At 52.0% G+C, this 69144-nt stretch overlaps 3 protein-coding genes across 5 annotated transcripts; all 3 read left to right on the top strand.

Annotated features, from left to right (window-relative positions):
• Positions 1–25488: 25488 nt before the first annotated feature.
• Positions 25489–34144, top strand: KRT78 (keratin 78). 3 transcript variants are annotated; one of them, XM_084955798.1, is made up of 10 exons: positions 25489–25854; positions 26196–26410; positions 27659–27719; positions 28189–28284; positions 29116–29280; positions 29659–29784; positions 32736–32956; positions 33236–33270; positions 33352–33479; positions 33534–34144. In XM_084955798.1, exons 1-10 carry the CDS (start codon positions 25489–25491, stop codon positions 33690–33692), a joined length of 1572 nt encoding a protein of 523 aa, XP_084811924.1. In that variant the 3' UTR covers positions 33693–34144. The 3 variants fall into 3 exon arrangements, with proteins under 3 accessions (XP_084811924.1, XP_020947353.2, XP_084811923.1); XM_021091694.2 differs by having other exon boundaries at positions 33352–34144; XM_084955797.1 differs by having other exon boundaries at positions 28189–28299; positions 33352–34144.
• A 4428-nt stretch (positions 34145–38572) lies between these two features.
• KRT79 (keratin 79) lies at positions 38573–49667 on the top strand. Its single transcript, XM_001927205.4, has 9 exons — positions 38573–39100; positions 40958–41178; positions 42917–42977; positions 43104–43199; positions 46086–46250; positions 46467–46592; positions 47748–47968; positions 48689–48723; positions 48971–49667. The coding sequence occupies exons 1-9, from the start codon at positions 38624–38626 to the stop codon at positions 49174–49176; spliced, it is 1608 nt and encodes a 535-aa protein (XP_001927240.2). The 5' UTR covers positions 38573–38623; the 3' UTR covers positions 49177–49667.
• Positions 49668–59299: 9632 nt separating this feature from the next.
• Positions 59300–66600, top strand: KRT4 (keratin 4). Its single transcript, XM_001927218.6, has 9 exons — positions 59300–59853; positions 61795–62009; positions 63173–63233; positions 63564–63659; positions 64214–64378; positions 64776–64901; positions 65315–65535; positions 65790–65824; positions 65921–66600. The coding sequence occupies exons 1-9, from the start codon at positions 59365–59367 to the stop codon at positions 66118–66120; spliced, it is 1608 nt and encodes a 535-aa protein (XP_001927253.3). The 5' UTR covers positions 59300–59364; the 3' UTR covers positions 66121–66600.
• Positions 66601–69144: the final 2544 nt, after the last annotated feature.

Genomic DNA, 69144 nt, shown 5'->3' with positions numbered 1-69144 from the left:
GTGTGTGTGTGTAAAATGACCCACAAACCATTGCTTCTCTTTGGGTAACCATTCCTCTGTTCCCTTACAATGTGTTTGTATTTGTAGTCAATCCTAAAGACCATATGTACAGCCTGTGAAACCTGCACCTGTAAGTGTGACACACTCCTGTGTGTGTGTCTATATATCCATGTGTGATGACCCCACAAACCACCAGGTATGTGCTCTCCTGTGATCACCGTGAGTGTACGTGGGTCGAGTTGAGGTGGTCCTTGCTCTGCCCACGTTGCTGGGGACCCGGCACATACATCCCATTGCCTCCTCCAAAGCTCATGTGTGCCAACACTCAGCTTCTTTCTGCTCCCGCCCCGCTTCTTCTCACAGCCCTCAGGGACCCTCCCTGGGGATGAGAAACCCTGGATGGTGACCTTGAGAACCAGGCCTTCTATGGAGGTGGGGTTTCTCCCCAAGTGTGCTTTAGTATAATGGGGAGGCCGCCCCAGCTAGGGGCTCAGGGGGCAGCCACAATCAGTGGAAAGAGGACATGCAGAGCCAGGCAGAACTGGGTTCAGGTTCAGACTCTCACATGCTGCACCTGTATGAGCCTGGACAAGTCACTCTCCATGCTCAGCTCCTCCTGTTTATGTTTGGCGTTGCTATGGGAAATAATGGGTGAACACAACACTCCTGGCAGCAGGTGAACAGATGCAGACGTTGCTAGACAAGTGTGGGTCCTTTTCTGGCTACAGTATCACTTTGAGGACACTTGAAGCTCACTGTGAGATCTTGCAGGAAAGAGCCACAGGAGTTGGAGGGGGGCGCCTGGAGCCTGATCTCCAGGTAGAGTCTGGTCTGGACTTCACAGGCCCTGCAGTATGGATGTGGGCGAAGCCAGAGCTGGAGAACTGTCCCAGTGTAGCTGCTGACAGGCCTGCTCTGGTCTTGCACTGTCCAGAGAGGTTCAGGCCTTCCACCCATCTCAGAGAGAGGCACAGAGGGGGCGTCCAGGGTGTGTGTGGAGGGGGTGGGGGCTACAGAGATGATTTTTATTTTTTTGCTTTTTTTGGGGCAGGGGTCTAATCAAAGCTACAGCTGCCAGTCTACACCAGAGCCACAGCAATGCCAGATCTGGGCTGCATCTGAGCCACATCTGTGACCTACCCCACAGCTCGCAATGTGGGATCCTTAACTCACTGAGCGAGGGCAGGGATCAAACCTGCAACCTCATGGTTCCTAGTTGGATTCGTTTCCGCTGCGCCATGACAGGAACTTCCCAGAGATGATCTTGAAATGGTGCTCATGGACATGTCACCCCCCCCCCCCCCAGAAGTCAATGTGCAGACTCCAAAAGACCAGAGTGCATCAGCCGAACCCACAAAAAATCCAGGAGAGTGAGACAAGGAAAGCCTCAAAAAGGCACGCAGCCTCCCATTTCAGAGGGTGAGAAGTCCCCACTACTCCAAGGATGCCCCCAGAAGAAGAGACACCTGATTCCCTTCCCCTCCAGAAGGCCCGATTCTCCCAGAGGAATGGACAGGCGTTCCCCACCCGCTCGCCCCTGGGGAGGACGCTCAGAGGGCGGCAGGCAGGCCCGGCTCCCCCTGCTGAGTCAGCCTGTCCCGGCTTAGCCAGCGGGTGTTGGGTGGAAGTGGCTGGGCCCCCGTCCAGCTCCAGGGGTGGGGCGGAGGGTGAGTCACCTTGCGGCCCAGCCAGAGCCACCCTGGGCCCCCGCGGCCGTGGGAGCGCGAGGGCCCAGCCAATCGGAGGCCGCCAGCCGGCCTCGCGCTCTGGCCCCGCCCCCGCCCCCGCCTCGGGCCGCGGGCCACCGGGTTCCCAGGGCCATCTCGCAAGGAGCCCTCGCGACCCCTGATCTGGCACCCGGCCGGATGGAGCCCTGCTCGCTGCTGCTGGGAGGGTGCAGGGAGCACCTGGCTCCCAGTCAGGGAGTCTCAGCTTGTCTCCGAGGGTCTCCCTCTCCTGTCACTCCCACCTGCTGGTTACAGGAAGGAGGGGCCGGAGATGGGGCGGGGGATTGCCTCCCTTTTGCTGCCCTTTGTTCTCTTCCCGGATTGTCCCCTCCTCCAAAGGGACAGACCGCCATGCTTCTCAGGTTCAGCCAGTGGCTTCACAATGGCATTTATTTCCTGCACAGTCTCGATGGCAGAAGTTCTCCGGCCAAAATCAGCCACGCTGAGCTCTGTTTTCTGCTTCAGAAAATACAGTCACTGTTCTCAGGAAGGTCATTGTTCCTAAGACTCTGGTCACCCCAGCGGCTGAGTGCGGCCTGGCCAGGGCCTGGGCCTTGATACAGACATATAGGTGAATACACACAGGCTCACCTGCGCAGGTAGAGGCTGTCCAGACACAAAGACACAGACCTGCAGATGCTGTGTCCAGATTCTCACATATATGGAACACACGATTTTCAGCAGGAGAGGCAAGCATCCCAGCTCTGGCCCTGATCACGTTTCTGACTTTTTGAGTCTATCATCAATCCTCTCTAACTGTTTATCTGTAACATGGAGAGAAGTTTAGAATCCCTTCCTTACAGGGCTGTTGTGAAGCTGAAAGGAAAACACCTGGAGAGTGCCTGGTACATTGTAAGAACTCAATACACTGTAGCTACAGGGATCTCCCAGACCCCCCAAAATGTACCCACACACACACACACTCACAGACAGACACCAATACCCATGTTCACCCCCCCCCCCCCCAAACCTCAGACATCAATACCTAGGCAAGGACCTGGTGTGTTTGCACATAGAAACACAGACACACACAGCACCCCTTTCCCCCCACGAAAAACAGCAACCCCCGCAACAACAACCGTAAAAGCAAGTTTTACTGCCCAGGGTGTGATGGGAACAGCCAGCCCCGCTGGGTGGTGGGGGCGAGGCCTCGGCGTCGGGCGGTGTCTGCTCTGCTCAGGCTCCCACTCAGCCCCAGGGAGAGAACGCGTTCATTCTCCCAACACGCCCCTCTCTGTCCCCTGAGAGCAGTCACCCCATCCTTTCTCCACTGTCACCTGAGATCAGGCCACGCCTTCTCCAAACCGCCGGAGTCCCAGGGTGGGGCCCCCCAGGGATTTGTGGTCGGTGGGGGAGGGGCACGATGGTCTGGCTTTCTAGAGAGGGTTTGCAGGTCCGCAGGGCAGCCCTGTCCCCGCACCACCCCCCTCAGTTCTGGATTCTGGAGAGTTGTGGTTGTGAGGATTTGGCTGTTGAGCCCTGGAAGCAGCCAGAAGGGGACCACCTGGAGCTGGGGAAACGCTTCTGGGTTCAGAACCTGGGTGCTAGGCAGCTGTCAGGCAGCTTCTCTCTACTTATTATTTTACATTCATTGTAGAAAGAATGCTTAATGGACTTGGAGAAGAGACTTGTGGCTGCCTGATGGGAGCGGGAGGGAGTGGGAGGGATCGGGAGCTTGGGCTTATCAGACACAACTTAGAAGAGATTTACAAGGAGATCCTGCTGAATAGCATTGAGAACTTTGTTTAGATACTCATATTGCAACAGAAGAAAGGGTGGGGGAAAAATGTAATTGTAATGTATACATGTAAGGATAACCTGACCCCCTTGCTGTACAGTGGGAAAATAAAAAAAAAAAAAAAAAAGAAAGAATGCTTAATAGGAGATCTGCCCTCTTAACTTTTCCATGTATGGTATAGTTTTGTTAAAGACCTGCAGGCACCATGTTAGCTGCAGCTCTCTAGAACCTTCTTTCTCACCTAGCACAACTGCTGCTCTCTACTTTGTCTTGTGCTCCCCATTCTCAACTCTTGCCAGAACCTCAGCCCTCCCTAGAGCTGCAGACATTGTTTTCTGTCTTTTTAGGGCCACACCCACAGCATATGGAGGTTCCCAGGCTAGGGGTTGAACTGGAGCTGTAGCCGCCAGCCTACTCCACAGCCACAGCAATGCCAGATCTGAGCTGCATCTGCGACCTATACCACAGCTCATGGCAACACCGGATCCTTAACCCATGGAGCGAGGCCAAGGATCAAACCTGCATCCTCATGGATGCTAGTCAGATTTGTTTCTGCTGAGCCACGACGGTAACACCAAGCTGGGGACATTTGAAAGTGGTTCTCTAGTCTCAGGAACGCTGTCCCCAGCTCTGAGAGGAAGAATCCTTTTCTTTTACCAGAACCTGGGGCATGCAAAAGTTCCTGGGTCAGGTATCGAACCCACACCACAGCTGTGACGCGAGCCACAGCAGTCACAATGCCGGATCCTTAACCTGCTCCACCACCAGGGAAGTCTAAGCATCCTTTCCTGAGATGCCATGGCAAGCGGCAAGCTGGTCTCCTTAAGGGGGTTCTAATTACCCTGGGGTCCCCTCCCTCCGCTAACACACAAGGATACTGGATACTCCTAGTAGCCTAGGATGCCGGAGCTGGAGGGGACCTCCCCACACGGTCACTGAATCAAGAGCTGAGATGAGGGCCCCATGTCAGGTCACACAGTGAGTCTGTAGAGGCGGCGGTGGGACCGAACCTGGCGCTCCTGCTTCCTCATACAGACAAGCCTAAGCCTCAGTGCCCCCCCCCCCCCATTTCCCATATCCATTTCCATTTCACAGGTCTCTGCCCCTTCTGTGTGCTGTCTGATCCTAGGAGCTGAGGTTGGAGCAAGGAGGGGACTCAGGGAGGAGGGCGTCAGATCCAGGGAACAGGGAGGCACATGCCATACACGGAACCTCAACGGACCAGACCAGAAGGTCTTAAGACTCCCGGAGGTTATCGGGCAGTTGCCTGGAGGAGGGTTTTGATGGAGAAGAGGAACATGAGTGTGTCCAGGGGATGGCCTCTGAACCATGGGACTGTTTCTTTTTCTTTCTTTTTTTTTTTGTCTTTTTGCCTTTTCTAGGGCCACTCCTGTGGCATATGGAGGTTCCCAGGCTAGGGGTCGAATTGGAGCTGTAGCCACCAGCCTATGCCACAGCCATAGCAACGTGGGATCTGAGCCGCATCTGCAACCTACACCACAGCTCACAGCAACGCTGGATCCTTAACCCACTGAGCAAGGCCAGGGATCGAACCTGCAACCTCATGGTTCCTAGTCGGATTCGTTAACCACTGCGCCACGACGGGAACTCCCTTTTATTTTTTCAATTTTTAGGGCTGAACCCATGGCATATGGAAATTCCCAGTCTAGGGGTTGAATTGGAACTGCAGCTATACCACAGCCACAGCAACGTCGGATCTGAGCCTCGCCTGAGACCTACACCACAGCTCGTAGCAAGGCCAGATCCTTAACTCACTGAGCGAGGCCAGGGATTGAACCTGCATCCTCATGGATACTAGTCAGATTTGTTTCTGCTGAGCCACAATGGGAACTCCGGGGCTGGGGTTTTGAGGGAACTTGGATGAGGCTGGCCCTGTCCCCTACGTGGAATAATCTTTTGCTTCCCACCATGGCGACTGGCCTCTGGGGGGTGGTCATGAGACGCCAGGTGACTCTGCTTTAAATGTTGCACATGGCCAGAGGAAGGCCAGAATATCTCGCCGGGACTGGACCTGGATATAGTGGCTTCTAATGTGACCTCCAGGGCAGGAACACTGGTCACCTGCCGAGGCTGGTCTCCCTGGAGGGAGCTGGGGGGTGATTTCACTGATTCCTTACTGTCCACTTGCCTCTTTCTAAACAACCCAGTCCAAGCTTCCTGGAGAGCAGCCGGTCCTTGTGTCCTGCCAGCGGGTCCTCAGAGGACTGGGAAGGCTTCTCAAACATTGCAGCCTTCCCGAGACCCCCTTCTGTTCCTGCTTTCAGATTTCCTGCCCCCTTTGGCCCGCAGGGCTTGGATGAGCCAGAAGGGTGGGGCTCCCACTTGGCAAGACCCAATTTTGCTGGCTGGGAGTTTTTCAGGTGCTAATTAAAAGGAGCCACCCAGAGAGAATGACTTCACTGGTTCACATCCACACCCTTTTGCCCTGCCCTCTCTTCTGCCCCCATTCACACGCCCAGCCCAGCCGAGGCAGGGGCGGTGGGCTGAGGGAGCCCCGTGGGGAAAGCAGGGCTGTGAGCCTCTGCGGCTGTCAACACGCAAACTGCAGGCTCAGAGCATTTTTGTCATTTCTTCCCTCTCGTCAGATGTTGCAGTCGCTGCATTTCCTCCGTTCCCCTCCCTGCTGAACTGGCTGGGCGGAACTGATCTGGATGGGAAGGGACTGAGGTGTCTCCCTGGGGCCCCCAAAGAGCCCCACTGTGGGGAAATCCTCCCCTAGCCTGGCTTCAGTCTAGCTGGCTGCAGCCCTGTGGGGTGAGGTGCCAGGGGTGGGTCCACGCTCATTATCGGCTGTGTGAGTTTCTCCTCACTTCTCCACAGTTCTCTCTGTTCCCTAAATTCTTCCAAAAGTAAAACCATGGTCCCTTCCATCCTGGGCTTCAGGAGGGTGCAAATCCAGTGGTATCTGGAGTGCTGTTGACCGACCAGAGCTCCCCGACTGCTGCTGTTGACCCTTGGGTCTTGGCCAGTTGGAGGGAGGGACGTGAGTTGCTGGATGCAGTCCAGGTGGGGACTTGGTGGCGGGGGGGGGTCTGCCCGCAGATCCCACGGTGCCCAGGAGCACCATCGCGCTCGCAGAAAGGGCTGGATCGCGGCGCCTCACGTGGAGCGGGGAGGAGCCCGCGCTGTTATGGGAACGCCCTGCAGGGGGCGCCCTAAGCCAGGCTCCCGGCCGCCGCCGGCGGTACAGGCCTTCTCTGGAAGCCGGGTCCCATTTCACACCCCAAGCCCGCGACTTGGGCTCTCGTCCTCGGCCGGAGTCCTCCAGCCCTCAGGAGTCTGGGAAAGGCCACGAGGAGGGGACAGAGACAGCGTGGGGCCCAGTGGCTCTGAAGCCACAGGAGTGGCAAGTGTCAGTGGCCAGACAGAGCACATGCCAATGCCATGCAAATGACCCATGCTGGCCCACCCTGGTCCCAGCCCAGGGTGTTTTGGCTGGGTCCCTCTTTGGTAGCCCTGGGACACCGGAGAGACCTTGTCGTCTGTGGGGTCTGTGGGCGTTAGGATCCCATCTTTGCTGCTCCCTCCCTCCAAGTGACTGTGCCAGGTTTCCGGGTAAATGCTTTGGAGGCCACACTGAGCTATCACTAGGAGCCACTGGCAAAGACCATTATCCTCATTTACATATGGCTCCCATGGGGTTGGATTAGTACTTCCCAGTCTCTTTTTCCCTCACAAATGACCAGGGATCAAACAAGCTTGAACAGAAAGTAACAAGACCCCCCCCCCCAGCCTTAAGCCTCTGGAAAGCTGGGGCCTGAGAGTAGGGCTTCTGGCCAAGTGGTTTGGCATCAAAGGACTCCTAGGGGTCAGGTGTAGGGGGGGGTCTCTAAAGAAGTCATCTGGAGCATTCCTCTGCCTCTGTGGGGCAGCCTCACCTGGCTGAACCTGGGTGTCCTTGACCCAGGCCCGCAGCTCATGTGTGTACGTTGTCCTTTCCTCAGTGGTGTCAGGGGTCTGACTGCAATGCCCCTTGCTGCAGGACTCACCCGTTCCCCTGGTGGTGGGCCATGCTTTCCAAGGAACTTTTCTTTCTTTCTTTCTTTTTTCCTGTTAGGGCTGCTCCTGCTGCATAAGGAAGTTCCCAGGCTAGGGGTCTAATCAGAGCTTCAGCTGCCGGCCTGCGCCACAGCCACAGTGACGTGGGATCTGAGCCTTGTCTGTGACCTGTGCCACAGCTCAACGACAACCCACTGGGTGAGGATGTGGATTGAACCTGTATCCTCATGGATACTAGTTGGGTTCTTAACCTGCTGAACCACAATGGGAACTCCTCCAAGGAATTTTAAAGGGGATTTCGATGCAGTTTCTGCAACCCCTCTTGCAAAAGGCCTGCATGAAGTCCGGGGGGCTGTGGAGGACAGTGGTCACTTTCCTGGAGTAGAATCCCAGATGGAGGGAGAGGGCCTGTGGAACCGAAGCCCTGCTTCCCCAGGGGGTTGACATAAGTTTTCCTTGGCACTTCTCTGGGCCTGGGAAGCTGGGAGGGCCCTGGGGCTGGGCTGAGGGTCGGGGGTGGGGATGGAGGGTGGGGGGAGGTTGGCCTTCTCTCCTGGATCTTCTCCTGGGGCGCCTTGGCTGTGGTTTTTCTTCCCCACAGGCCTGGGGCCTTGAGTGTTCCTTCCTGTTACTGGGGATGAGGTGGCTTAAGGAATGAAGTTCTGGCACATTCCAGAGTTTGGAGGTGCTCAGATGCCCAGCACCCGCGCTCCTTGGGGTCTGAGACCCCTGGCCCTGTAGGAACCATGAGGCAGATGGCCCAGGCCTCCTTGGGGGTGATGATGGCAGAGGGAGACAGGTACTTTGGGGGCTTAGCCATCAGACCTCAATTTCTACCATCTCCACTCCCCACTCTGCCACACTGCATGTAGCCATCCATGTGCCATGCTCCCCTGCCGGCTGTCGCAGAGGCCAGGGACCACTCCTTATCCTGTGCACTCAACAACCTCTCCCTCTTGCTTCCTGAGGCCCCTCCACGCCTCCCTCACCTCCCTCCACGGCATATGGAGGTTCCCAGGTTAGGGGTTGAATCGTAGCAGTAGCCACCAGCCTACACCACAGCCACAGCAACACCAGATCCAAGCCGGGTCTGCAATCTACACCACAGCTCTTGGCAACGCTGGATCCTTAACCCACTGAGCCAGGCCAGGGATCAAACCTGCATCCTCATGGATCCTAGTTGGGTTTGTTAACCACTGAGCCATGAAGGGAACTCCGTGATAATTACCCTTGATATATAAAATAGTATGAACAATTAAGACAACTTCCTGAAAGAGAGGTCTTGTCTGGAACCCCTAAATATAAGGACCCCCCTTTTTTTTGTCACCCCATGGCATATGGAGTTCCCCAGCCAGGAGTCAGATCTGAGACGCAGTTGTGACCTATGCTGCAACACTGGATAAGGAAGGACTCTTCCAGATGTCCAACCCCTGCCACTAAGTGGCCCTTCTCTCTGAGACACCTTCCTCACCCAGGCCTCTATGGGGATTTTGCCTTCTTAGGAGACGCAGGTGGCGTGGAGTGCCAGCCTCCTGGGAGGGGAGTGGGCTGTGGGCTCTGAAGCTAGTTCTCCCCCTTCCCCAGCCCCAGGTCCCCTCTGCACGGAGTTGCCAGCTGCTCCTGTGGCCTGCCTGGGCAGGCAGGCAGAGTGCTCGCAAAGCCAGAAGGAGGGTTTACGCGTTCTCTTCTTGGCATGGCTGGGAGCTGCCCCGGGCGCCCTCTGAGGGGCTGGGAGAGCTGGGAGAGGGTGTGGAGCAGAGCAGCCAGTAGGAGGTGGGGGGCGAGGTGTGGGTCCCGCTGGAGCATTCCCAGGCAGGCAGGGGTGGGGGTGCAGGGTGGGGACGGCTGGTGCTGGTTTCCTTTCTGAGTGAGTTTCGATCAGTGGGGCGGGTTTAAGGCTGGGCTCTGTCGAGCCAGCAGCTTTTCTCTAGGAAACCGGAGAGCTTCAAAGAGAGAACAACAAGCCTGTTCCCCAACAAGTCAGGGGCCCTGTCCCCTCAATGCAGGGGATTTTTGTCTCTGATGAAGCATCCTCTCCAAGAGATGTGCCCCTGGGGATTGTAGACATTCAAACATATCTCATACACACACATATCGTAACATACAACCTCACCACACATTTACACCCCCCTACCTGCTCCCTCTCACACACACCCTCCCCTTACGTGCTGATGTCTACAAATGTCTTTTAAGATGCATATTCACAGAAGCTCTGTAATCATACTCTTAGATACAGTCAGCAGTGTACACAGTCACCCCACCTCTCCTTTCGCAGCCCCTGCACTTTGACTTGTATGCACTTATATGTTATCCTGCATGACCACAGCCAAGTTCTTGCTCTCTTTTTAAAAAATTTTTATTTTCGGAGTTCCCGTCATGGTGCAGCGGAAACAAATCTGACTAGGAACTGCGAGGTTGCAGGTTCGATCCCTGGCCTCACTCAGTGGGTTAAGGATCTGGCGTTGCCTTGAGCTGTGGTGTAGCTCACAGACATGGCTCAGATCCCATGTTGCTGTGGCTCTGGTGTAGGCCGGCAGCAACAGCTCTGATTAGACCCCTAGCCTGGAAACCTCTATATACCGTGGGTGTGGCCCTAAAAAAGACAATAAATAAATAAATAAAATAAAAGTTTTCTTTTCTTTCTTTTTATGGCCACACCTATGGCATATGGAAGTTCTCAGGCTAGGGGTCCAATTGGAGCTGCAGCTGCTGGCCTACACCATAGCCACGGCCACACCGGATCCAAGCCACATCTGCAGACTACACCATGGCTTGTGGCAATGCTGGATCCTCAACCCACTGAGTGAGGCCAGGGATCGAACCTGCATCCTCACACTGATAGCGCTGGGTTCTGCTGAGCCACGGTGGGAATGCCACGTCTGATCTTTTTTCACGTTTGTGCTCACTCCCTCACATTTGTTACAAGCTCCTTGCCACACACTCCCCGTGTGTATTCACAAGCATATTCACACGCATGTCCCTACCCTCTCTCTTTTGGCCCAGGAGGTCAGAAGGGCAGTTGTCCTCAGATGACAGTGAGAGCAGGGGTTGTCCCAGGAAAGTCAGCCTTTGGTAGGCCCAGTATGGTTGGTGAGTGGGGGCTCAGAAGATGCTGATTAGTAATAATAATAATAGTAATTGTAATAATAATAATAATCTAATAGTTGGAGGTACCGCCCTGCTAAGCGCTGTTCTGAACATTCTACATGTAGCATCTGGTTTGCCATCCACAGCAACCCTATGAAATAGGAATGATTATCCTCTTACAGTCAGGAATGCAGAAACACAGAGAAGTTAAGTCACTCTCCTGAGGTCACACAGCTAGTCACTAGTGGAACCAGCATCTGAACCCCGGCAGTCTGGGCCAACCCAGTCCAGAAAAATGCACAGAGATCACCAGGGCTTTAGATCCCCATTTAGGGGCTTGTCTGAGGTCCCTGGCCTTACACCCCCATCAGGCACCAGCGAGGCGGTGGCAGAGAAGGGAGATGGAGATCAGCCCCTGCTTCTGTAGGTGGTATTGCTGCTCCGCGTGGCTCCTGCCTGGCTCCCAGGCCCCGCGTTCCAGTTGCAAGAGCCTGGGCCGCCTGCAGGGGGAGCCAAGAGTGGGAGAAGCCAGGCTCCTGCTCCTACCTAGACGGGAATACCAGGAATGGGCCTGCGCTCTGGAAAATCCTGGAAATACGTCTGGGACCAGGGCTGGCTTAAACTGCGCGGTCCAGCGAGCCGCCGCTGGCTCCCGCGTCTGCAGTGCGCGTGCGCAGGAGCAGATACTTGTACGTGTGCGCGCACGTGCGTGTGCACATCTGATTTCCAGAGCAAGGGGCAGGTCTTCTCTGGGACGGAAATCAGGCAGTGGGGTTGGTGAAAAGCCCCGAGAATCACATGCAAGGGAATAGTCTGAGCCATTCACGATAACCTAAGGGTATATTTCTTGACACACACGGGAAAAACTGGCTAGAAATCTGTGAATGTAATATGATCCCACTTCTGAGAAGTAGATATTTACATGAATAAAATGGTGCTTACACTACAGCAGAATATAACGCTATGCTAGACATATGAATATACATTTATAGGCACACCCATATACGTAATCATGAGGGGCAGACTCCATAAAGGCATGGGTTTTTCTCTGTTTGCTTTACTGCTTTACCCCTGGTGCTGGAACATAGAAAGTGCCCAATAAATATGGGTTGAATGAAAAATGGGAGATTTTGTTTTCCTTTTTTGACCACACCCATGGCGTGTGGAAGTTCCCGGGCCAGGGATCAAATCCGAATCTGAGCCGCAACTGTGACCTACAACACAGCTCCAGCAACGCTGGATCCTTAACCCCCTATGCTGGGCTGAGGATCGAACTGGGAATGCCATAAGAGACAAGCCGGGTCATTAACCCACTGTGCCACAGCGAGAACTCCATAATGAGGGATACTTATGTCTGGAAAAGTCTGGAAAATTATAGACTAAAATATTAGTGGTGGAGTTCTGGTCATGGTGCAGTGGTAATGAAACCAACTAGTATCCATGAGGAGGGGGGTTTGATCCCTGGCCTCACTCAGTGGGTTGAGGATCTGGCATTGCAGTGAGCTGTGGTGTAGGTCATAGGTGCAGCTCAGATCTGGTGTTGCTATGGCTGTGGCATAGGCCAGCAGCTGTAGCTCTGATTTGACCCCTAGCCTGGGAACTTCCATATGCCATGAGTGTGGCCCTAAAAAGAAAAAAAAAAAAAAAAAAAAAAAAAAAAAAAATATATATATATATATATATATATAAATGGTGACAAGGTGGAAGTATTTTGGAAGAGTTTTATTTTTTTTCTAACTTTATTTTATTTTCTAATTCTGTTTTCAAACTTTCAACAATGAATTTGCATTTTTTTTGGTATAAATTAAATAAAGTGCCACCAGCATTGGGTTCTTCTTCCTTCACATCTTTAAAAACAGGAGCCTAGACATTAAGAAGCCAGGCAGTAGGAGGGATCTGCTTTTTCTTCCCCCCTCTGCTGGCCCATCCGACCTCTTCCTGCCCGTCCTCTCTGCGTGTGCTCTCTCTCTCTGCCCCTCCCCTGCCGACAAGCTTCTGCTGGCACCGCTCCCCCGGCTTTTTTGCGCCACCCTAGCACAAAAAGGTTTAGGTGAAGTCCCCAGAAAAGAGACGGGCTGACTCAGGAGCCAGGAGTTTCTGGATATCACCGGCATCATTTTCACCTGCCAGGCCAGGCTAGCAAGCAGGCACCTCTGGGGCCCAGAGGAACTGGGCGGACGTTGCAGCAGGAAGCGGTGGGGTTAGACCTGAGAACTTCCTGACAGTAGTAAGTGTCTGGAACAGGTCGTGGAGGTCATAGAGCCAGTCTCCTTCCCGGAGGGGATTATTCATTGTATCTCCGCATACCAAGCATAGTGCTTGGTCTGAGAAGTGCCCAGGAAATGTTATGGGTGGATGAGAGTGTCCGTGAACTTACTGGGATAGTGGGGGGGTGTGTGGGTGGGGTTTGGGGTCCTCTTCTATGGGTCTCTGTGCTAGTCTCATGGCTCTCTGTAGTGCAGGATGAAATGAGTCCTGGCTTGGTGGGTTCTAGTCCTACCCTTGCTGTGTGCCCTGGGCAGGTTGCTTGCACTCTCTGGGCCTCAGTTTCTTGTGCTACGAAACAAGGGTGTTGGGCAAGGGTGTTCTCTCTGCTCTGACCTCCTGCAACAACTGGCAGGGATTAGGCACATATAAGGTGTTTTTGCTGTCGGGTTGCTCTCCAGTTGTGCCACACTGTGATCTTTTTTTTTTTTTTTTTTTTTTTTTTTTGTCTTTTTGCCATTTCTTGGGCCGCTCCCGCAGCATATGGAGGTTCCCAGGCTAGGGGTCGAATCAGAGCTGTAGCCACTAGCCTACGCCAGATCCACAGCAACGCAGGATCCGAGCCGCGTCTGCAACCTACACCACAGCTCACGGCAACGCCAGATCGTTAACCCACTGAGCAAGGGCAGGGACCGAACCCGAAACCTCATGGTTCCTAGTCGGATTCGTTAACCACTGCGCCATGATGGGAACTCCGTGATCTTTTTTTGTCGTTGTTGTTTATAGTATTCCTTTATTATCCTTTTCCCAATACAATTTTTTTCCTACTGCACAGCATGGTGACCCAGTTACACATACACTTACACATTCCATTTTTGCACATTATCATGCTCCATCATAAGTGACTAGACATAGTTCCCAGGGCTACACAGCAGGGTCTCATTGCTTATCCCTTCCAAAAGCAATAGTTTGTATCTATGAACCCCAAGCTCCCCAACTACCCCACTCCCTCCCTCTCTTCCTTGGTGACGACAAGTCTATTCTCCAAGTCCATGATTTTCTTTTCTGTGGAAATGTTCATTTGTGGTGTATATTAGATTCCAGATATAAGTGATATCATATGGTATTTGTTTTTCTCTTTCTGACTTACTTCACTCAGTATGAGAGTCTCTAGTTCCATCGATGTTGCTGCAAATGGCATTATTTTGTTCTTTTTTATGGCTGAGTAGTATTCCATTGTGTATATACCACATCTCCCTAATCCAATCATCTGCCAATGGACATTTGGGTTGTTTCCATGTCTTGGCTATTGTGAATAGAGCTGAAATGAACATGTGAGTGCATGTATATTTTTTAAGGGAGGTTTTGTCTGGATATATACCCAAGAGTGGGATTGCCGGGTCATAGGGTAGTTCTATGTATAGGTTTCTGAGGTATCTCCATACTGTTCTCCATAGTGGCTGTACCAGTTTACATTCCCACCAACAGTACAGAAGGGTTCCTTTTTTCTACACTGCCTCCAGCATTTGTTTTTTGTGGACTTATTCATGATGGCCATTCTGACTGGTGTGAGGTGGTATCTTGTGGTAGTTTTGATTTTCATTTCTCTAATAATCAGTGATGTTGAGCATTTTTTTCATGTGCTTGCCGGCCATCTGTATATCTTGTCTATATATCTTGTGTATATCTTGTTGGCCATCTGTATATCTATGTCTATTCAGGTCTCTTGCCCATTTTTCCATTGGGTTGTTGGCTTTTTTGCTGTTGAGTTGTATAAATTACTTGTATATTCTAGAGATTAAGCCCTTGTCAGTGCATCCTTTGAAACTATTTTCTCCCATTCTGTAAGTTGTCTTTTTGTTTTCTTTTTGGTTTCCTTTGCTGTGCAAAAGCACATTGTGATCTTAAATAGAGTCTACTTTCCCCAAGACCTGGTCTGTGTTGCCATAGCACACATCTTCCGGCCCGCCTTACCTTGCTGGCCTTCAGCGCCCTGCCGCTGTCCATGCTCCCTGGCTTGGCTGACCTTCCCTCCCCTGTGCCCAACCAGTGGTTCCAGTCCTTGTCACTGTTGTGACTTAGTGGTTGCATGGATGAGGGGGCCATGATTCTTCCTTTTTGGGGGGGAGTGGGCGGGCTGCTGGGCAAGAGCTGGCATCAGTGGGCTTAAAGATTAGATTTGATGGAATATCCTAACTCTCAGGATAGATTGAGATGGGTCCTCACTTTCTGTGTTCCCCCTCCCAAGCTTGCTTTCATTACTTCTCTCTTCTGGAAAAGCTTCCCAGGCTAAACTCTATTTTTCCCATCTCCCAGTCCTGACTGCTAATGCTGCTACTGGTGCTGATCTTCTTCCTCCCTCCCTCCCTTCCTTTCTTGCCTCCCCTCCCTCCCTCTCGCCCTCCCTTTCTTTCTTTCTTCCTCTTTTTCATTTTTGGCTGCCCCGAGGCATATGGTGTTCCTGGGCCAGGGATCAGATCCGAGCCGCAGTCTCGACCTATGCTGCAGCTGCGGCAATGCCAGAGCTGGATCCTTAACCCACGGTGCAGGGCCCGGGCTCGAACCTGTGTCCCAGCGCTCCCAAGATGCCACCGATCCGGTTGCGCCACAGCAGAACCCCTCTGGCTTTATTTCTTAGGTTTGTGTGTGTTGCAGAGTGGGGCCACCTCTACTATCAGAAGATTTCTCAGCCTTTTTTGGACAATGATCCCTAGTAAGAAATGCGGTAGAGTAGAACAAAAAATTGTCCTGGGGAAATAACACTTAAAAAAAAATCTAAAAAAGTAAAAAAATAAAAAAAATAAATAAAAGAAATGCCTTTCTTATCACAGTTTTGTACACACGTACACAGGCACACACAGCCATGGAACACAGTTTCATGGTGTAGTATTACCCTTACGCTTGATATGCTGTGCTGGTGGGGACCCATACATTGATTTCACAACCTACTACTGAGGTGTAACTTGCAGTTTTTTTTTTTTTTTTTCCTTTTCTAGGGCCACTGCCATGGCATATGGAGGTTCCCAGGCTAGGGGTCCAATCGAAGCTGCAGCCGCTGGCCTACGCCAGAGCCACAGCAACACGGGATCCAAGCCGCGTCTGCGACCTACACCACAGCTCAGGGCAACGCTGGATCCTTAACCCACTGAGCAAGGCCAGGGATCGAACCCGAAACCTCATGGTTCCTAATCAGATTCATTAACCACTGTGCCACGCCGGGAACTCCTAACTTGCGGTTTTGAAAACACTGTTCTTTTAGGCTGAAGTTCCTTGGGGATGGGGGCAGAAGGTTCAAACTCTCCCCATGCCCTATGCCCAGGGCTTAGCCCTTCAGATGGTCACGGGAGGGATGCTGGTGAGAAGGCCTGAGGAGGGGCAGGGAGCTGCTCCAGGTAATCCCCCTGCTCCATCTCCCAGTCCAGGAGGGAGTTCCTGAGGGGCCCTGACCTTCTTTTTTCAGGATTGTAGGAATCCTGGCAACTTCCCTCTAGAAGTTGGACCTTTCATCCTCTGGGGAGTTGGGAGGCTGTCCTTAGTAACACATCTTATAAATATTTGCCAAATCAGGAGCGGTTGCTAGCAGCAGGGCACCCAACTGGCTCAACCTGATTGGGTCTGATTGGGTCAGGGTGGCCGTGGCTCTATGCTGGGCCTGGATGGACAAGTCTGCACTCTCAACTCAGGTTTTCTGTTCTGAACACTGCCTCTTCTCTCTCAGCCCAGCCCTCTTCCATCTCCCAGACACCATCAGTTTGCTCCTAGAAGTGTGTTCCCAGCTCCCACGGTCTGGGACAGTCCCCTTCCTGGCCCTCGGTGGCCAGTGGTGTGTGGGAGGCAACTCGTGAAAACTCTTGAGAGCCAAGTGTGTTCACCTTTTCCCACCTCCGCAGTCGGTGACATCATGCCAGTATCTTGAAATCGGCCATGGCAGGAGTATTTATAACCTAGAAAATGGCAAAGGCTATAAAACAGGGATGTGTTCTCCCAGCCCTGCTGACAGCCAGCTGTTACATAGCAACACCTGCTGCCCAGCCCTGGGGCCCAGCATGTGCCCTCCCCCCTGCACTCAGCACCCCGCTGAGGGAAAGCTCCTGGTTCTCTGTTGACCAGAGAAACGCCTACATAGGCCTGTTGCAGGAAGGCGCTCGGAGGAGGCTGTCACTTTCCCAAGAAGCCCACAGGAGGCTTGGAAGATCTGAGTTCTCGTCCTGGCTGGGCCTCTTCCCGCCTTTATCTTTTTCTTTTTTCTTTTTTGGCTGCCCCATGGCTTATGGAGTGCCCCAGGTCAGGGACCAGATCTTAGCTGCAGTTGCAACCTAAGTGGCAGCTGCAGCTGCGACCTAAGTGGCAGCTGCAGCAATGCTGGATCATTTAACCCACTGTCTGAGGCCCGGGGTGGAACCTGCATCCTGGAGCTGCAGAAATAGCCCTGATCCTGTTTTGCCACAGCAGGAACTCCCCCCCCCCCCTTTTTTAACCCCATCTTTGAAATTGTTTTTTTTTTTGATCTTTTTGCCATTTCCTGGGCAGCTTCCGCGGCATATGGAGGTTCCCAGGCTAGGGGTCGAATCAGAGCTGTAGCCACCGGCCTACGCCAGAGCCACAGCAATGCGGGATCCGAGCCGCGTCTGCAACCTACACCGCAGGTCACAGCAATGCCAGATCGTTAACCCACTGAGCAAGGGCAGGGACCGAACCCGCAACCTCATGGTTCCTAGTCGGATTCGTTAACCACTGCGCCACGACGGGAACTCCCCATCTTTGAAATCTTGAACAGTTGCTTTTGCTTCTGTGTCTGTAATGTGAACGAGAATAATGCCCATTTCTCAGATTGTGGTGAAGATTAAAGAAGGTGAAGGATCTACAGGGCCCAGCACAGTGACTGGCACTCAGAGGGTCCTCAATAGAACTTGAAAAAATTGAACTATAGTTGATTTGGAATGTTGTGTTAATTTCAGGTGTATAGCAAAGCGATTCCGTATGAATATCTATATATATGTACATATATATCTATTCTTTTTCAGATGGTTTTCTCTTATAGGTTATTACAAAATACTGAGTATAATTCCCTGTGTCATATAGTAGGTCCTTGTTAGTTATCTATTTTAGATACAGTAGTGTGTATATGTTAAGCTCAAATCCTAATTTATCCTTCCCTTTACCCCCCCTTTTTGTCTTTTTGCCTTTTCTAGGGCTGCTCCCTCAGCATATGGAGGTTCCCAGGCTAGGGGTCTAATCGGAGCTGTAGCCGCCAGCCTACACCACAGCCCACAGCAACTCAGGATCCGAGCAGCGTCTGCGACCTGCACCACAGCTCACGGCAATGCCGGATTCTTAACCCACTGAGCAAGGGCAGGGATCGAACCCGCAACCTCATGGTTCCTAGTCGGATTCGTTAACCACTGCACCACGATGGGAACTCCCCTCTTTCCCCTTTTTCAATCATAAATTTGTTTTCTATGTCTATGAATCTGTCTCTGCGTTGTACATAGATTCGTTTGTATGATTTTTGAGATTCCACATATAAGTGATATCCTATGACATTTGTCTTTCTCTGTCTGACTTACATCACTTAGTACAATCATCTATATTTCCGTCTATGTTGCTGCACATGGCATGATTTCATTCTTTTTTTTTTTTTTTTTATGGTTGAGTCATATTCCATTGTGTATATGCACCATGCCGTCTTTATCCATTCATCTGTCGAAGGACTTTGAGGTTGCGTCCACGGCTTGGCTGTTGTAAATAATGCTGCTATGAGCGTTGGGTGCCTCAGGAGAATTTTAAAAAGTGTTTTGTAAAACCAAGCATGTTGTACATGGAAGATGGTTATGACTCCACCAAGTTAGAGTGCGGCCATGTCTCTCCTCATTCATACCCTCAACCTGGAACTTGGAGATGTATTTAAATTCTGAGCTCCCAGGCAAAGCTTTGCAAATGCTTCCTCTGTCTCGGGAATGGACTCCCCGTGGAATTTGGGGGTTCATTACCTGGGCACAGAGAGGCCACAGAGGCAGCAGCTTGCTCACCTGTGAGGGACCCCTTCCCTGTCTCGAGGGGCCCATTCTCTGGATGGGCAACCCCCCCGCCTTCATTGCCAGGGCAGTGAGGAGGGCTGGGGGCGGGTAGGAGGAGGGTGCTAGGGCAGTGCAGGCTGGAGCGAGTGTGCTCTGTCTGGCCTGAGCCAGAGTCAGGGCAGGCCTTTCATGTCCTCCGTCCCCTCCTGCCCCAAGAGGCCAAGAGACGTGTAATTACAGGCGTGATAGAAACTGACCACATCCGATGGGGGCTGCTCCCTCCTTGCCCTCACTGGTTTTGGGGAGCTTCCAACAGGGTCACAGTTGATCTGTGTTCTGTGTAAGCCATCAGCACACAGAGGAATGTTTGACATTTTAATAGTTATGTTTTTGGAGTTCCCGTTGTGGCACAGTGGTTAACAAATCCAACTAGAAACCATGAGGTTGCGGGTTCGGTCCCTGGCCTCGCTCAGTGGGTTAAGGATCCGGCGTTGCCGTGAGCTGTGGTGTGGGTCGCAGATGCGGCTTGGATCCCGCGTTGCTGTGGCTCTGGTGTAGGCTGGTGGCTACAGCTCTGATCAGACCCCTAGCCTGGGAACCTCCATATGCCGCGGCAGCGGCCCAAGAAATGGCAAAAAGACAAAAAAATAGAGTTATGTTTAATTTGAACATGAATTAGAAAAAATTAGACCTAGCACACCAAAACTACATTTTCAAGGGTAGTATTGCTTAGGGTCACGATAAGAAAAAAGGGAATTGATTTCGATTCGATTTAAAGAAAAATATGAGGTATATCCGAGGAAGTGTGATGTCACATGCGCGATGGTGGAGGTTGAATGTGAATGGCTGATGATTGGGACATTCGGGAGATTCTGGGTCAGAATTTGACATGTGTTTCTCAGCTGCCAAGGCCGAGGGCTGAGGGAAGGTTCCATGGGGCCCAGATCAGGGCTGTTTGTAGAGGAGGAGGCGAAGGCGGGTGCTGACACTTGAGCCTTTTTGTCCATTTCCCCTCAAATAGCAGGACAGGAACCAACCCCTTCATTGCCCTGCAAAAGCCAGGAGGACCCAAGTGACCCCAGGAGATGACTTCTGTTCTTTCTGGATGTCCCACAATAAGCATACCTGCTGCTGCTTCAAGACGATGCCCAGATCCTCAAGACCTGTACATGCATCTACAGTGGTGCCTCCAACACTTTTTTTTTTATTCTTTTTTAGGCCGCACCTGCAGCATAGGGAGGTTCCCAGGCTAGGTTCCCAGCTACAGACTCCAGCCTCAGCCTACACCACAGCCACAGCAACGCAGGATCTGAGCCAAGTCTGTGACCTAAACCATAGCTCACGGCAATGCCAGATCCTTAACCCACTGAGTGAGGCCAGGGATCGAACCCGCAACCTCATGGTTCCTAGTCAGATTCCTTTCCGCTGCACCACGACAGGAACCCCCTCCAACACTCGATTGAGCTTTCTCCCCTCTCCCTTTCCAGATTGCAAATGCCTAGAAGGCAGGGGCTCTCTTTACATTCTGGTTCACCTGAGTGGCATGGTGTCTTGCACCTGATAGTGTTTAATTAATGTTGATCATGAATGGATGGTGAGGAATGAGTTTCACTTTGGGATCTGCTGTGTGACCTTGGGCCAGTCATTCTACCTCTCTGGGCTTCTGTTGGTTAAAGGGTCCTTCAACACTGACATTCCCAGGTCCCTGAGAGGAGCACAGTGAGGTGCTTACGAACAAAGACTCTGGACCCCAACTACCTCTGTCCACATCCTGGCTCTGCCACTTACTAGCTGTGTGTGACCTTGGGAAAATTATTTGTTCCCTCTGTGTCTCCCTCTGTAAGGTGGTGATAATAGTAGTATTTCTTTGATAGGGTTGTTAGGATCAAGGTCTTACATATATAAAGTTGTTAGAGGAAAGTATAGCTGGGTAGATTCCTAAACAGCTGAACATAGCATCCAAAGGACTCACATACTGTGAGGAGGTGAATCTTCTGAGGGAGGATTTCTAGTGGCATGCCGCAAGCCTCTGTCCTTGTTTGCCTCCAAGACAATAGGTCAAGGTGAAAAAAGGATATCCCCTACTATTTTTTTTTGGCTGCACTCACAGAATGCAGAAGTTCCTGTGCCAGGGATCAAACCCATGCCACAGCAGTGACTTGAGCCACAGCAGTGACAATGCTGGATCCTTAACCCACTGAGCCACCAGGGAACTCTGAGAATCCCCTGCTATTATACCACCGTGGCTCCTTGCAACCCAGGTCAGTCTCTCTCAGATCTTCCCACCATTCCGTGTTCATATGTGTGTTCTTCATGGCACCAGGTAATCTTTCAGGATGCAGTGGGACCTTATCCATCTTATGTCTCCTGTATCATTTAGCCCAGTGATCAGCCCATAGCAGAAGCTCAATAACACACACACACACAGAGGCAATAACAAAATCATGTTTGCATGTTCCCAAGCTTACAGGAATAGGGTGGGGAGTGATCAATGCCTTGGAGAACAGAATTGGGAGTGACGAGATCTTCAGAAGTAAAAACATGGAAGGAAATCAACAAGATGAAATTGAATGGGGAATCATTTATTTAACAAGTATTTATTGAGCATCTACTGTATCTCAGGCAGTGTTCTACATGCAAAGGGTACAGAAGTCAGCAAAGAGACCAGATCCCTGCCTTCATGGAGCTTACGTTTTAGTGCAGGGAGGTTGACAAACAAAATAAAAATATGCGGTATGCTAGGAAGTGCCAAGTGCTAAGCGGGAAGAGATAAAGCAGGGAAGGGGAGAAAAAGTGTCAGAGAGGTGGTCCCAGTGCTGCAATTTTGGTTTAGAGCAGCTGGGGAAGGTGACTTTTAGCTATGTAGGCATCTGGGAAGGAGTATTCCAAGAAGTGCAAAGGCCCTGGGGCAGGAGTGTTCCTGGCACGTTGGAGAATAAATTGGGTGATAAATGAGTTTAGGCCTCTTTCATGCCCTGTGCTTTTCTCTCCTTATCATAATTGCAATTAAATACCTGCCTCATTACCTTTTGGCTGTTTGTTTCTCCGCTCATCTCTAAGCTTACTTGGTGCAGAGGCTGGGCCTTGCTGCTAAATTCCTCTCAGCACAGGCCCTGGTAGAGAGGAGGAGCTCGATCATATTTTGTTGAGTAAATGAATAAAAGTAAATACATGGTTTTGGGGTAAAAAAATCGACTGCACAAACAGAATAGGCTTGAGAACAATGAGAAAGAGGTTGAAGGAATTCCTATTGTGGCTTGGTGGGTTAAGAACCCAACTAATATCCATGAGGATTCAGGTTTGATCCCTGGCCCCACTCAGTGGGTTAAAGATCTGGCATTGCCACAGCTGCAGTGTACGTTTCAGATGCAGCTCGGATCCTGTGTTGCTGTGGCTGTGGCGTAGGCCGGCAGCTGCAGCTCTGATTTGACCCCTAGCCTGGGAACCTCCATATGCTGCAGGTGGGGTCCTCAAAAAGACCAAAAAAAAAAAAAAAAAAAAAAAAAAAAAGCTGTGCTGGCCAGGAGCATTCTTGAAGGTGGGACCAGGATAGGCAGGGATAATACAGCATGAGTGTGGTTGAGGACCACTGACCTGGAGCAAAGGACATGACCTGTTAGACAGAACCCATTCAAACCTTCACATGCTGGGTTTAACATTAAGTCCATAAATCGAGCCATTTGTGGTTTTGCTGCTGCGTGACTGGCATCGCTTTGTGTACCTTTGTGTGCAGGAACAACTCGATCAGCCTCTGGGGGGCCTAGCATTCAAATCTCCAAACCATTTTGGTATTCTCCCCATCACTGCATGATTTTTTTTGCGGGGGGCATGTTGGAAGTTCTTGGGCCAGGGAGTGAACACACACTGTGGCAGTAACCCAAACCACAGCAGTGACAACGCTGGATCCTCAACCCACTGAGCCACCTGGGAATTCCCTAATTTTTTTAGGGTCGCACCTGCCGCATATGGAAGTTCCCAGGTGAGGGGTCAGATTGGAGCTGCAGCTGCTGGCCTACGCCACAGCCACAGCAATGTGGGATCCCAGCCGTGTCTGAGACCTACACTGCAGCTCACAGCAACGCTGGATCCTTAACCCACTGAGCGAGGCCAAGAATCAAACCCGCATCCTCATGAATACTAGTTGGGTTCGTTTCCTCTGAGCAACAACAGGAACTCCCCCCCTCCTTTTTTTTAATAGAGGAAAACATATATTACAGTACTTTTTGAGAATTCAGAGATTCAAGAAGTCTCTTGGGTGTAACGGTCATGGGTAAGAATACGCATCTCTTCAACAAGCACTTTTGGATGCCTCGTGTAAGCCAGATCTGAGCTGGATGGAGGGTGGACCAGTCAGACGTTGCACAGTCAGGATGTGAGCTTTGGTTGGTGGGCTGCTCCGTGGGGCAGAAGTCTGAGCTGAGTAGGAGCCCTGGCTCCAGCCTGTTTTGCTGTGTAGGTGGCCTTGAGCAAGTCACTCGAACTACGAATGACGGGTCAAAGCAGGCTTAGAGGTCATCTGATGCAACCTCTTGGGTTACTCAAGGGTGTACTGTCTCTACACCCCGCCCTACACCCTTTGGGGCCTCAGTTGTTAAGTGTACCATGAGGGCATTGGACCAGAGGACCTTGGCGCTCTTTGGTTCTAATATTCTACAACATTACAAATATGGGGAAGTTCCATCAAGGTAGATTAGGCTCCATTGCAAGTGTGACCTCTGTCCTCCCTGCTCAGTACCGATGGGGAGGGGTGGTGGAGTCCAGCCCCTGGAGACCTTTCTCCTGAGCGAACATCAGTGGGAGCAAGGCAGCCAGCCCTCCTTGCCTCTGCAAAGTGGTCCCCAGGGGGTAGGGTTGGGAGGTGGGTCCTCAATGGGATTTGACCCATTTCCCCGATTCTCTTTCTAGAGTCCGGGGCTGCTGCACGCTGGCTGCCTCCTCTCTCCTTGGGGTCCCCGAATTTCTGCTTGGATGTTTTCACTCCTCTCCTCTTCCTCACCCGGGCCCTCGGTTCCCTTGATCTCCTTTGTTCTTCTTCCCCTGGACGTCACCTGTCTTTTTCTTTCATTCTGGGGCGCTGCCAGATGGGGTTTGGGGAAGGAGGAAGGGGCTTCTAATCCTCTGGAGGGAGGGGAGACACGCTTATGGTTGTCTGGGGGCGGAGCATCCACGGGGTGGTTGGCATTGCTGGGTCTGACTTCCTCATGGCTCACCTCTTGCGTGTTTATTGTGCTGAGTCTGTTTGTCTTGGTTTTGTGGTGTTGTATTATCAAAGGCCCCGGTATCCCGGCTTCTGGATGCATCACACTGGAAGGAAGTGGGGGGAGGGCAGGGAGAAATAGCTCTCCCGCCATGTAAAGAAGAAATTTTGGAAATTTCTAACAACCAGAGCTGCCAATCCTCCTTGCCAGCAGCCGGAGAGCCTCAGGGGAGGCAGTCGGCTGTCTCCCACCAGGGGTCCCCCACTGGGTGGGTGTCTCACTGAGTGATGGGCCCTGGGGCTCCTCCAATGAGCAGACTCTCAGCACAGAGACAGAATCTATCCTGTGGGGACCCCAAAGCTCCTGTTTCTGCTTCCAGTTCCCTGGTGGGGAGTATGTTTCTTTCCTTTTTTCTTTTCGGGCCACACCTGCGGCATATTGAAATTCCTGGGCTAGGGGTTGAATCGGAGCTGCACAGCCATGGTGATGCTGGGTGCAAGCCGAGTCTGTGACCTACACCACAGCTCTTGGCAATGCTGGATCCTTAACCCACTGAGCGAGGCCAGGAATGGAACCCACGTCCTCATGGATACTAGTTGGGGTCATTACTGCTGAGCCACTATGGGAACTCTGGTAGTATGTTTCTAAATGCACATTGTATTTCAGAGCCCAGGAGCCTGTGATGTGCAACCTGACAGACGCAAGTGCTGGACACAAGAGGATGGGCCTGGCACTGTGTGTTTGTGGAAGGGACACAGGCTAGGCTTAGAAATGCTCCATTCGCTGCAATCCAGGGTGGAGGTGCCTGGTTTGAGTGGCACCTCATGGATGATTGCTGGGTTGGGCAAGAGGAGGGACTTGGACACCCTATTTTTCTGTTTCATTTCCAAATGCTGGAGTGTCTTTTAGCCAATGAGGACAGCACCACCTCTATTAACCTCCTGGCTTCTCCAGTGCTGCAAAGTGCCTTCCTCCTTCTGCTCTTGGGTGTCAATCCTCCCTTGAGAAGCTTCGCTCCTCTGTCCAGAACCTGCAGGGTGCTCAAATGCCCCACTGGAACCCCCCTCCATCTTCTTCTTTTGAATGTGCCTTCCTTCGTCCCCATCTCCTCCTCCAGGAAGCCTTCCTTGATTGACCCTCACTGACTCTACCTGGGCCATCCCTCCCCATCCTCCAGCATTGACACCTGGGTCTTTGGGTGCTTCCTGGTCTTTGGGACGTGCCCATCCCTCCCGCAGCCTGGGTCCTCCGAGGGCAGGCTTTGGGGTTCTTCCTTGGGCTCTGCACGTGCCAGGCACCTCTTCCCCAGGCGTGTCAGAAGAGGTCAGCTGGAGCCAGTGACAGACACAGTCAGGCCGAGAGCATCTTGCTCTCCAAGGCCCAGCCCCAGCATGGGAGAGGATAAAAGTCTCGTGCCGGGGCCTCGGGGCAGGAACTCACACACCTTGGCAAGCCTCTGTAGCTCTTCCGTAGCTGTGCCACCGTCTGTATCTGCCATGTCTCTCTCTCCCTGCCGGGCCCAGAGGGGCTTCAGTGCTCGCTCAGCCTGTTCTGCTCGTGGCAGGGGCCGAGGCAGGTGTAGCTTCAGCAGCAGGAGCCTCAGTTCCTTCAGGGGCTGCCGAGGAGGCTCTCGTGGGAGGGCCTGGGGGTTGGGGGGAAGGCTAGGGGTGCGGTTTGGGGAGGGGAACGGCGGGCCTGGGCTTTCCCTGTGCCCTCCGGGAGGCATCCAGCAAGTGACCATCAACCAGAATCTGCTGACCCCACTGAAGATCGAGATGGACCCCCAGTTCCAGGTGGTTCGGACTCAGGAGACCCAGCAGATCAGAACCCTCAACAACCAGTTTGCATCTTTCATTGACAAGGTGAGGGTCCAGTCCGCCCAGCCCCTGTCTCTGTGCCTCCCTGGGAGGAACTGTTTTGATCGACGTGGGAAGGGGGATGTCTGGTTTCCCATTTTTCTGATTGCTTCAGTGGCCAGGAAGTGGTCTCACGGGGGTCTCTCTGCTTATGAGGGCCTGTTTAATTAGTGTTTTGAAATCCCCTTTATAAAAATGTTACTATAATTCAATGAGTGTATTGGCAAATATTTATTAAAAGCCTAAAGTGCTCCAGGCTGGCTGGAGGGTGGCTGAGGCTTTACTCCCTAGGGGCTGTGCCCACGGAGTCGGGCAGGAACCTCAGGGACCCTCTGCTTGGGCTGCAGGTTCGGTTCCTGGAGCAGCAGAACCAAGTCCTGCAGACCAAGTGGCATTTGCTGCAGCAGCAGGGGGTGAGGGACAGCCCCCAGGGCCTAGAGTCTTTCTTCGAGGTGTACGTGGCCCACCTCAGGAAACAGCTGGAGCAGCTGCAGAGAGAACGAGGAGCTCTGGACGCTGAGCTGAAGTCCTGCCAGGACCAGGAGGAAGAGTATAAGGCCAAGTAGGCAAATGGCAGCATCCCCATGGGGCCTGGGTGGGGACGGGGAGGGCTTGGATCAGGCTGTCAGCGGGAGGGTCTCTCACTGCTGAGCTCCCAGAGTCACACGACTGGCCCCCCCCCTTGCACCCCATTCCCTCTGATTCTCAGGGTGCCTCGCCCACTGCTGGTAAGAGGCCTTGCAGCTCCCGATGCCCAGGCTTGAAGAGCCTCGCTTCTAACCCAGCTGCGATGGCCATGATTCTGGTCAAGGGTGGGAGGGGCTTCTTTAAACAATATCTCTGTGGGTTTTTTTCTCAAGAAATTCCTGTTGAGCAGGCTGTGGGCTAAAGTGACTCAGATATTCTCTGGTCTCCGAGGTGGAAGGGAATCCGTTTAACGGGGCCACCCCCAGGCCTGTGGCATGATTCACAGTGAGGCCGCCATTCTGGGTTCCCCTTCAGGTCACCTGTTGGTGTGGAGGAAGCCCTGGACCAACAGGAGGCTTAGGTCTTTGGCGACTGTGAGCAAGGAAGAGCATGCAGCCCTGGGCGAGCCTTAGTTTCCCTATCTTAGACTGGGAGAATGCCACCTGCCTTTCTCACCTCCCAGCGCCATTGCGGGGATGGGCTGCCAGGTGGTGCAGGAGCCCAGAACTGGGGATAGGGGACCTGGCTTTAGGTCTGTTTGGGCCACCTCATTATCTATGTCTTAGGTGCATCAAGTGATCTCTTTGATAAAATCCAAAATCTCGAGAGTTCCTGTTGTGGCTCAGTGGGTTAAGAACCCCCTTAGTATCTGCGAGGATGCAGGTTCGATCCCTGGCCTTGCTCATTGGGTTAAGGATCTGGCATTGCTGTAGCTGTGGTGCAGGTGGGCAGCTGTAGCTCTGATGTGACCCCTAGCCTGGGAACCTCCATATGTCATGAGTATGGCCCTAAAGAGGGAAAAAAAAATCCAAAATCTCTTTGATAAAATGCCTGCTTCAGATGATGATTGTGAGTGGTAAGTGAGAAGAATGGTGTGAATGTGCCTTATGCATGTGAAGCCAAGGGGCCTGTGTCATTAAGTGGGCCTGGGCTGAAAGAGTGAAGTGGGATGTAGGACATGATAAGACTTCCTGGTGGAAGAGCAGAGACGCAGGCTGGTGGTGCGTCCTGCTTTGGAGGATCTAAAGACAGAGTGGCCTTTTCAGGGAGGTTGCTCTTGGAGAGGGGCCATGGGCTCTGAGTTGAGCACTCCAGGCAGCATCCTTCTGTGCTTACTTGGCAGGTATGAGCGGGAAGCCCTCAGACACGCCACCCTGGAGAATGACTTTGTGGTCCTCAAAAAGGTGAGGGTGGGAATCAGCTGCTTTACCCGGATCCTGAGCATCCATCATGCACAGAGCCCAGTCCTGGGCTAGGAAGGTAGAGGGCAGGAGCTCCTCGTGTCCCATGCTATCACGCGGCCTGCAGGGACCCTCTGGGGAAATGGGATGTCTCTGCAGACACAAGGACCCCAGACAACATCCGACTCAAGGACTATGTGATGAGTTCTGGGTGTCGCTGCGGGAGAGGGTGGGGAGAGAGTGGAAGAAGCAGAACTGGATGGGATGAATCAGGGAAGGCTTCCTGACGGTGGTGTGGGCCACTCTCAGGCAAAAGAGAGAGTAGGGCAGGGCTGGAGAAGGAAGGAATGGGTCTCTGGAGATGGCTGTTTGGGGGGAAGGTGTTGCATTGTGTGAACAGAACTCCTGAGCCACCGTGGGACCCACAAAGAGGGAGCGGGAGGGTACATGGTTTCTATCTTCCTGCCCCTAGGATGTGGATGGGGTTTTCCTGAGCAAGATGGAGTTGGAAGGCAAGCTGAAAGCTCTGAAAGAGTACATCTGCTTCTTGAGGCGTCTCTATGAAGAAGTGAGGATTTGCCAAGTGCCTCCTTGGGAGTCGGGGAAGCGGGCAGGGTGGGCGAGCTCCCTGAGGCTATGGTTGGGGGGGCAGGGAGGGGAAGCCGGGTGAGACCGGACTCAGATGCTGGTCTTTCAGTCACTGGACAAACAATTGCTGAGCATTGACCACGTGAATCGCTAGATATTGGGGAGGCAGCAGTGAATAACCAGACACACATCATGAAGCTTGCTTTCTCCTGGGGGGACAGACAATAAGCAATAGACCTGGGAAATATGCAAATTATGTGGTATGTTAGAAGGTGTTATGGAAGAAAGGAAAATTGGAACAGGGAAAGGAGGATTGGGAATGTGGGGGTGGGGAGGGCAGGTGGCAATTTCAAATAGGGTGGTCGGGGTGACTTTATTTAGAAGGTAAGAGTTAAGCAAAGATCTGAAGGAGAGAGGAAGCTAGCCACACAGCGGGGAGTCTGAGATCCCAGGCAGAGGGAGCTGGTATCTGCGGGCAAGTGCAAGGAGGCCACTGTCCCTGGAGAGGTGGGAGCGGGAGGGAAGGGGCTGTGATGGGACGTCAGGGGAGTGATGGGGACCAGGTGACTTGGGGTCCTGCAGGACATTTTCTTTTAATGTGTAGGGGTCATTGGACAGCTCTCACTTCCAGCTAAGGACGCAGCCCTGCAGAGGGCACGGCAGGTTCCGTGTCATCTGGGACGCAAATGAGGGCCGGCCACCCAAGGAGGGGGACAGGAAGTCAGGCACTCTTTCTTCCTGCCTGGCGCCCCAAGGGGCGAGGGAGCCGGGTGGGGGTGGGGCGGCAGACCCTGAGTCGGTGTCCCCGCAGGAGCTGGGCCAGCTGCAGACCCAGGCTGGCGACCTGTCCGTGGTGCTGTCCATGGACAATAACCGCCGCCTGGACTTCAGAGACATCATCGCTGAGGTCCGCGCCCGATATGAGGAGATCACCCAGACCAGCAAAGCCGAGGCAGAGATGCTGTACCAGACCAAGGTGCCAGGGGTGGGGGCGGGGGTGGAGTGGGGGTGGGGGGGCTGGCACTGCGCTGGAAAAGGCTGGGGCTCCTTGCCCACCCCCACGGTGGTGGTCCACCTCGGCCCCATTGGGGCCGTTCTGATAGCATCCTTGAAGCCCCAGGGCTGGGTGGGTACCACTTGCCCTCTCCAGAGGGGGGCCATGCAGTGAAGCTGTGGGAGACAAGCCCAGACTTCTTCAACCTCACCCCACCACATCCTGGTCTCGCTGTTTGACTCACGGCCTGAGTGAGGATGGGGGGAGAGGTCCAGGACCAGGGCCATGGGCTTCCTCATGGACTTGAGGTCAGAGGTGAAGTCCTTTCCACTGACGGAGTCCCTTCTGTCCCTCCCTCAGTACCAGGAGCTTCAGGTGTCTGCCCAGCTTCACGGGGACTGCATGAAGGAAACCAAAGTGCAGATCACTCAGCTGCAGCAGGCAATTCAGAAGCTGCTGAGTCAGATTGAGAACCTCAAGAAGCAGGTAAGGGTCCCGGAGCCCCCAAGCCCTGTGTCTCACTGCCTTTGAGCTGAGGTCGCTGCTGGGTTTGGCTGGAGTGTTGGCTAATTTGGGGTGGAGAGAACTTCAAGCCCCCATTTCAGAGGAGGTCAGTCCTCCTCCTGGGGGTTCTAGCTACAGGGACTCTGCACTGCTAACCCTGGCCCCAGCCCTCACCCTGCGTTCTACGTACGTGTGCACATCTTGCTGCTTTTGGCCCCTTGGGGAGGAGATTAATTCTTCTTTCTTCGATTTCTTCCTCCTCCCTTCCTCCTCCCTCCTTCCCTTCCTCCCTTCTTCCCTTCTTCCCTTCTTCCCTTCCTTTCTCTCTCTCTTTCTTTCTTGCCCTGCAGCATATGGAGTTCCCAGGGCAGGGATCAGATCCCAGCCATAGCTGCAACCTAACCTGCAGCTGCCACAACACCAGATCCTTTTTTTTTTTTTTTTTTTTTTTGTCTTTTTGCTATTTCTTAGGCCGCTCCCGCGGCATATGGAGGTTCCTAGGCTAGGGGTTGAATCGGAGCCGTAGCCACCAGCCTACGCCAGAGCCACAGCAACGCGGGATCTGAGCCGCGTCTGCAACCTACACCACAGCTCACGGCAACACCAGATCCTTAACCCACTGAGCAAGGGCAGGGACCGAACCCGCAACCTCATGGTTCCTAGTCAGATTCGTTAACCACTGGGCCACGACGGGAACACTGCAACACCAGATCCTTAACCCACTCTGCTAGGCTCGGAATCAAACCTGCATCCCAGCGCTCCCAAGATGCCGCTGATCCTGTTGCTTCACAGTGGAAAGGCCTCATCTCTTTCTTTATCCCTTCTTTTGACACTTATTCAAGTCCAGCAGGGACTCTGAGGCCATGCGCTGGATGTCCTGGTCCCCTGTAGGAGAGGGAGAGAGCCAGGACCCCAGGGAGCAGGGGACGTGGGCCAGCCCCCTTTGGGTCCATGGATGCTGTAGGTGCCTGCGTGGGAGGCAGGGAGAGGGGGAGGGACAGAAGGGCAGGGGGTGGTTTCTTGCTCCTCCTGGAAACCTCACTTCTAGATGTGAGGATTCCAGTTCCACAGTTTTCAAGTGTCTTTACACTCACCAACCCCCCCAAAAGAATCGTTTTTTGAGGATCAACAGAGGGTTGAGAGCTGAGACCACAGAGTCAGGCGGCTTCCTCAAGCACTTCAGCTTGACTCTCAGGTCACCCGGGGCCTGTCTACTCGCAAGCAGGGACCTCTGGGAGGAGTCCTTGGAGCACAGATCATTCAAAGGCCAGACTCGGTCTCCAACCACCCTGACCTGCTCTGCTTTGGAGTGTGAGGCAGGACACGAGATGAAAGTGATCAGGTCTTACTATTCAATTTGCTGCCCCAATTTTTTTTGCCCAGAAGTGGGGACGTTTTGCTGTGGAAGCTTTGGGATTCCTTGGGGTGGCGGATAAGCTGCAGATTCCTAAGCTTCCCACCAAGAGGGGGGAATTTAGGAGTTCCCATTGTGGGACAGTGGAAACGAATCTGACTAGGAACCATGAGGTTGTGGGTTGGATCCCTGGCCTCGCTCAGTGGGTTAAGGATCTGGTGTTGCCGTGAGCTGTGATGTAGGTCGCAGACTCGGCTTGGATCCTGCACTGCTGTGGCTGTGGTGTAGGCTGGCGGCTACAGCTCTAACTAGACCCCTAGCCTGGGAACCTCCATATGCCACAGGTATGGCTCTGAAAAGACAAAAAAAAAAAAAAAAAAAAAAAAGAAAGAAACAAAAGGAGGGAATTTAGAGTCTCTAAGGGTGGAGCCCAGAAACTTGCTTTCTCAACTAAGTTCAATCAGGTGACGGTGAAGCACGTGGAGTCTCAGAGCCCAGCGGCCAGCACTTAGGAGAGTCACTATGTCCCCACGTCTGGGAACCACGGTGCCCTCCCTATCCCCCCGCATTTCCTGGGAGAATCCAGCTGGAGACACAGCCCCCTCCCACTCCCCCTTTTCAAGCATAAGCCTGAAGCACTGGGGCTGCAGTCAGAGCAGTGGACCGGACCTCAGCTGTCCTGGGTTTAGTGTCTCAGCTCTGCCACTCACGTCCTTTCTGAGCCTCAGTTTCTCTGTCTGTGGAATGGGGACGATGTTTTCCCCATCCATGGGGTCCTGGCGAGGGAAGTGTAACAGGACAGCCTTCAAGCAAAGCCTTCTTTCTTGAACCAAACATGAGGGTAAATCACATCATGGGCTAGGATGGCACTTGAAATGAGCCTTGTAGCTACTGACCCATAGGAGACAGGAAGAGTTTTAAGAACCTGGGAGAGATAAAGCTCCTGAGGGAACGTGCTGAGGGTTGGGGGTGGGAAGAAATAGGGGAAAGTCACTGGAGGAAGTGGCACAGGAGACTGATTTCCTGTGGCTGCCATCATGGAGTGTCACAAACTTGCTGGCTTGAAACAACGGCAATCTATTCTGTCAGTAGTTTTGGAGAAGTCTGAGCTCGGGTGATGGCAGCTGTGCTCGCTCCGGCAGCTCCGGGAATTGCTTGGCGTTCCTTGTCTGGTGATGGCCTCATTCCAATCTCTGCCTCCATCTCCACATGGCCTCATCTCTGCGGCCTCATCATTTTCTTAGGCAACCAGTCACTGGATTTAGGGCTCACCCTAAATATCAGTTTGCTGTCATCTTGATATCCTTAACGAATCACATCTGCAAAGACTCTGTTTCCAAATAACATTATGTTCTAAAGTTCTTGGTGGACATGACATTTTGGGGGACATGATTTAACCCACTCTGGGAACTAACAAGCGGAAGAGGCAGTGCCTGCCCTTACAATGAGAGGAGCTCGGCGTGGCCAGGAATCAAGTTGGGCTCATGAGATTATGATGCCGCTTTAAGTTATATCCATAACAGGTGCTTTGGGAACCTGTGTTGGGTTTACTTCCTCCCTCCTTTCTATGCCTCTCCAGAATGCCAACTTGCAGGCCGCTGTGGCCGATGCCGAGCATCGTGGTGAGCTGGCCCTCAAGGACGCTCAGGCCAAGCTGGTCGAGCTGGAGGCCGCTCTGAGAACTGCCAAGCAGGACCTGGCACGGCTGCTGCGCGAGTACCAGGAGCTGATGAGCTTGAAGCTGGCCCTGGATGTGGAGATCGCCACCTACCGCAGGCTGCTGGAGGGCGAGGAAAGCAGGTGGGGACCAGTCAGAGGGCCCTGGGGCGTGTGACCAAGGTTGGGAAGGAGGATGCAAGGCCAGCACAGCCCTCTCTTTGTCCTGGATGATGCTGAGAGGTGTCCTGACACTCTGAGCCACCGAAGGCCACTCATTCTGCTGGGAGGGACTTAAAATTGGGGCTGGGGATTTTATCTGTTCAGAGGGTGGTGAGCTGCTTGAAGAGGCTTAAAAGCACCCAGGGACACATTCTCTGCTGCCCTTTTTAACATTTCTTCCTCTTGTCCTTTCTCCCCCAGGATGTCTGGGGAATGCGCCAGTCAGGTCACTATCTGTGAGTATCAGGGGACTTTGGGAGAGGGGTGCCCATGGGGAATTGAAGACTCTGCTGTGACCCTGGTGCCTTTCTTGGCAGCCGTTGGAGGGGGCAATGCCATTGTGTCTGGAGGAGCAGATGGTGGTCTGGTGGGCACTTGCGGCCTTGGAGGCGAGAAGGGCAGTGTTGGGTCTAGATGTTCCAGCATCGTGACTGGAGGCTCCAGTGTTGTGACCGGGGGCTCCAGCATCTCGACCAGGGGCTCCAGCATGGTCACCAAGGGCTCCAATGTCATCGTGGTCTCTGGGCAGAGCCCTGCTTTGGGCTCCAGCTCTGTGCCTGGCTCTGGCTCCAGCTCCAGCTCCACCTCCAGCTTTACCTCTCGCACCATCCTGAAGAAGACGGTGGAGTCAAGCCTGAAAACGTCCATCACATACTGAGGGACCCAGAGGCCACTCGCTCCCCCACCCCTACCTTCCTGGGTCCTCTCAGCTCTGCTCCCAACCTCATCACCCCCAGCCCTGCATGGCCGGCTCTGTGTCTGCTGCCCACAGCCCGCAGCCCGAGCCAGGCCACAGGCGACTCTGCAGAAGTTGGTCAGGTTGTGCCTGCCTGCTGTCCTGAACACGTGCCCCGTCTGGCCTTGCTCTGTGTCCTGATTTGTCATTTGTCTGTAGCACAGCCCCATCCTCCAGCCAGTCAGCCTCATTGGTCCTCTCCTGAGTGGGCTTGGCCAGACTGTAGGCCCATCCCAAGGGAGAGGCCTGAGGCCACTGACCAGAGCCTAGGGGCTGGAATCACCCTTATCCTCGTCACCTGCCTCCGGGCTTCCATGTCTGTATTTCTGTGCACGTATTTCCTGTGAAATAAAGCAGCACCCAGTTCTCCCTGAGGTGGGTCTTCTTTTCTCTCTGCTCCCCTCCCCCATCCTCCACTCCCTCCTGCTCATCAATTTTATTGAGTGCAAGTCATTCTCGAGACATGGTGCCAGGACTGGGGCTACTCTGGCAAATAAGATCAAGCCAGGTGTGCCCTCCTCCTGTGTCTCTCACCCCTTTTTTCGGGTGTCTCGGGCATAACACTTCCCATCTTGAGAGCCAGATCTTCCTTCTCGGAGCCCTTGTTTTCCAGGGCCAGAGGCTGGCCTCCTGCAGCTAGTTCAGACACCCTGGGTTGGGAGATGGGGATTCGTGGTGAGATCCTTGTGTCCAATCCCTTTTTCCAGTCCCCTTCCTGTGATGCCCTGGCTCCAGCTCTATCCAGCTCTATCTAGGTCTTGTCACCTCACCCCCAGCTCTCACCTCTGAGCTTTAATCTGGACTTCTGGACAGGGGTGCCCCTGGGCAGGTTAATAATTCAGCATTGATGCTAAGCCATAGCCTTAAATATGAATTCAAAGGGCATTTAGAGGACAGGCTGAAGGGCAGAGATGAAGGTTCCCTTTGGCAACGTGCAGCTTCTCTGCCACTCCTCCAGCAATTCCACTCTGCCCCAGGCTTGCACAGCTCACCCAGCAAAACCAGAGCTATGCAGCTGTCTAGTTCACTCTCCTTGGGGAGGCAATTTGTGGAAAATCTATGGTTGTTTACATGGGCCCTGTGGGCATCTCAACTGCACCCCAATCAGCTCATCAGGGGATTCCTTCTGGCTTCACTATGTTCCCTGGGATGTCACCCATCTCCTCCATCCCACTGGTGTTTTAACGTGTCTTATAGCTTGCTCTCTGGTTAACTGCCTGGAGTTCACACCATTGCCCCCTGCTTTAGGGAGAGGCCAGCACTTTTCTCAGACCAACTCCCTCAAAAGTACCCAATACATTTTTCAGCCTATGCCTTCGGTGAGGGAGACGTGAATGGTGAGCACATGGCCCTTGAGCTAGACTCCCTGGGCTGAATCCTGGCTCTGCCATTTACTGGATTTACTGGTGCCATGACTTTGACCAAGTACTTGACCTCTCCATGCTTCGGTTTCCCCACCTGTGAAAAGATGTTTGTCATAACACCTACCTCACAGGGCCGTGCGGGGATGGGACCATTCAGGGTCCCAGAGGAAACCAGTTTACCCAAGATCATTCAGTGAAATGGATTTCAGTGAAAAGAGTCCTTACAGGAGGTGTGGGCGTGGCTAAGGGCACACACATGGGACAAAGAGGCCAGAGGAAAGCAGCGGTGGCAGCAGTGGCCAACCTCTGGTTAGTCTAGGTATGAGGGTTTTTCTGGGGTGTAGGACTTTCAGTGCTAAAGCGGGACATTTCCAGGAATATCAGGATGAGGTGCAGGCAGGGTGTAGAGCTGAAGAGGCAAGAGGAAGAGAGGATGATTGACTGGGTGATAGAAGTGCAGAGATTGGAAGAAGCTGTAATCATGAAGGAAGGCAGCCATCCCATGAGCAGGGAGGGGGCCGGGAAAAAATAACCCTCTCTCCCAGAGCTCCTGCTAGTGTCCCCACGTTGACCAACCTCTGCCTCTGGAATGCAGAGAGCCAGGGAGCTGCCCACAGGGGTCAAGAGGTCCGTGCGTGGATCTGGGGTGGGAAGGATGTAATGGAGCCTGGATGCGTGATTTTGTGGAAGTGTCTGCCTTATAGGAAGTGCTCAATAAATGCCAACTGTAACAATCAATCCTATTGGGTGAGAAAGCCCTGCCCTGGATGGGGCTCCTCAAGGGGCAGTGGCTGTTTTTTTTCACCGAGGCATCTTTCCTATTGCTCAGCACCCAGCCCTGCCCATGTTGGGTGTCCCATTGTTGCCACTGGGTGTCTCGCCGTCATCCCTTCTATAGCAGCAGGAGCACTCTGTCTCCTCTGCTGTTTGTTCTGTGCAGGGAGGGATCCTGGGACAAGGGAAAGTCTTCAGAGATGGAGGCCCTTGGTCCAAGCAGCAGAGAGGGGAGGGAATTATAGTTCCTTGGCTGCAGAAAGATGGTCCAAGGTTGGGCATCTGGCAGGAAGGCAGAGTGGAGAGTCGGCTCGAGGGGGCATAGGGATGCCCATGCTGGCTGGGCTGGGACTGCTGAGCCATCCGGCTTGGGTAGAACTAAGGCTGTCTCCAAGCAGTAACTGTGAGAGCAGGCCCTGGGCTGCCTGCGTGGCTGTCCCCATCTCCTGGCACGAAGCCTGGCACAGAGTGCCAGGTAAATACAGGAGGGTGTCAGTCTCTGGGGAGGGGTGGAAGGTGTGTTTGCAGCCGACTCTACTCCCACCACCTTGGTGGGGTCTGATTCAGATGGCTGCCCCTGGGGTGTGGGTGGGGGCCAAGGCGACCCCATTTCCCCCTCCCACACCCCATGGGAAGAGATAAGGGAGGCTGAGGAAGTGATTACAGCCTCAGGGACAGGAGACAAAGGTCAGTGGGATGTGATGGCTCAGTCCTGGGATGGTGAGGCCAGTGCTTTTTTAAAGGACTTCCCTGGCAGGCCCTGCCTATAGTTTGAGATGAGGAGGACCAGAGAGGCTGAGTGTTGCCTGAGGACACACAGCTCAGTGGGGATTCATGTCCCAGCCTAGCTGTCCCAAATGCCTGGTGTCCTAACTCCAGGCATTTTTTTATTTTATTTTTTTGTCTTTTTGTCTTTTTAGCGCTACACCTGTGGCATCTGGAAGTTCCCAGGCTAGGGGTTGAATTGGAACGGCAGCTGCAGGGCTATGCTATAGTCACAGCAATGCCAGATCTGAGATGAGTCTGCAACCTACACCACAGCTCACGGCAATGCCGGATCCTTAACCCACTGAACAAGGCAAGGGATTGAACCTTTGTCCTCATGGATTCTCCTCAGATTTGTTTCTGCTGAGTCACGACAGGAACTCCATAACTCTGGGCATTTGGAGAAAAATCCCTTCTGGGCATTAAAGGCCTAGTTCTGTGAGCACCTTCAGCCCCACCCTGCACAGGAGGCTGGGTTCAACTCCTTCAGGCACCTGGGAGCCATTTACAGCCTCCCAGAGCCCTCGAAAAGACCCCACAGCCTCCTCTGGGCCCGGAGTGGCGTCTCTGCCTGCCTTCCGTGAGCTGTGGGCCTGGTCCCATGTCCTCTTCTTTGGGATCCTGGGGACACAGTCAGCGAGAATCTTCTCTCTAGCCCTGGCAGTTGCACCCAGCACCATGGCAAGTGTTGCCTCTGTTCCTGCCCTCAGGCATGTCTCTCTCCTGGGATGGGGCACTTCCTTGCTGAAAGCTCAAGTGGGGAGGAGGGCCAACCTCTAAAGTCACCTCCTCTACACTCCTTTGTCCTAACACTTGGCTAACATTGATGTCCCTTTGGAATGGGTTTGGTCCCAGCAGCCCGAGGTGGGTGAGTGCGGAGGAGACCCTGTGCGGTGATTGGAGGAGCCTCCCTCAGACCTTTCTGGATCGAGCACTGGGGCTCTGCAGGCTGGGAAGATGGGAGTGTTGGGGTGCCCACAGGCCTCTTGGGGCTTTTGTTGGACACTTACTTCTTGGATCTGTACCTATGTCCAGCCAGGATGGGGCGTGTCCTCCGCCCACTTCCGGGTCCCTTCAAAATGCCCCGGCCCTTCCAGGGAGGCGCTGCCAGGGAGCAGGTGGGGGGCTCAGGCCATGGTCGAAGTCCCCCGTCTCTCCTCAGCCCCTCAAAGAGTGTGCTTTGCCCCCCTAACTTCAGGCAGAAGGTCCATGCCCGAGGCGCTCAGGCCCTTCTACCGCCTCCTCAAGCGCCCAGGCCCCGGTTGGGCGGGGACCCTCTTTCTGTTCTTGTATCCATTTTGCCCGGAACAGGATCCCCACTGAGCAGACAGTCTGCCAGCGTATGAGAGAAGAACAGATTGCCCCTACCCCACTCTGTCGCCTGTGCCCCCCTCCCTGGGATCTGGAGGCTGTGGGCTGGGAGGCTGGGATGGGAGCAGGCCTGGGCACCCTTGCCACAGCCCATTGCCCAATGCTCCCTCCCTCGCCACCTGCACAGCCCCGGGCCCCGGGCCTTGGCTTACCACAGGGCCTGGGACAAAACCCAGAACAGAGCCCCATTGACGGCGGCCACCATGGCTGAGTGGGAGGAGACCAGCCAGCCATTGGTGGGGTGGTGGGGGTGGCCAGGGGAGCCCGTATCATCCTGTTCCAAGTCAGGAGCACCCCGGGGCGGGGAGAAGGAGGTGGCATCCTGCCCCCGACGGTCTTGGCTGAGCTACAGCTCTGAAGCCCAGGCCATAACTGGGAGCAGCCCCTCCCTCCCACTGCGGGAGAGGGACACCCCCAGCCTGCAGGGCTCCTCCCTCTCTTCCTGGGGCGATGGGACAGGAGTGTCTGGTGCGCAGGAGCCAGCCCAGTCAGGAAAAGATAAAAAGCCCATCAGTGGCCCAGCAGCTCACTTTGCTCCCTCCCAGCTCTCGCAGCCTGCGCTCCAGCCCCTCTGCAGCCATGAGGTCCTCCGTGTCTCAGCAGACGTATTCCACCAAAGGGGGCTTCAGCTCCAACTCTGCCAGTGGAGGGGGCGGGTCCCGGGCCCACACTAGCTTCAGCTCGGTGACCGTGTCCCAGAGCAGTGGCAGCAGCGGGGGGGCCCCTTGTGGCCCCAGCGCAGGCGGCTTGGGCAGCCGGAGCCTCTATAACTTGGGAGGCAGCAAGAGCATCTCTGTCAGTGTGGCTGGAGGGGCCTCGTCCGGGCGGAACCTGGGGGGCTTTGGTCTTGGCAGGGGGGCCTACGTGGGTCTGGGGGCTGGCAGGCAGATGTTCGGGCTGGCCTGTCCTCCTGGTGGCATCCAGCAGGTCACGGTCAACCAGAGCCTGCTGACTCCCCTCAACGTAGAGATTGACCCGGAGATCCGGCAGGTGCGCACGCAGGAGCGGGAGCAGATCAAGACCCTCAACGACAAGTTCGCCTCCTTCATCGACAAGGTGGGCCGGGGTGGGAGGAGGCAGGGAGGAGCCATGCAGTACCCGCTGGGCCCCCAAGAGAGGGCAGGTTGGGCTGGGCTGTCACAGCCCATGTGCCCTGGGGTGGGCATTGATGGAATGACTTTGGGAGCACTTCTGGCCTGAGCCTGGGATGCCTGGACCTGCACAGCTGGACCGTCTTTATTGTCATTGATGGTGCATCTCAAGTCCGCTCACGAGGCCCGTTGGCCTAGCCCCGCCTGACCATGTTGCAGCCTTTCGTACCATCATCACTAATGGGGTTACACAGGAGCCTTATCTCGCAACGAAAGAGTGGACTGTCTTCATTGCTACTCTTTGTGGCGTGACACTTACTGACTCTTTTCGTTTTATCGCTGGGGACTCTGGCTCAAGGGTCATGTCCCCAAGGAGCCGCATTTGTTCCCTGGTCTCTTAGTTTTGGAGGAGGTCTAAAGATGAAAATGTGAACAGGACACCCTTGGGGGTGGGGGTGGGGGTTCTAGGGGAGGCCTCCTTCTCATTCCTCCAATTCTTCCTCCCTGTTCCAGCCAAGAAGCTCAGCTTGGGGTGGACAGGGAGGGCGGTGGTCACCAGGTCACCATGCCTATGCTTTGCCATTTGTTCTGTCCCAGATTGACTTCTTCTCTGGCCCCCAGACCAACCAGGGCAGCTCTTGGCCTGATCTCTGACATCTTCAGGTCCAGTTTGTTGCACTGTCTGCCTCTATCCTCAGCCCCCTGACAGTGGGGGTGACGGAGATGAGGAAAATCCTGGTGGATGATCAACCTTGCGCCGTCATTTGTGTGTTCCCAAAGGACATTCATGTCGCCTTTCTGATCTAATACCCCCAGGGCCCCAGGAAAAATCAGTGGAGGTGATAGGGTGCTTACAGTGAAGGAAGTTGAGGTCTGGAGACGTTGAGTGATTTACCCAAGCACTTGGAGGCAGAGGTGGGCCTGGGACTCAGGTGGCGTGAAGCGGTCTTGTTGGCTGCTTGTGGCAGGTGCAGATGTTGCCTGGTGCCTGGGACCAGGTGTGTGCTGGGCTGCTGTGCCAGGTGGGAGGCTGGATGGCAGAGGGTGAAGCAAGCTGTTCCACCCACTTTGTCACCTTCTCCCCTAGTGACTTCTGCTTCTGCTGTGGGACTGTCCCAGAGGTCAGACAAGCAAAACCCCCTCTCAGGCTCTCAGAATCACGGCCTGGGAGCTGGAGGCCTGACACGTTGTCCATGTCTGGTTTCTTGGAAACCTGGCTGGGTGGAGAACCTCTCTGGGGACCTATTAAACTCACGCCCTGAACCCCCTTCTGAGTCTGGAGGTAGGGCTGGATATTTTAAAACTTAAAAGTCAATTTTACAGAAAAGTTGCAATAATAGTACAACATATGCCTATACATCCTTTCGTCCAGATTCACCAATTTTTAGCATTTTTGTCACGTTTTCTTTTTTTCTATCTCTCCATATGTATATTTGTATATCTCTATATGTACATATATATACACACACATATACTATATATGTATTTGCATTTTTAAAAGTTGATTTCGGTACAGAAACATTGACCCAATCTGCTTTACCCAGGACAAGTGGGAAAGGGAGACCCAGGAAGAGGTGACTTGAGAGTCACCAACCAGTAAATGACTGAGCTGGGTCTTTTAGGCTTATTAACTCTTTAGAGTCCTTGCCATTGGATTAGACTGTCATTTCTGGCAGAGATTGTTTCCTCAGGAGCTCCTCTCTACAGCAAGGTGCGGCCCCTGTGTTGTCCTGTGATATCCTGGTTGGTGACAATGGGCCTGGTCCTTGGTCCCTCCTGGGGCTAGGGGATGACACCACCCACACTTCCTGCTCTGGCTCAGGTGCGGTTCCTGGAGCAGCAGAATAAGGTGCTGGAGACCAAGTGGGTGCTGCTGCAGGAGCAGGGCCAGAAGTCGGGTGTCACTAGGAAAAATCTGGAGCCCCTCTTCGAGAACTACATCAGCAACCTGCGCATGCAGCTGGACAGCCTCCAGAGTGAGCGGGGGAGGCTGGACTCTGAACTGAGGAACATGCAGGACCTCGTTGAGGACTTCAAGAACAAGTGAGGAGGGCTGGAGAGGATGGGAGCATGAGGGGGATGGGGAGGGGGCAGCGTGGGTCATCTCCCCAAAGAGGGCCACCCCACTTCTGGGTCCAGCTGGGGGAAGGCCCAGACGGAGCTGCTTCCCTCCGGGGCTCAGCCCAGGACCCATGGAATCCTGGAGGATTGTCACACAGCAATGGTGTTGCAATGTAAAATACTATTATAAGGTAGGGAGATGAGTGTAACGAATCTTTATATTCTCATTGCCCAGCTTTTTTTGTCTTTTATTTTTTGCCTTTTCTAGAGCTGCTCCCGCAGCATATGGAGATTCCCAGGCTAGAGGCCGAATCAGAGCTATAGCTGCCAGCCTACGCCAGAGCCACAGCAACGCGGGATCCAAGCCATGTCTGCAACCTACACTACAGCTCACGGCAATGCTGGATCCTTAACCTGCTGAGCAAGGCCAGGGATTGAACCTGCGACCTCATGGTTCCTCGTCGGATTCGTTAACCACTGAGCCACAACGGAAACTCCCTCGTTGCCCAGCTTTAATAATTACCAACCAATCTTGTTTTTTTCTGTCCACTCTCTTTCCCTCTTTCCTTATTGTCTCAAAGCAAATCTCAGACTTTATGTCATTCCACTCACAAATATTTTGCTGGATATATGCATATAGTTCCTCTGTATAACTTAAAAGCACATAAACACAATGACATAAGAACACCTAAATCTTTAAAAAAAATTTTTTTTTTGGCTACCCTGCCGCATATGGAGTTCTAGGGCCAGGGATCATTTCCAAGGTGCAGTGGTGACCTAAGCCACAGTTGCAGCAATGTGGGTTCCTTAACCCACAGTGCTGGCCTGGAGATTGAACCTGCGTCCTGGCGCTCCCAAGACACTGTCGATTTTGTTGTGCCACAGCAGGAACTCTTAAAACAATAATCCTCAATAGCATCAACTATCCAATCAACAATTGAATTTCCAATTGCTCTACCAATGTCATACATTTTAAAAATACAGTTTAGGAGTTCCCATCGTGGTTCAGTGGTTAGCAAACCCGACTAGCATCCATGACGCAGGTTTGATCCCTGGCCTTGCTCAGTGGGTTAAGGATGCGGCATTGCCGTGAGCTGTGATGTAGGTCACAGACATGGCTCAGATCCCAGGTTGCTGTGGCTGTGGAGTGGGTCGGCAGCTACAGCTCTGATTGGATCCCTAGCCTGGGAATCTCCATATGCTGTGGGTGTGGCCCTAAAACACAAAGAGACCAAAAAAAAAAAATACAGTTAATTGAATCAAGATGCAAATAAGGTTCACATATTATGATCAGGTGATGTATATGAGTTTAAGGTTCAGACTTTCGTAACTTTTCTAAATGCTTGACACTGATAGTCTCTAAATCTTCAAGTCTCCGCAATGGCAGTTGGGGAAAGGTTAGCTCCTCTCAACAACATCCTGCTGTTGAAAGTGAAGGCAAAGGTTAAGCACTGTTGACACATCTTCACCTGTTCCTCTAAAGTCTCCTAAGGGCTGATCCAACAAGATGGCTGCTCTCACTTGTCATATTTTTGCACAAACATTGTACTCATTTCCTCAAAGGGGGCAGGAAGAATAATTACAGACTATACCCCAAGTTTCTTCTTTGGTTGGCTGCTTTGAAGAGTTGCTCCACAAAGGTGTTCTTGGCCATTGTGGGACCCATCAGGGTTCATTGTCTCGAATGGCAGAACTGGGCTCAGTCTTCCCTGTGTATCAGGTACGAGGATGAAATCAACAAGCGGAATGCCGCAGAGAATGAGTTCGTGGTGCTCAAAAAGGTGAGTGGGGTGGCAGGGAGCGGGGACAGGTGGTCCTTTGGCTGCCAGGGTTGGGCTGACCTGGAGAGAGTCGAGAGCCCTGGGGGCTGAGCCAACTGCCCCCCCCCAACCTCTGCTTGCTCTCAGGACGTGGATGCTGCGTTTATGGGCCGAATGGATCTGCATGGCAAAGTAGACGGGCTGACAGATGAGATCAACTTCCTGAGGCATCTCTATGAAGAGGTGAGATAGCCAACAGGCAGGGATCCTTTCATTCTCATATAGCTTGGGGGACTCTCCCTGGAAGTCTGACCAGAATTCACCGGTGTGGAGTTCCCGCTGTGGTGCAGTGGGTTAAGAACCTGACTGCAGTGGCTCGGGTTTCTGTGGAGGTGCGGGTTTGATCCCCGGCCTGGCACAGTGAGTTAAATGATCTGGTGCTGCCACAGCTGCAGTGTAGGTGGCAGCTGCATCTTGGATTCAGTCCCTGGCTCATGCCACAGGTGCAGCCATAAAAAAAAAAAATTCACCAGTGCAACTTCATTGATAGAGCATGGTCCCTGGGCCTTTAATCAATCCTATCTTCTGTGTATTACATGCTTAGGATGGGCCAGGCACTGGGCTAAGCTTTTTACATAACCCTCTTAACAACTCCATAATATAGGTACTGTTATGGTCTCCATTTTATAATCAGGGACACAGGCTCTAAGTAACTTGCCCTGGTCACACAGCTAGTTAGAGGAAGTGCTGGGATTAAAACCGGGTTCTTGGATGTCAAAGCCTGACTCTTACTACTGTGCTATGCTGTTGCCTCTCTTTGCCAAGGTTGTAATGGAGCACGAGATGGAGGAGCAGAGAAGGACAGAGAGAGGTCACTGAGAGTCCTTGTTAGAGCAGGAGACCAGGTGTGGGTAGTGGGTAGATCAGAGAATCTAGGAGGGGGTCCCAGGAAACAAGAAGGCTTTAAAGACTAGGATGAGAGGGTTGAACTTGACATGAGTTGATCATAGACTCTTAGACTCAATAGGGATCCCAAGGCCAAACTTTTGCTCGTATAAGAGCCCCTCTCTCTAACAGATTGACAGGGAGCAGGAAGCCTCTACTAGAACACTTCTGGTGGCAGGGAGCTCACAGTTTTTTAGGGCAGGCACTTCCATTGTTGCATAACTTTATTGGAAAGCTGACTTGAATCTTCTTCCCATGAATCCTGCTCTTGATTGGCTCTCATTCTGCCTTTTGGCCACACATAGCCAATTGTCTTCCATGTGACATATGGTTTTCTTTCTTTATTTCGTTCTTTCGTTCTTTCTTTTCCCCTTTTTAGGGCCGCATCTGCAGCATATGGAGGTTCCCAGGCTAGGGGTTGAATCAGAGCTACAGTTGCAGTCTTACACCATAGCCACAGCAACAAGGGATCTGAGCCCCGTCTCGAGACCTACACTGCAGCTTGAGGCAACGCTGGATCCTCAGCCGCTGAGAGAGGCCAGGGATCAAACCCACATCCTCATAGATTCTAGTCAGGTTTGTTACCGCTGACCATAATGGGAACTCCTGGGCAGGTGAGTTTTTGAAACCTAACCTAAAAGTTAAGGATTCCCTTTTTCATTGTAATTGTTTCATCCCATCAATTTAGGTCATTGTGGGTGCTTTGAAACTTGATTCTCCTATTCTTATATTGAAGATGTCCAACTGGATAAGTGGATATATTAGTGATGCCCAGCTTTGGGTTCTGTGCAGACCTGATAAAACTTCAGTTAATTATTTGATAACAGTGTAAATCATTTTTTTTTGTCTTTTTAGGGCTGCACCCATAGCATATGGAGGTTCCCAGGCTAGGGGTCGAATTGGAGCTGTAGCTGCTGGCCTACACCACAGCCACAGCAATGTGGGATCCAAGCCGCGCCAGCCACCTACACCACAGCTCATGGCAACGTTGGATCCTTAACCCACTGAGCGAGGCCAGGGATCGAACCCACGTCCTCATGGATGCTAGTAGGCTTCATTAACCACTGAACCATGATGGGAACTCCCACACCAGATTCTTTAACCCATTGTGCCAGGCCAGGATCTAACCTGCACCTCTGCAGAAACCTGTGTTGCTGCAATTGGATTCTTTACCCACTGGGCTCAGCAGGAACTCCAAGATCTCAGCATCTTTAAGTGCTTATTTAAATGAGAAAGCTGATAGCCCTGGAAACACAGGGAGGGTCTGTAAATGTCAGGGTATTCTAGAGGAAAACACTTGGGTTTTGAGTGCTCAGCAGACTGGTCCCAGTCTGGGTCCCCTGCTCAGTCAGTCTGGATGACCTTGGATCTAGTGACCTTGGATGTGTCACTTCCCTTCTCCAAGGCTCGTTCCTCTCCTGCCTATGTCAGGACTACTGTGAATGGGGTGCAGGCTGTTAACTGGCAGGGTAGTGGGGTTTGAGCCAGGTCCATGCTCGGCTCTCCAGGCCTTACTGTGGCCTCTGTCCAGAGGAGAGTTTCCCATTTTGTACAGAAGCTCCCTGTGGGCCAGCTGTGGCCCTGCCTGCCTCATAGGATGTTCTGTGGAGTGAAGGGACTAGTGAAAGTGCTGGCTCAGGGCCCGGCACAGCTGCGGTGCAGTAAGTACTCCTTCCCTTTTGCCATCTTTAATTTCTGGACGCCTTCAAATCCACACAAAGCAAGATGTCTACAAAACTGGTACCCTGGAGTTTCCACTGTGGCTCAGCGGTGATGAGGCTGACTAGCATCTGTGAGGATGCAGGTTTGATCTCTGGCCCCTCTCAGTGGGTTAAGGATCCAGCATTGCCACAAGCTACAGCGTAGGCTGCAGCCACAGCTTGGATCCCACGTTGCTGTGGCTGTGGTATAGGCCGGCAGCTGCAGTTCCCATTCGATCTCCAGCCTGGGAAATTCCATATGCTGCGGGAGCGGCCCTTAAGAAAACCCCCCCAAAACTGGAACCCCATTTCCAGCGGGAGAGACTGAGGCCTTTCCTGGCAGTTGTAGCTTCCTTCTGGGGTGGAGCCTGGGGAAGAGCACAGGCCTCCTGATGCCTCCTGGGGACCCTGGTCCTTCATCCTTCTGTCGCCTTTCAGGGGTCTGGGGCAGGGACACTGGTGACAGCTCTTTCTGCTTCTGCAGGAGTTGAGCCAAATGCAGACGCATGTGTCTGACACCAATGTCATCCTCTCCATGGACAACAACCGCAACCTTGACCTGGACAGCATCATCGCTGAGGTTAAGGCCCAGTATGAGCAGATTGCCCAGAGAAGCAGGGCTGAGGCTGAGGCCTGGTACCAGAGCAAGGTGAGAAGGTGGCTGGCTCAGGGATGTGAGCTGGGGCTGGATGTGGACCTTCCTTGCATCGTGAGAGGCCTGGGCCTCCAGGCTCCCTGGAGGCCCAGGGCCAGACGTATCCAGCCGGCATAGGGACCTCCAGCTGTGAGCGTGGGCTGGGACCAGTGGTTACCCATGTGGGCCTGGAACCATCTGACAGCTCGCTGCCATTTCTTTGGCCTCCAGTATGAGGAGCTGCAGGTGACAGCTGGAAAGCATGGGGACAACCTGCGGGACACCAAGAATGAGATCTCTGAGCTCACCCGCACTGTCCAGAGGCTGCAGGGGGAGGTGGATGCAGCCAAGAAGCAGGTGAGCCTCTGGTTGGGGGGCCTGAGGGTCAGGCCTCCGTCTTGGCAGAGGAGTGCTGAGGGGTGAGGCCTGTTCTTCTCGTGGACAGAACGCTCTCAAATGCTGGACCATCAAGATCACCACACTCATCTTATAGGAGAGGAAACTGAGGCCCAGAGAGGGGAGGGGCCTTGCCCAAGGTCACACAGCATATCAATAGTAAAACAGGTGGGGTGACCACCTCCAAGAAGTCGATCTCTTCTCCAAGAGGTCAGAGTAGGAGGCTGAGGGTTCAAGGGTTCAGGTCACTGTTCTTTGTCTAGAGCATGCTAACAAGCGTGGATATGGGAGTTCCCTTTTTTCTTCTTCTTTGTTTTAGAGCCACATGTGTGGCATATGGAAATTCCTAGGCTAAGGGTTGAATTGGAGCTGCAGCTGCCACCCTACACCACAGCCACGGCAACACCAGATCAGAGCCACATCCGAGCGCTACACCACAGCTTGTGAAAACCCCGGATCCTTAACCCACTGAGCGAGGCCAGGGATTGAACCCACATCCTCATATACGCTATACAGGATTCTTAACCCACTGAACCACACTGGGAACTCCATGAGATTTCCTGGTGTGGCTCAGGGGTGACAAACCTGACTAATATCCTTGAGGATTTGGGTTCGATTCCTGGCCTTGCTCAGTGGGTTAAGGATCCAGCGTTGCTGTGAACTGTGGTGTAGGTTGCAGATGTGGCTTTGATCTGGCGTAGACTGGCAGCCACAGCTCTGATTGGACCCCTAGACTGGGAACTCCCATATGCTGTGGGTGTGGCTCTGAAAAAAAAAAAAAAAAAAAAAGACATGGATTCCTCTCCAGATCAGAGTGAGGAATTTGGTTAATGGGGAGATTGTAGTATCTATTTTATCTCTTTGGGGGTCACTGGGCTGAGCTGCAGCAGGAGGGACTAAGATGAGACATCAGTAAGAACTTTTCCAGTGGTGCTATATGATCTTGTTTGTGAAGTATCACCTCCTCCCCCAAGATGAATGTTTCTCTTTTCCTTCTTTCTCAATTGTTTGGGGCATTGTGTGGGGAGATGGGGATGGGAATGCCTGGCTTAAGGGTAGAGAGACGGAGGCAATGACCTTGGAGGGTGTTCCCAACACCTCTCACGCCCTGGGCAGTGCCAGCACCTGCAGTCTGCCATCGAGGAAGCGGAGCAGCGCGGGGACCTGGCATTAAAGGATGCTCAGAAGAAGCTTGGGGACCTGGACATGGCCCTGCACCAGGCCAAGGAGGACCTGGCCCGGCTGCTGCGTGACTACCAGGCCCTCATGAACGTCAAGCTGGCCCTGGACGTGGAGATCGCCACCTACCGAAAGCTGCTGGAGAGTGAGGAGAGCAGGTAGGCGCCTCTCCTGCCCTAATTCAGTGGTCTCTCCACCCTGCCTGTGGGAGACTCCATGTAGCTGGCTCTGGTGTAGCAGCAGGGAGATAAGGAAGGAGTCGGGGAGCTGGATTCCTAACTCATCACCGGAGGGAGGCTCTCCCACTTGTGTTCACTGTCCCTGCTGCATGTCTCCTTGGTTGGCACAACCATCGGTAATCCTGATGGTGTCTGGCTGACCAACAGGATCAAGGCTTTCTCTTCCAATACCAGATTCCATCACTAGCAGAAGCTTTGAAGAAAAACCTCATGGTCTCTGTGCTTGGGGAAGGCATGAGGTGTAGCGATAGTCATGTTAGCTAGAAACCAGGCAGCTGTTGTGGTTTGGCTTTGTTTCCCATCCTATTGGAGCTGGGATGCTGTCTCTGGCCCATGTGTGGAGTTGGGGGGTGGGCAGGGAGTGGATGGGGCTGCCTGTCTGCTGCAGCTCTGCTTTCTTTGCTGCACTGGCTTTAGGACCTGGTGGAAGGGCTCCTGGCTGGTAGAAGGGTTCCTGGCCCAGGGCGGCCACATGCCAAACTTCTCATGTCTCCTGGTCTTGTCATGTGGACCCTGGCATCCGAGAGTCTCAAGGCCCATTGAGTTGATCTACTGTAAAGGCAAAGTGAGGGAGGGAGAGGGTTTTCGGTTGAGCTCCTGGGACCAATGACACTTCTCTTGGGCTTTCTGGTTCTTCAGGATGTCTGGAGAATGTCCCAGTGCTGTGAGCATCTGTGAGTATTTTGTCATCCTGGGCCCAGCCCCAGTCCTCTACTCAGTCCACTCAATCTGTCTTTGGCCAAAAGCACGCATTCCCTCCACTTGATCCACGGAGATGGATTCCAAGAGAATGAATTCCCTGCCCTTGGTTTCCCAGGGACCCACTGTCTGACTTTGTTCCCATTCCTCACTGATTTCTAGAAGCCCCTGGCCCTCTCCCAGCATGGCTGCCCAGCCTCACTCAGACCCTTTGCCTTACAGCGGTGACAGGCAACTCCACCACTGTGTACGGAGGCGGTGCAGCAGGCTTTGGAGGTGGCATCTCCCTGGGTGGGAGTGGGGGGGCAAGCAAAGGTGGATTTAGCACCAATGTGGGCTACAGCACTGTCAAGGGAGGGCCTGTTTCTGGGAGCACCTCCATTCTTCGGAAGACCACCACGGTGAAGACATCCAGCCGGAGGTATTAGCTGCTGTCTTGCAAGCCAGGGCCCCTGCATTCTTCTCACTACTCCCTCATCCCACCTCTGCTGCCCTCCCCACACACCTCCTTAGGAGGAGGAATAGCCCCAGGACCCCAGACCCAGGGTATTTGTGTGTGATCTGCATATTCAGAAGGGCTCAAATCTATCCATGTTTTCTCCTTGGTTCTGCAATGGGATGGGAAGGGAGGTTAAGGCCACCAGCTCGAGTGATCTGTGTGGGTGATTTGGGGTGATTTTTTTGACTGCTGAGAAGAGGCTGGATTTCCTAGGCCATCCTGGCTTTTCTCACCTTTTCTGCTCCTCATCTCTGAACTCAGTTCAGGTTGAGGGAGGATGGAGGGAAGTCAGAAGGTCCCCAAAAGCCCTTCAACTTTCCCAGTCTCCATCTAGACCCACCCCCTCCCTGAATCTACCTGTACCTCCCTCCCCTGTCTGTGCCTGTGATGTGTCTCAATAAAAGGCAACTGCACTATCAATCTGTGGCTCCAATCTGTCCCACTCAGGGAACTGAAACTCTCAACTGATTGACTCCCTGATGGTTAAGGCAGCAGCAGTCGGGCTCACATGCTTCAGTTGTGCTCAAAACACATTAGCTCAATACCATCACTATGTGCCTTGGCTATTACTCTCCCCCTTTCGGAGTTCATAGGCGAAGGCTGGAAGGAATATGTAAGCTGCTCATGGCAGGACCCAGCTACTGAGCAGCTGCCTATTACCCAGCCCATCCCCAGATGTTATTGAGCCTTCTGTCAACTCTGTAAGGAAGGCAGCATGAGTGTTCAGCAGAGAATCTTGAGCTTCAAAAGTGGGTAGACCTGAGTTTAAATCCCATCTCTGCTCCTTACTAGTTGTGTGTGAGTAGTAAGGCAAATTACCTAACTGTTCTTAAGTCTCAGTTTCCTCCACTGTAAAAGCAGGGTGTGATGAGAGCATGTATAAAGCATATGGCTCAAGAGGGCCTTAACAGGAATTGTTTCCCTTCCCCCTATATTTTGGTTTCCTAGGTCATCATCTTGGAGTCAGATGATTTCTCTCTCAGCCCTCACATCCAGTTATCAACAAGAATCCACATTTTCCTACAATAACTGAATATTTATTTCTTTAAGGGCACATGGAACATTTTGTCTTATGTTAGACCACAAAACAAACATTGGCAAAAGATCACAAGCTTTTCCTCCAAAATCAAGAATAAGACAAGGATATCCACTCTCACAACTCCTATTCAACTAGTACTGGAAGTCCTAGCCAGAGTAATCAGGTGATATAAATAAATAAAAGGCATTAGAATTAGAAAGGAAGAAATAAAACTGTCTCTATTTACATATGCCATTTTTTTTCTTCTTTTTTTGCCATGCCTGCAGCATGGACAAGTTTGTGGGCCGGAGATTGAATCTTTGCCACAGCAGTGACTCAAACCACAGCGGTGAAAATGCAAGCAGTGACCCTTAAACCCACTCCACCATAAGGGAACCCCAGATGACATGATTTTATATATAGAAAATCCTAAAGACTTCACCAAAAAACTGTTAGATCTAATCAATTAATTCAGTAAAGTGAAAGCATACAAAAATACATAGTTTTTTATACATTAAAAACAAAAGAAATGGAGTTCCCGTCGTGGTGCAGTGGTTAGCGAATCCGACTAGGAACCGTGAGGTTGCAGGTTCGGTCCCTGCCCTTGCTCAGTGGGTTAACAATCCGGCGTTGCCGTGAGCTGTGGTGTAGATTGCAGACGCGGCTCGGATCCCGCATTGCTGTGGCTCTGGCCTAGGCTGGTGGCTACAGCTCCGATTAGACCCCTAGCCTGGGAACCTCCATATGCCGCGGGAGCGGCCCAAGAAATAGCAAAAAGAAATAAAGAAAACATCCCATTTACAATAGCATCAAAACAATAAAATGCTTAATAAATTTAACCAAGGAGATGAAAGATCTCATTGAAAACTATAACACATTCATGAAAGAAATTGAAGAAGACACAAATAAATGGAAAGACAACTTGTGCTCATGATGGACTGGAAGAATTAGTATTGTTAAAATATCCATACTCTTCCAAACTATTTATAGATTCAGTGCAATACCTATCAAGATTCCAAGGACATTATTTACAGAAGTAGAAAAAACACTCTAAAAACTCATGTGTAACCACAAAAGAACACAAACAGCCAGAGAAATCCTTAGAAAGAAGAGCAAATCAGGAGGCACTACAATTCCTGATTTCAAACTATATTGCAAAGCTCTGGGAATCAAAACAGTATGGTCCCAGCATAAAAACAGACACATAGATGAATGGAATAGAATTGAGAGCCCAGAACAGTCAACTAATATTTGACAAGGGAGCCAAGAATACTCCATGTAGAAAAGACACTCTTTTCAATTAATTGTGCTGGGAAAATTAGACATTCACATGTAAAAGAAGGAAACTAGAACTCTGTCTTACACCACTCACACAATTAACTTAAAATGAATCGAAGACTTAATGCAAGACCTGAAACCATAAAACTCCAAGATGAAGATATAGGAGAAAGCTTCTTGATAGGGGACTTGGCAATAATTTTTTTTGATTTGACACCTAAAGCATGATAAAGAAAATAAAAAATAAACAAGTGGACTGTATCCAACTAAAAAACTTCTGCAAAGCAAAGGAAACAATCAACAAAATAAAAAGCCCACCTACGGAATGGGAGAAAACTTTTGCGAACCACATATCTGATAGGGGGTTAATATCCAAAAAATATAAAGAATTCACACAATTCTGTAGTAAAAACCTTCAAATAATCCAATTAAAAATAGGCAGAGGACTAAAGAAACATTTTCCCAAAGAAGATATTCAAATTGCTAACAGGCACATGAAAAGATGCTCAGTATCACTAATCATCAGGGAAATGCAAATTAAAACATAATATCACCTCATGCCTGTTAGAATAGCTATCACCAAAAAGACAAGAGGTAACATATGCTGCTGAGGATGTGGAGAAAGTGAACCCTTCTGCACCGTTGGTGGGAATGGAAATTAATGCAGCAGCTATGGAAAACAGGGTGGAGGGTCCTCTAAAAATTAAAAATAGAGCTACCAAAAGTCCCAGCAATTTCACTTCTGAGTATTTATGTAAAGGAAACAAAATCACTGTGTTGAAGAGCTGCACCTCCATCTTCACTGCAGCTTTAGGTATAATAGTTAAGATGCCAAACCAACCTAAGTGCCTAATGGCAGGTAAAGAAGATGTGGTCTATAGATACAACGGACTATTAAAAAAAGCTATAAAAAAGAAGGAGGAGTTCCCATTGCGGCTCAGCCGAAACCAGTCTGACTAGTATCCATGAGGATGCAGGTTTGATCCTTGGCCTTGCTCAGTGGGTTAAGGATCTGGTGTTGCCACGAACTGTGGTGTATATTGCAGACTCAGCTCAGATCTGGTGTGGCTGTGGCTGTGGCGTAGGCCTGCAGCTGCAGTTCCAATTCAACCCCTAACCTGGGAACCTCCATATGCTGTAGGTGCAGCCCTAAAAAAAAAAAGAAGGATATCTTGCTATTACTACAACATAGATGGACCTTGAGGCCATTATGCTAAATGAAATAAGTCAGAGAAAGACAAATACTATATGATTTCACTTATAAGTGGAATCTAAAAAAAAATAATCATAGAAAAAAGAGATCAGATTTGTGCTTACCAGAGATAGGGAGTCAAGGGTAGGGAAACTGGGTGAAGTTCGTCAAAAGGTACAAACTACCAGTTACAAGATAAATATGTTCTAGAAATGTGATGTACAACATGCTGGCTATAGTTAAAAATGCAGTATGGCGTTAAAAGTCACTAAGAGAGTAAATCCTAAAAGTTCTCACTACAAGGAAGAAAACATTTTTTTGTGACTGTAGGAGGTGATGGATATTAAATAAATTTATTACAGCAGTCATTTTGCAATATATACATATACCAAGTCATTATACTGTATACTTTATTTATTTATTTATTTGTCTTTTTGCCTTTTCTAGGGCCGCTCCTATGGCACATGTATGTTCCCAGGCTAGGGGTCGAATGAGAGCATCTCTCATTTTACCTGTTTTACAAACGGGGCTGTGGCATATATGCTTTTGATGACCACAATGGTTTTGCTGCCAAAATATGTTGGGTAACCCCTGCTGGCACACGCTTGGGGAGAGACCAGGAGTTCTCTCTACCCTTGAGAAAGGAGGGACCCGGTGCACAGACCTCCCCACCCCTGATTCTAAGGGCTCCCCACCCTCTCTCTGTCCTCACTGCTGACTGTTCCTTTTCTGCAGAGTCTCTGATCCCCAAGTTGGCTCGGGCGCCCCAGAGAGTGACTCAGGGATGGTTGAAGTCGGGTGGCCGAAAGGGGTGAGGGCACAGACCTGATCAGGGTGCGGGAGTGGGGTTGCTTTCCCACACCACACACCAGGTTTGGGGCTGACAGTGATCCAGGGCTTGGGATCCCCATAATCCCAGGTCTGAATGCAAGGGCTTGCCGCCCTCCCTGAGAAAGCCGCAAGCGAATACACCCTCCGCTCGGCTCCACACCCCTGTCAGCTGCTCAGCCCTCTTTGAGAAGATGGGAACAGCCGCCAGTTGGGGAAGCGTCACGGAGAAGAGCGCGGAGACAAGAGCAGAAGCTGCGGGGTGGGGCGGGAACCAGCTTTTAGCTGTGGCTGCAGGGTAGAGGCACCTTGTCCAATCCCTGCCTCTGGTCCAGAGGCTGCAAGGGGGCATCCTTCCTCTTTGTAGGGAAGGAAACTCCTCTTTGCGTCTCTCCCTCCAGGGCCAGTGCTCTTTTGCACACAGGGCACGCCTGCCTTTTGTTTCTCCAGCTACAGTTTGAGGATTTTGAGAACTCTGGCAATTCTGACTTCATAATAGAGCCACAGAATACGGCTCTAGTTTAGTGCTTTCTTCCCAGTTGGTTTGGATTTCTTTCCTTCTTTCCTTCCTCTTCTTTCTTTCTTTCTTTCTTCCTTCCTTCCTTCCTTCCTTCCTTCCTTCCTTCCTTCCTTTCTTTCTTTCCTTCCTTCCTTCCTTCCTTCCTTCCTTCCTTCCTTCCTTCCTCCCTCCCTCCCTTCTTTCTCTCTCTCTCTCTCTCTCTCTTTCCTTTGGCTGCACTCATGCAGGTTCCCAGGCTAGGGGTCAAATTGGAGACGGAGCTGCTGGCCTGCACCATAGCCACAGCCACAGCAACGCAGAATCTGAGACACATCTGCAACCTACACCACAGCTCATGACAACGCCGGATCCCTAACCCACTGGTTGAGGCCATGGATCGAACCCGTGTCCTCATGGATACTAGTCGGGTTTGTTAACCACTGAGCCATGATGGGAATGCCCCCGGTTTGGATTTCTTATAGGATGTGTAATTTAGTTAATTTGTGTTTAGTTAGTTGGAGGACATAGAATCAGCCCCTCAGGACAGTATCTTATTGGGTACTTGGAAGGACAAGGCCACATGAACCAAACAACCAGTCCTGTGACAAAAGCAAGGACAGAACATGCTGACTGAGACCCCCTTACTGCTCTGCTGGACCATAAGCCACAGGTCTAAGTTGCTGTATGATGTTTTCCCCGGCAGATTCAGATACAAAGCATTGTGGTGGAGAGGTTAAGGTCACGAGCTTGAAATTAGGCAGAGAGGACTGGCCTCCTATCTCCACCACTTCCCAAAGGTGTGATCTCGGGCAAGTTACATAACCTCTCTGAGCCTCAGTGTCTGTAGCTCTAGACTGAGCAGAGGAACCCCACTTTTGCAGGGTTGTTGTGAGGAAGGGAACTCTTACAATAAAGGCACCCAATGGAGTTTGCCTGTGGTGTAGCGGGTTAAGGATCCGGTGTTGTCACTGCATCAGTTTGAATCACTGCTGTGGTGCATGGTGCATATTCTATCCCTGGACTGGAAACTTACATGTACTTTGGGCTTGGCTAAAAAAAAAAAAAAAAAAAGGAGAACCCCCACCAAACATCCACTATCCAGTGATATCCGGTGATATACATGAGAGTTCCTGCCACCTGAAAAGCAAGGCAGCCTTTCCCTTATTTTATTTTATTTTGTTTTATTTTATTTTATTTTTAGGGCCACACCCTTGGCATATGGAAGTTCCCAGGCTAGGGGTCGAATTGGATGTACAGCTGCTGGCCCACACCACAGCCACAGCCATAGCCATGTGGGATCCGAGCTGCTCCTGCGACCTATGCCACAGCTTGTGGCAGTGCCAGATCCCCGACCCACTGACTGAGGTCAGGGATCAAACCCTCATCCTCATGGATACTAGTCAGATTCGTTTCCCCTGTGCCTCAGTGGGAACTCCCCTTCATCTTATTTTTTGTCTCAGGGATGTACTCTAGGAAAATCCACCATAGCGCTTTCTCTTAGTATTGCAGTGTGACAGCTACAGACGGCAAGATACAATGAATGCATCATGAGACAACTCGGGGCTGCATCTCTCTGGATGCAAACCCTCCTCCTAGCCCACAAAAGTCCTCATCAACTCCCTGGGGCAGCCAAGAGGATAGAGCCATGAGTGGGAGGTGCAGAGACCAGATGAGGTAGCGAGGGGTCTGAGCTCTGGGCCCCACGAAGCCTGTGGTCCTGGCAAACCTCCCGCTGCCTCTCAGGGTAGGAAAGCAGACAGTCAGACCTCAGGTCCCCAGGGGGTGGCTCCAGGTGTCCTCTGCTCCTGCAGCTGCAGCCCCAGCCGTGTGAACCCTGGGCTCAGAGTGTACATTGGCGGAATCTGGGATGCTGGTACCCTCAGAGCTCCCTTGACCTGAACAGTTGGTTGGATCAGGTTTGTTCAGGTGCCCATTTCTGGATAGGCAAACTGACTTCATGCCAGGCAGGGTGGATGGGTTGAGAGGCCAGGGAGAGCAGTCTTTGGGATCAGATTGATGGAGGTTCAGGTCCCAGGTCCAGTTCACGCTACGGTGTGACCCTGATGGCTACTTAACCTCCCTGGGTTTCCAAGTCATCATTTGTCAGCATGATTTTTTCTTCTTTTGCTTTTTAGGGCCACACCTATAGCATATGGAAGTTCCCAGGCTGGGGATGGAATCAGAGCTTGAGCTGCCGGCCTATGCCACAGCCACAGCAATACTGGGTCCGAGCCGGGTCTGCGACCTATACCACAGCTCATGGTAACACTGATCCTTAACATACTGAGCGAGGCAGGGATTGAACCCACATCCTCATGGGTACTATGAGGTTCTTAAACTGCAGAGCCACAAGGGGAACTGAGCCACAGGGGAACTCACTGTAAGCCTGACGCTTATACTGACTGCAGAGCTTTTGGGAAGATGACATGACCACAGGTATATAAAACATCCAGCACAACACCTGGCATGATGCTGGCAGTTGATAAATCCTCATAGAAGAGATGAGAGGATGTTCAGCCCTGTCCCTGGTAGGAAATGGTCCGGGCTCTAGGATGCTGACTTCCTACAAGTGGTGGGACCATCCTTTGGGCTTTCTCCGTGGACCTTTGATGAAGCCGGGGTGGGGGTGCTCCTGCCCTCCCTGCCACGGCCCTCCCCCCACTCTCCATTGACTTAGAGGCCCTGGGGCAGGGGCAGGGAGAGCCAGCAAAGGCCAAGGTAGATGGGAACAGAGGGTGGGGTACATGTCAGAGGTAGCGGTAAGAAGAGGGCGGGGAGAAGGGACGAGGGCGGAGGTGGGGAGGGAGGAGCTGGCCAGAGGAGAGTGTCCAGCCTTTCCTGCTGCCATGTCCCCAAGGCCTGGATCCACTAAGCACCCTTTTTCTCACTCCAGGGCCCCGCCCTGCTCGCTCTCTTCTCACAGAGCGAGCTGCTCCTCTCTGCTGTGGCCAGCTTTCATTCAGTCAGGGTCAGCTTTACCTGGGGGAATTGTATAGACCCTCAGCACTGCAATGGGTCACCAGATTTGGAACATCAGTCTCATTAGGAATTGAGAAGGAGGATGCAGATTCATCTGATTTCCCCTCAAAAGTGGCAATGGCAAAGCCTGGGCAAGATAAGAATGAATGCCTACGGGCCTACTATGTACCAGGCCCCGTGGATACATCATTTCATGATCTGTGAGGCAGGCGTCCCATATTATAGATGAGAGGATGGGTTGAATGGGTTCAGAGAGGTTAGGTAACCTGCCCAAAGTGGCACAGCCAGTTAGTGGCAACAGGTGAGATTTGAACACAGATCCCTTGTACTCAGTGGGGAAGAATTGAAAGTGGGGCTTAAAAGAAGGATTTTATATTTGCTCTGAGAAAGGGCTCAGAGCTTTCACCATTCTGCCAAAAGTGCCCCCAGCAACAAAAATTTCCAAGCTTCTGCTCTAAATGCTGAGACCACTGTGGGAAAACAGAGCACACCCTATCCCCGTGGAGCCAAGCAAACGACTGGGCCGCAAATGGATAAGGGCGCATATAATGCTGGTCTGGGATCCTGCAAACACAGACCCGAACGGAGTCCCAAGAAGGAATGTCAGTCTTGGGGGCCTGAGGTAGAGTCACCTCCATTGGGTCCCCAGCTCCATGCTTGGCACACGGTAGATTCTCATTCTTTCTTCCTCCCTCCCTCCCTCCTTCTCACTCTCTCTCTCTCTCTTTCTTTCTTTTTCATTTTTAAAAGCTTTATTGAAGTCGAGTTGATTTGCAAGGTTGTGGTCATTTCTGCTGCACAACAGAGTCATCCGGTTACATATGCACACACATCCACGTCCGTTCAGATGCTTTTTCCCCGTAGACAATCGCAGAGTCCTGGGTAGAGTTCTCTATGCTGTACAGCAGGTCCCCATTGGGCAATCATTCCACATACCTCAGTGCACATACGCCAGTCCTGCATCCTCAGTCCATCCCTCCCCCATCCCGCTTGATCATCTCTCGGTCCCGCCACGTGGCTCTATTTGCAGCATTTAATATTTATTGATTTACATTTAGGTACTTTCAGAATTATTTTTCCCCCGCATGGGTAACTTTATTTATTCTGTAACATTTTTATTAAAGATTTTTATTTATGCGATTACAGTTGATTTACAATGTTCTGTCAATTTCTGCTGGACAGCAAAGTGACCCAGTCATACATATATACACATTCTTTTTCTCACATTATCCTCCATCGTGTTCCATGAAAAGTGACTAGATATAGTTCCCTGTGCTCTACAGCAGGATCTCATTGCTTATCCACTCCAAAGGCAATAGTTTGCACCTTCCTTTCTTCCTTCCTTTCTAGGGCTGCACTCATGGCATACGGAAGTTCTTGAGCCAGGGGTCAAATCGGAGCTGTATCTGCTGGCCTATGCCACAGTCACAGCAACACCAAATCCGAGCTGCATCTGTGACCCACGCTGCAGCTTGTGGCAGAGCCAGATCCTTAACCCATTGAGCAAGGCCAGGGATTGAACCCTTGTCCTCAAGGACACTATGTCAAGTTCTTAGCCTGCTGAGCTACAATGGGAACTCCAGGCACACGGTAGGTTTTTAATAACTGTGTCAAATTATTGAGATGAGTCTTGATCTAGGTTTGGAAGCCTAGAAGCCTGGAATATGCATTTCCCCTTTTGAATGTGTATGTGGGGCCAAGTGCACACGGAGGAATAGTAATGACAGTGACAAATAGTTGTGTGGCCTCTGATGGTTAACAAAGCACTCATTCATTGTAATCTCACTGTATCTTGAGAGGAAGTGAAGGTAAATATTTGCATTATTTCCAATTTATGGGTGAAGAAACTGAGCCCCAGAGAATGACTTGCTGCAGTTCTGCAGAACTGGGAAGGGCAGGCTATGCACTTGAAACTTGGCCGTTGGATTCCAAATTCTGTGGAGTGAGAGACAGAGTGATGGGTCGTCTCCTCTGGAGCAGGGAGGCCCCTGGAGGCCAGTGAGGTGGCAGTGCAGAGGGTGTAGGTGGTGGGGCCCTGAGACCAGGAGGCCCTGGGACACCGGTTCAGCTTCTCCTGTAGCAGAGTGTGCCCTCGGAATGACTTCAGTAGGTGTGTTTGTGACATGTTCAACAGGTGCAAGGAGGATGGGCCAGTGCCAAAGGCCAAGCCCAGAGATGTTTCAGATTTTTCCCTTTATGCCCCTGCAACCAAGCCCTGCTCTCCAGCACATATAAGAGACCCAGGCTAGGGCTGTGGCATTCAGTGGCCTGGCCCCTCTCGCTTCTCCCTGACAACTCTGAGCTTGCTGTTCTCTCTCTAGCCATGATTGCCAGACAGCAGTGTGTCCGCGGCAGGCCCCAGGGCTTTAGCTGTGGCTCAGCCATCGTAGGTGGGGGCAAGAAGTCTGCTTTCAGCTCCATCTCCTTGTCCGGGGGCGCAGGCCGCTGTTCCTCTGGGGGTTTCGGCAGCAGAAGCCTCTACAACCTTGGAGGGAAAAAGAGCATCTCCATCAGCGTGGCTGGGGCCCGGCAAGGTGCTGGCTTTGGGGCTGCTGGGTGTTTTGGGGCTGGCGGCTTTGGCACAGGTTTTGGTGCTGGCGGCTTTGGTGGTGGACTCGGCGGGTCCTTCGGTGGATGGGGTGGGGCTGGCTCTCTTGTCTGCCCTGCCGGAGGGATTCAACAGGTCACCATCAACCAGAGCCTGCTCACTCCACTCCACGTGGAGATCGACCCTGAGATCCAGAAGGTCCGGACCCAAGAGCGGGAGCAGATCAAGATCCTCAACGACAAGTTCGCCTCCTTCATCGACAAGGTGAGCCAGCCTTTTGGTCAGATAAGGTGATAAAAAGCCAGGGTTTCTGAGTCCTGGCTTCTCAGACCTGAGCCTGCTGGAGGCTTTGGGAAAACCATTGAACTTCTCTGGTCCTCTGTTTTCCAGTTGGTTAAGGAAAGTCATTGCTCTTTTTCTTTTTTTTCCTGGGGCTGGTGGGAAAATAGGCTGCTCGAAGTGGTTCAATATTTGGATTTCCTAGGCATGCTTTGTGTTACTGGGCACATGATTCAACTTTTCTGGGTCCAGTCACCCCAGCTATAAAGTGGTTCATTGGTTTGCTGCTTTTTCTCAGAGTTTGGTTTCAGAAATAACATGGTTATCACTTTGATAATTAACTGAGAATTATAGTTAACGTAATAATTTAACTATTGGCACTTCTGTGGCTGGAGCAGAAAAATACCAGGCTGGTTTCCCAAATGAGAAAAGGACTGATTCCAATGGCAGATTCTAGGTTCCAACAGGACATTGGATGGTCATTGCGTTTCTCCTGACTCTGGGCCCAATGACTCATTTCTGGGACTGTTTGAAGAAAGGAAGGGATGGGTCTCTCCTTTTCTTTTTGTAGCTCACCTTCTTGCTAGTTTGAATAGACCCATAGCAGCTTAAAGGGGCTTTATTGTGCTTTCTTGTGACTCTAGGACCTATTGATATAAAAACAAGATCAAGGGTTTGGTGCTTCCTTGTCTCATCTGCCATCATCAGTTTAAGTTCAGACTGTGATCAGTCTCCCTTGCCTGCTTTTCTTTAAATTCTGAAGCCATTAGGTGCGAAGGGCATGCCAAGCTGCAGCCTTGGTTTATTTGGCTAACTCTCTTCCTGGGGGGAGAGTTCAGGGAGGTCCCCTTGCAGGAGCGAGTCTAGCTGAGTCTCAGAATATGTCTAAGGCTTGATCTTAAAATCTTTTTTTTTTTTTCCTTTTCTAGGGCCGCTCCCGTGGCATATGGAGGTTCCCAGGCTAGGGGTCTAATCAGAGCTATAGCTGCCGGCCTACACCAGAGCCACAGCAACGTGGGATCTGAGCCACGTCGGTGACCTACACCACAGCTCACGGCAACACCGGATCCTTAATCCACTGAGCAAGGCCAGGGATCGAACCTGCAACCTCCTGGTTCCTAGTCGGATTCATTAACCACTGAGCCACGACGGGAACTCCCTTGATCTTAAATATTTACACTCAGTTATACGCAGGTTCACAGGGACACATGAAGTCCATTTATAAGTAAGCTTTTAAAAAAATCTTCAGGGAGGAGTTCCCGTCGTGGCTCAGTAGAAATGAATCTGACTAGTATCCATGAGGACACAAGTTCAATCCCTGGCCATGCTCAGTGGGTTAAGGATCCAGCATTGCCATGAGCTGTGGTGTAGGTCACAGATGAGACTCAAATCTGCTGTTGCTGTGGCTGTGGCGTTGGCTGGCAGCTATAGCTCTGATGAAACTCCTAGCCTGGGAATCTCCATATACTGCAGATGTGGCCCTAAAAAAAAAAAAAAAAAAAAAAAAAAAAAAAAAGTCTTCAGGGAATTTATCATTCCTTGGCTTTGGGTCAGTATCACTTTGAATGTACTTGCTCCCAGACTGTGGTCATATCTCCTAATTTTGTTTTATTTTATTACTTCATAGTAGTTCAATGTTTTTCTCAGTAACTCAATCCCAGACCCTGTGGTTGGGCAGTTATTCTTGCTGCGCCGTCAGGCCCCACAGCTCTGGCTGTGCTCAGCTCTTCCCAGCACACGTGCTGCTATGGAGCTGGGCCGCCATGTTTACCCCAGTGGATGGTGCCTGGAGCCGCAATGTGGCGGTGCTATTCCAATGGCTCTTGGGCTGCCTGGTTGGCTTGGACTGACTGAGTTGGTGTGGCCAGCCCTCCTGCCAGAGCTTCAGGCCCTCATCAGGTTGGTTGGTGCCTTTGTTAAACACAGGTGCGGTTCTTAGAGCAGCAGAATAAGGTGCTGGAGACGAAGTGGAACCTCCTCCAGCAGCAGAAAACCACCACATCCAGCAAAAACCTCGACCCCTTCTTTGAGGCCTATATTAGTGCCTTGAGGAAGCAGTTGGATACCTTGACCAATGACAAGGGATACCTGCAGTCTGAGCTGAAGATCATGCAGGACAGCGTGGAGGACTTCAAGGCCAAGTATGCGGGGAGGACATGCCACCTGACAAGTCTGCCCAGCCATACCCCAGGCTCCCTGTATTCCTCTTCAGTCATTTAGAATCCCAGCCTCTGAGAGGTCCCAAAGGGGTCAGGGACCACCTCCTGTCTGTTCCCCTGTATCCACATGGTTACTTGGGGTGAAGTTTAGTAACCCTAAGTTGCCCCAAACAGGCAATGAGTGATGCATTCAGGGAGCTGGGCTTGCCATACATGAATAAGACCAGAAATCACTCAGATGAAAAGCAATATAGCAGGGTCAGAAGAATACGTGTTGTCAGATACAAGGACCTGGATAGATGGATACTGATTTCTCCACTTACTAGCTGTGCGATCTTCCCCCGCCCATTTAAAAAAGTTTTATTGAAGTTGAGTTGATTTACAATGTTGTGATAATTTCTGCTGTACAACAAGTGATTCAGTTATACATGTACCCACATCCATCCTTCTTCAGAGTCTTTTCCCAAATAGACCATTACGGACTATTGGGTAGAGGTCCCTGTACTAGCTGTGTGGTCTTGAGTGAATTTAATCCACCCACTGGCCAAAGGACAGACTGTCTCTGAACCTTAGTGTTCTTCATCTTTAAAATGGGGACAAGAGTCCTACCTTATAAGTTGTGAGAGTTAAATGAAATTAAATGACATAAGAGAAAGTAGGTGGCATAGTGTTGGACATATAATCAGCACTGAATACATAGTATCTCTTATTATGATCACCATGGGGTGGAGCTGAGAAAATACTAATCCTTTCTCTCCATTCACTCTCACACCAAAGATAGAGAACTGGAGTATTGACAATATTCCTGTGAACTTAATCCACGCACTAGCCAAAGGACAGCCCGTCTATGGAAATAAAATCACCCAGATCATGGCTGGTCTCCTCTTCACATCTTCTCTCTTGCCAACAGTCTATTTAAAATTTGACTTTCACTTCTCTGAATGAGCCAGGGTCTAGACCGGGGACCTCATATATGGTAATTATTCCAGAAACATAGTGGAACAAATATCTAGTATGAACATGGGAAAATGTGGCCAACCAGGTGGATTTTTCCAAATAGATGTTGGAAAACCAGCAGCAGAGAGTGAGAAACCCTAGCTCACTGTGGGGCTTTTGTCTTTTCTTTCCCATCTTCCCACCCTCAGGTATGAAGAAGAAATCAACAAACGCACGGCTGCAGAAAATGACTTTGTGGTACTCAAGAAGGTAAGGGTGGACAGAGGATAGGGATGGGCTGTGAGGGCACCTCTTCCCTTGGGCATGGTCTTTGGCTTGAATCATGGGTTTGGTCCATCTCTGCCTCATCTCCATCCAACTAGCTCTTATCTAGATCTCACTGAGCAGGAATTAAGGCTGTGAATAAAGCCTGTTTGGATAATTAACTTCCATCTCTGCAGGTGGCTCTAGGAGCAGAAGAGGCCAGTGGATTAGTCCCTCACCACATCATCTGGCACTACTTTTGTGTGTCACAAAACTCCCCCCTGCGTCCTATTATAATGCCTCTACCTGGTCTCTTGTCCTCCCCTCCCCCCACAGGATGTGGATGCTGCCTACATGAACAAGGTGGAGTTGGAGGCCAAGGTGGATGGCCTTAATGATGAGATCAACTTCCTGAGGATCCTCTATGCTGCAGTAAGGCCTCCATCCCCCCATTCATTCAAGGAGGGGACTCTTCCTCTTGAGAGGCAGATGGTTGGAATTCACAGAGTTCTTTGAAAAGACTCAGTTGCCTTACTTCAGGGCCATGGGCTCTCGCCAAGGTCATGGATAGAAAGGGTTGACCTAAGAGATTCAAGTGAGAGGTTCCCAACACCAGAAGTTTTCTTAGAAGATCAGATCTAAAGATTGCATACAATCGAGTTTATTGCTCTCTAGCATTTTCTCTAGTGAAAGGGATCCATTTCTTTCCCTTCCATGCAACATACTGAGTGCCCACTGACCTGGGGTGGCTTCTGGTCCCCAGGGAGCTGTTAAGGCCACAGGCATTGCTTTTCTGTCTTGAGATGTCACCAACCACTTGATGTCTACATAGAAATTTACTTCTCTTCTCTCTTCATATTGGGAACACCAAGTCTGCTGCCCTGGGAGCCTGTGTCAGGGTCATTTTCATGGTGATGGCAGATTTCTGGCGTCAGAGATTAAGGAAGACCCTCCAGGAGGCCTGATGCGAGATATTTTCCCTGCAGGAGCTGTCCCAGATGCAGACCCACGTCAGTGACACGTCTGTGGTCCTGTCCATGGACAACAACCGGGACCTGGACCTGGACAGCATCATCGCTGAGGTCCGCGCCCAGTATGAGGAGATCACCCAGAGAAGCAAGGCTGAGGCCGAGGCCCTGTATCAGATTAAGGTGTGTGTTTGGGGTCTCTCAGGGGTTGGGGGGTGGCCTTTTTGGGGCTCTGCTTTTTTTTTTTTTGGCTGTGCCCACATCATGTGGAAGTTCCCAGGCCAGGGATCAAATATGCACTTCTGCAGTGACAGTGCTGGATCCTTAACCCACTGTGCCACAGGAGAACTCCCCTGGGCTCTTCTTTTGATGTCTGTGCGTAGGTGATCATCAGCTGGAGCCCAAGAGAAATCAGAGATAAACAGATTCTTCCAAGCATCACTGACCTGGGTCTGCCTTGAGATTACATGACATTTTGTATTAGCTCTGCCACCTGTGGCTATGCTTACTGAGTTCACTTGCAAATAGACCCTACCTCAATGCCCCTGACCCTTGTGTCACTGTGTTTCCTGGGTATTAGATCCAGCAGCTCCAGATCTCGGTTGACCAACATGGTGACAGCCTGAAGAACACCAAGAATGAGATTTCAGAGCTTAACAGGATGATCCAGAGGCTGCGGGCTGAGATTGAAAACATCAAGAAGCAGGTAGGTGTCACTTCTGCCCAGCCTGGGTCCAGGGCCAGGGGCCTTCACAGTAGACAAACAGATCAGGTCTTAAGCCAGAAGATGCTGAGCTTGTCTGCATAGGATTTGTAGCTCCTGACATAAACTGTACCCAGATCTTTTTGACAATATCTTAGTTAACATGACATGATGCCCCAGCAAATAAGATTTCTCTTTTCACTGGTTTTGCTTATCTTCATCTGATCAGCCTGGTGGGGGCATTGGTGGACCCTAACTGGAGTGAAGGAAATGAGTAAGAGTCAGGGAACGTGGGGAGAAGGACAGACAGAAGGCTGACACTGTAACCCAAGCAAAGCTGCTACAGGAGAGGGAACAGATTCAGGGTCTTAACAGCAGGACCCTGATGATTGCCTATCCTGCGCCCTTGCCTGCAGTGCCAGACTCTGCAGGGATCTGTGGCCGATGCAGAGCAGCGTGGGGAGGCGGCCCTAAAGGATGCCTACAGCAAGCGTGCAGAGCTGGAGGCTGCCCTGAAGAAGGCCAAGGAGGAGCTGGCCCGGATGCTGCGTGAATACCAGGAGCTGATGAGCGTGAAGCTGGCCTTGGACATTGAGATCGCCACCTACCGCAAGCTGCTGGAGGGCGAGGAGTGCCGGTGAGGGGGGTGGCAGGGAGGGCAGGGTGGGACTAGGAGAAACAGAGAGGTTCGGGGCCATGGCCAGTCCAGGGCAGCTCGACTGGACCACTTGCTGTGCTGGTGGTTATGAACGGGGACCATGGTAGCTAACAGGGTTCACATTCAGACTTTGCACTTGGCTGCTTAAGCGGGGGAAGGTGCTTGACCCCTGCTTATTGAACGCAGCGTGGCTCCAAGCTTGCTGAGGCACACCGCTCTTTCTGTCCCCACAGAATGTCTGGAGAGTGCCAGAGCGCCGTGAGCATCTGTAAGTACCCTCTGCCCCCGCTCTGGCTGTTCCTTCACCCAGGTTTGGGGTGAGACTCCTGGTTGGAATAACCTTGTCTTTGCCTTTCCCCTGCAGCTGTGGTTGGTGGCGCTGCCAGCGCAGGAGGCATCGGCAGCGGAGGGGTAGGGAGCTGCTCTGGATTTGGCTTGGGCGCCGGCTTCGGCTCTGGTTCCGGAAGTGGCTTTGGGTTTGGTAGCGGGGTTTGTGGCAGTGCTGGCAGCAAGATCATTTCCACCACCACCACCTCCACCCTGACCAAGAGGTCCCAGCGATAGAGGAGACGACGTCCCTGCAGCCCCCCTGGGGCCAGCCTGGCGCTGCCTTGGTGTCTCTGCTTCCTTCACTCCCCTCCCTACTCCGTTCCTGGGCCTCATCTCACCTGTGTCACCTCAGTGCCGGGGCATGGACTCTGCCTTCTTGGAGTTTGGTCGCATCTTCCTGATTTGGGCTTGGTGACCCAGCTGGAACAACGGGAGAGGGATCAGCTGACTCTTCACCGCCCATGGACAGAGGAGAACACAACGAGATGCTTCATCTCTAGAATTCTCAGGGTCACATATGTCCCCTCCTCGTCCAATGCCATCGCCTACCAGATCCTGGATATCTCTGCATCAGGACCAAACTCCTTCTCCATCACTTGGCAGCAGTGGCCCTGTGAGGTTGGGACAAGAACCACTCAGCACCCCACCCAACTCTCTTCTCCTTCCCTCTATCCATCTTTGGGTGAATCTTCAATAAAATGCTTTTGTCATTTACTTTGAGCAATTGTCTTTGTTCCTTGGGGAGAAGGCTCCAGAATTCAGGTGAAAGTGAAGGAATTGGGGCCCCGAAGGATCTGTCTGTCTAGACGGAAGTCATCAACCAATTTCTCAGGTCTCCACTTCTAAATTGCCCAGATTATTGGGAGAGAAGTGCCTTGTGCGGAGCCTGAAAGCAGCTTAGAGCACTGGAGCACAGGCTCAAAATAACTGACAATTTTACCAAGATTGCTGTTGCAGGCAATCAGGGCGGGGCCATCTCAGGGCTGAGGCTGTGGCTTACCTAGAGGGAGGGAAGGGGTGCAAGTCTGGAGATGAGGGGGAGTAAGGCAGCTATGAGGAGAGACAGTCAGGGGTCTGCATTGAGTATAGAACAAGAAGCGATGGAGCTTATGGAGAGTTTATACTCAGTGTCCAGCAAGGCCTCCTTGTCCCCAGGCTCAGGCTTTCCCACTAGACCAGCAAGGCTTTCAGGAACTTGATGGTAGAATCAACAAGGTCAGGATCCTTGGATGGAGAAGTGAAAGTGTGTTGGCCCGAGGAGCTTGATTCCAGGCTGTGCTCATTTGCCCATGACCTCAGATGATTCTGCCAGGGGTTACGTCTGAGTCGCTGCCCCTGAGTGGTGGGAGAGGGGGAGTGAGGCAGAACTTTGGGGGCAGTAGAGGGTACAGCTGCCTGATTGGGTCCAGCGCTAGAGATTCGGATTGGACAGGCAGAGGTGAGGATCTGGGTAAAGTCTTGGAGGACATCCTAATTTTTTTTTTTTTTTTTTTTGCTTTTTGGGGCCACACCTATAGCATATGCATGTTCCCAGGCTAGGGGTTGAATCAGAGCTGCAGCTGCCAGCCTACGCCACAATCACAGCAACGTGGGATCCAAGCCGAGTTTGTGACCTACACCACAGCTCACAGCAACGCCAGATCTTTGATCCACTGAGGGAGGCCAGGGATGGAACCCCGGTCCTCCTGGATACTAGTTGGGTTCCTTACGGCTGAGCCACAGCAGGAACTCCGACATCTTGATTTTTTTTTTTTTTAATATCGGATTGATTCCAAGCTACCTGGAGCAAAATAATCTTCCCTTTTACAAAGGAAGTCTGCGCAGCTCCCCCTGTGCCGTGGGACCTGGATCCCTCCTTCTGTGGATGTAGGCAACATTCACTTCCGCACCACCCCCACCGACAGGTGCCTCTGACCTGAAGCCAGGAAGTGCACTCAGACTCCAATCCCTCCAGCGTGTTGTGTACAGACAGAAGGGTACATTGTTTGCCCAAAACCAGTCCCTGCCCACAAGCCTCCATGCAGGCTCAGGACAGCGGGGCAGAGCAGGGAGGGGTTTGCACTCCGGGGCAGGGGCCTCCTGCCAGGCGCAGTCCTTCACGAACCTGCTGCTAATCTCCCCATTGTCCCCTCAGGCTCAGGGCTCACCCAGCCATGGCAGAGCAGGAAGTTTTGACTATTTCTCATCTCTGCACCCCTCCCCCGGGAGAGTGCTGAACGGGCCCTTTTCTGAGGTTCTGGGGTGGGGAGGACAAGTCCAGTTTGGAAGCAGGGGAGGGGCTTCTCAGGTTCACCCTCTGGGAAGGTGGCAGGTCACGATGGGCCATGCTGAGAAGCTGGATCCCAGAGGCTGGGCAGGTTAACGCCTTTCTTGTGCCCTCTGAGCAGGTGGAGCTCAGGAGTGGCCAGCCTGAGTGTCACTTGCCAGGTCTCTCGGGGCCTCTGCAGAGTAATTTAAAGACTTACAAACACTCAGAGTTAGAGAGTAGATGATATATGTGCATGTGTATCTTAGGATCAACCTGTTCCTCTTTGTAGGCAAGTGGCTGTGTCAGGGTGCTTGTTTTTTAATTTATATAAGAAGACTCCTGTTTTACATAGATGAAAAACTGTCATGTTGGCTTCTGTTCCCAGACCAGTCCATGGAAGTAGATGCTGGCCGTGGTCCATGGGTCTGGAGCTGGCTGACCTGTCGGAGGGGACTCCATGGTGGGTGGGGGAGAATTCACTCTGAGACAGATGCCACCTTCCCTCACATCCTAGAACAGGATTCTGGCCGCTCTTTGTGTTCAGAGGACTATGGAGATGCAGGTTGCATTGCCTGCCCCTTAGAGGGCTCCAGGCTGTCCAGTTTCTCCCGGAAATGCTTTGCCTTGAGGTAACTGGAAGCACTTCCCACATGGTAATGGCCCGGCTGTGGGCTGGCAGAGCTTTTGCTCAGTTTGGCTCCGCAGCCCTGAGCCCCCACTCCTGGAGCTCCCACTGTCCAGCCTGGCTGCAACCTGTCCCTCCTTGGGTCGGGTTCCGGGTTCCTGAGCAATGACCGCATTTGCATAGCCACCCCCCCACCACCTTTAAGACCCTCTGCTCTGGGTCTGGCCTTCTCAGTTCCAGAAAATTCTTGCTACCACTTCTGAAGCCTCCTTCGCTTGTTGCTCGGAAAACCAGAAGGCCAGAGCGAAGAGGGATGTACTTAGGGTGGTCCTGCTGTGGGAGTTTGTGGCGCTTCCTGTTGGGACCCAGGCTCTGGCTTAAAGGC

Source organism: Sus scrofa, chromosome 5 (genome assembly GCF_054392235.1).
Source record: "Sus scrofa isolate SSC_HxYL_T2T_F1_AM1 chromosome 5, Sscrofa_HxYL_maternal_Yorkshire_Landrace_v2.0, whole genome shotgun sequence".
In the NCBI taxonomy this organism is placed as follows: Eukaryota; Metazoa; Chordata; class Mammalia; order Artiodactyla; family Suidae; genus Sus; species Sus scrofa.
This window is presented reverse-complemented; position numbering and strand designations above follow the sequence as displayed.

Excerpts from the sequence above, each read along its gene's own strand:
- KRT4 (XM_001927218.6), top strand. The coding sequence starts at position 59,365 with ATGATTGCCAGACAGCAGTGTGTCCGCGGCAGGCCCCAGGGCTTTAGC. Across the intron at positions 63,234-63,563 it reads ACTTTGTGGTACTCAAGAAG|GATGTGGATGCTGCCTACAT; the intron begins GTAAGGGTGGAC and ends CTCCCCCCACAG. Across the intron at positions 63,660-64,213 it reads TGAGGATCCTCTATGCTGCA|GAGCTGTCCCAGATGCAGAC; the intron begins GTAAGGCCTCCA and ends TTTTCCCTGCAG.
- KRT79 (XM_001927205.4), top strand. The coding sequence starts at position 38,624 with ATGAGGTCCTCCGTGTCTCAGCAGACGTATTCCACCAAAGGGGGCTTC. Across the intron at positions 41,179-42,916 it reads GTTGAGGACTTCAAGAACAA|GTACGAGGATGAAATCAACA; the intron begins GTGAGGAGGGCT and ends CCTGTGTATCAG. Across the intron at positions 42,978-43,103 it reads AGTTCGTGGTGCTCAAAAAG|GACGTGGATGCTGCGTTTAT; the intron begins GTGAGTGGGGTG and ends GCTTGCTCTCAG.
- KRT78 (XM_084955797.1), top strand. The coding sequence starts at position 25,489 with ATGTCTCTCTCTCCCTGCCGGGCCCAGAGGGGCTTCAGTGCTCGCTCA. Across the intron at positions 29,785-32,735 it reads TTGAGAACCTCAAGAAGCAG|AATGCCAACTTGCAGGCCGC; the intron begins GTAAGGGTCCCG and ends ATGCCTCTCCAG. Across the intron at positions 33,271-33,351 it reads CGCCAGTCAGGTCACTATCT|CCGTTGGAGGGGGCAATGCC; the intron begins GTGAGTATCAGG and ends CTTTCTTGGCAG.